Below are 72,089 nucleotides of genomic sequence, written 5' to 3' on the forward strand. Positions count from 1 at the left end.
TTTTATTGTTACAATAATTACCCAGTCTCAACTGGGTTAACGGGTTTACTTCTGTTCTCTTAGGTCAAGTAGACGGCAATTCTTCAGTACCGATGTAAGATCTATCTACACTTTTTGGTGGTGGTCTGAATTAGTGAAAAGTTAGTGAACACCCATATAGCACCCTAAAATGTGGTACCTGTAGGTCTACAACATTACCTGCAAAGAGAAAAGCTCATAAGGATTAATGTGTCATTATTCAACAGTCTACAATTCAACAATGATGGTGCAACACTGCAATTCAAAAGTGTGCAAAACGCATGCTACGCACTCAAGTGTCTGTAACCATACGCAGGGCGTTATAAAACTATAGCAACAGTTACAGTCAAGAACTCACCCATTTCGGGTCAACAATGTGTGCCAACGTGTACCGTCAGGAGCAGACACTGTAAAGTGCAGTGTCCTAATGGATGGGGAGATTAAAAAGGAATAAAACGTAAGTATACAGGCAAGGATGCCTGCAGGCAGTTACAATCAATGGTTGAAACAACAACATGGGACCTGGTAGGTGTGGGTCCCCTCACAACAACTCTCAACCTGGATTTGGAAACAGTGTTCCCCCTTGGTGTTGTCGATTAGGAAACCCAGGTATGAATCACTGTAGCACGCCCCGGGGACCCCCTGCATCCAAGCTAGGGTGTTAATTAGGTCAAAAGCACGTGCCACAGGTCCTCCCCTGGGATTCCCACCAGGCAACAGAAGTATAGTAATCACCTGTAATGCGAGCGTATTTTTAAGCGTACATACAAACCAAGAGGCGGGATCAAATCTTGTTCTCTCACTGCCCTGCAACTCTGGGCTTTTCGAAACGATTGTAAACCCATGGAAAGCCTTCTTTTTTGGCCCGGGCAGGGTTAGAGTGAAGAGACACCTGCCATGTCCTGTCGGTGCGGACTTCTATACGTAGGGATGACCACAAGACCAGTTAAAACCCGCATTACAGAACACAGGAGTAACTTCAGGTGTCACAAAACCAATACTAAAATGACTACACATTTCGAGCACCAGAAACATTCACTAGATTCCCTTGGTTGGGTCGTGCTTGAAGCGCACCCGGGTATGAACAAGAACACACTGTTCCATATCGGCCAAAGATGGGTGCTGAGATTAGCCGCAGACAAGGAGGGATTGAATGAGGACATCCCCTCATGGTGTCTTTTAGACAGAATGATAACAATACTAAACAAGAATGTAAAGAAAAACAAATCTGCTGGGAAAAGCCTGGAAGCACTATAGGTCAACCATGGAGCCCATCAGTCAGCAGAATATTTAAGGGTTGTTGGAGAAACCATTGACCATTACAATGAGCCACCCCCTCCAAAGTTCATAATATTTGCACTGAAAAATTGAAGAATAAAGTCAATGACCTCTCTCTGGTCATCGCAAGGTTGTATTAGCACAGTCCACTAAGAAAACCATGAGGGTGATGGGTGGAATGCTTGCAAAAAATCTCAGTCACTAGCAATTGATCGGGACCCCATTCCAGTCTACTATTTTTGTCCCACTATCCTCCCTCAGACAAAGACCATCTATATTCAAATAAACCTGGGTTCTGCTCCAAAAGGAAAAGACCAGTCTGAACTACCACACCAGGTTTCCTCTGAATGGAAACACAAGCAACCTTAGACCAGTTAAAGCCAACTTAGTCTTGGAGTACAGTTAGGAAGGAACATCAAAAAATAGAGTCCATGAAATCTTTCCTTCAGGTTTCAGTAACCTTTTATTTTTTTCTTATTTCAAATTTGCTGATTCTTCAACGAGTTGCTTCAATCGACAATACAAAATCGATTTGTAGATCACAGTTGCATTTTCTATAGATCAACAGCCGTTCTGCCTACGCGTTTCGTCCTTCCCTTAGGACTTCATCAGGGCTGTAATAATAAACAAATAAACAAACAATTTACACCCGATTTTCACAATATGCCAAAACCATGTGATGCAACAAACATTTAGTTTAAATGACCTGATTCTAATACAGACACTTCCTATACTAATGATATATAGCACCCCTCACCAAATGAAAAAGGCAACAGTGACTTCTATAAACTTAATAAATTAACAGTTTCCAATAAACTATAGTAATGATTGTTAAACTTCACACACCTTGTATTTTAGAGAGAAGAATTCTCTTCTTTTTCTAAACATCGAATACTTTGTGTCATAAATTTGCGGCGCGCAACCAGATATCTGTAGTCAATGGGAAATGAAACATGTATTGAAAATTCTCTTCTCCATTTAGTTTAAAAGAATTCATCCATCTCCCTTTCTTACATGTTAGAAAATCACATTCCCTATCATTACTCATTGAACCAGTGTAACCTGATATATGAACTTATGTCTACATAAATACATACATAATTATTATGTTCTTATAATAAAGATCCCTCTTCTTGTTCTGAAAATGAAATATTAGTGGTCCCTAATTAACAGCGTGCCCCCAAATCGCTGTGATGGATGAGGAATAATACCTGTCTTAAACATTAATATCATTGATAGTTTCCAATTAAGGCTACTCAAGAACTCCTTACTTTTATATTAACAAAGGTCGCACTAACCTAAATTGATCTTTGAAATGGAAACGTCTCACACCTAATTCCTTATTAAGTCTCTAAAAAATAATAAGAAAACAAAAGGTCCCCATTGAATTAGTACCTAGCAGTATTTACTAAAATCGGGAGGTGAAAAATGGGAAACCGCAAACCTACCTTGAATTCCATCAATTCTTATTTCTCATAATTTCTTCAATACTCCTCTTTTCACTATGTTCAAAAGATAATCACTGTGTAAAAAATCAAAATCCAAGAACCAGATAATTAATCACAATACTGCCACCCAAAAATATTATTCAACTAGACTATTTTTAGCTAAAGTCATCCAATACCTCAACTACTGTCATTCGAGATTTCAAAACATATCTTAAAAATAATCAATTATTATTTGATTCGCTTAAGAAGGAACTGCAGTCAGGAAAATGATTTTAGATCAGGTTTAGATGAATTGCAAAACCACTTATTAAATAGAGGCTACTCTAAACCAATTCTTTCTCAAGCAAGAAGTAAGATAGAGAAAATTACAAGAGAGAGCACTTTAACAACAATTAAGAAGTCTAAAGCTAAGAACAGGATTGCATTTATATCGACGTACAGTAGAGAGACTAATCAGATATTCAGAATTTTAAATAAAAACTGGAGTCTACTAAAAGGTGTGCCTGGATTAGTGGGCGTAATTCCGGGAAAAACGGTAATCACTTATAGAAACTGTCCAAATTTGGGGAGCATGATTTCGAAAAACTATGTAGAGAAGCTACAGGATGAGGGCACGAATTGGTTGCCATCTCCACCCAAAGGCTTTTATACATGTAATAATTGCAATATCTGTGCTCTTGGCCTTAATCGAACTAAATCATTCAAATATAATACAGATAAAACTTATATTATTAATGAATTTATGAATTGTAATAGCACAGGTGTTGTGTATGTGATCATTTGTAACTGCTCCAAGGTGTATTTTGGGAGTACTAAGAGGATGTTGAAACTACGAATACAAGAGCATAGACGGGCAATCATGAATGAGGATGTGAAGTCTCCCTTATACCAACATATTAAATCTGAGCACAGTGAAAATATGTCATTTAAATTTCATGGTGTGCAGAAAATTGTATTAGGACCAAGAGGAGGAGACTTAGTGTTACGTCTGAGACAGCAAGAATCCAGATGGATTAGTAGATGTAGAGCGGTGCGTTTTGGTTTGAACATTGACTCTGAGTTGCACTATTTCCTCACATAGTTTTCACCTTTTAGAGTGTGTACAGACAATGTGATGTTGTTGAACACTGGGACGAGTTTGGGCTTTATGTTACAGTGTCTTAGGCAACATTAATTAGACAAGATTTAAAGTCTGTATTCATATTGACTTGTATAATCTTGCCAGAGTAAAACATTGGGTCATCAAGGGTTTGTGTTTAACGTGAGATGCCAATAGTAATTATTTCCAGTGTGATATTTCAGTTGAAATATATATTTTATAAGTTATTCATGATAATAATGCAGTTAAGATAAGTGTTAGATTTTATTTTTGAGAATTAGAAGCCTATATGATATTAAAATCTGAATGGAATATTGTTGTCGGACATTTGTTATAATAGACTGTTTAGGAGCAGCCTTGGATTGTGTGGTGAGTGTTAGCTCCTTGAGATAATATGGTGTCAATACAAATTTGGAGGTTGAGAGTTCTAGACCGGCATAGTAATTGTGGCGCTACTGGGCAGTCGATATACAACGTAAGATGCTAATAGTAATTATTTCTAGTGTGCTATTTCAGTTGCTATATATATTTTTTATAAAGTAATTAATGATAAAAATGTAGTTAAAATATGTGTTTGATCTTATTCATGAGAATTAGAAGCCTATGTGATATCACAGTCTGAATGGAATATTGTTGTCGGGCATTTGTTATAATAGATTGTTTAAGAGCAGGCTTAGATCGTGTTGTGCGTGTTAGCTCCTTGAGATAATATGGTGTTAATATAAATTTGTAGGTCGTGAGTTCTAGACTGGTATAGTAATTAGGATGCTACTGGGCAGTCGATACACATGTTTTAAATATTTGAGTATATAAGTTGAGTTTAGCTAATAGATTTAGCATGTTTTTGAGAATCAGATAAGTCGGACTAGTGGCGCAAATGGTAGGTGTGGAATACTTTGTTTTACACATTGTAAAAATTTGGAAATTCGTGAGTTCGAGACCGAGTTGGGGATAATTCCATCTTTGTGATTTTTGTTCAAGTAATGGAGATTTAACATTTTAGGTGTTTTTCAGTTTATATCATCATATATTAAAGGTTTTTTAATGTTGTAGATTGATATTAATGATGTAGTTTGTAAAAGGTATCTATTAGGCTGGTTCATGATGGCTGACCAGAATGGAAGCAGTAGTATGGTAATCAGTGGGATAGTATTTCTAGAGTGTGATTGGCTCAAATTTCATTGCTTTAATGTGATTGGTCAGTAAACAGGTTTAAATAGGGAGTAGCATCCATAGACGATTACCGCTTGGGTTTATCGGGCCCGCGGCAGGACAGAGGATCGTTGCGAAATAAGATTGATAGGTGAGTAAGATTATGGGAAGGTCAACTGCTAGTAGTTTTTGTTAAGGGATATCGTGAACTCATAACAGTAAAATATAACATTATCTTTATTAAAAGTGGAGGGACTAATAGTCTTTCTTTGGTACTTTGTGCTTTTTTTGTCGCAGAGTGAAAGATTTTGAACTTAGTGAAAGGAGGAGGACTGAAGGATTTCAGAAAAATAATAATTGATTATTTTCAAGGTATGTTTCGAACTCTTGACTGTCAGTTAACAGATTCAGTATGTTTTTGAGAATAAAATGTTGATGGGATATTTCAACCGTGAACTGACTAGTGGATAAGTCTGATTATTGGCGTAATTGGTAGGTGTGGAAAAATGTTGTCTTACACCTTGTGAAAAATTTGGAAGTTTGGGTGTTCGAGACCGAGTTGGGGATAATTACATTCCAGAGAAATAATAATTGATTATTTTTAAGATATGTTTTGAAATCTCGAATGACAGTAGTTGAGGTAATGGATGACTTTAGCTAAAAACAGTCTAGTTGAATAATATTTTTGGGTGGCAGTATTGTGATTAATTATCTGGTTCTTGGATTTTGATTTTTTACACAGTGATTATCTTTTGAACATAGTGAAAAGAGGAGTATTGAAGAAATTATGAGAAATAAGAATTGATGGAATTGAAGGTAGGTTTGAGCTTTCCCATTGTTCACCTCCCGATTTTAGTAAATACTGCTAGGTACTAATTCAATGGGGACCTTTTGTTTTCTTATTATTTTTTAGAGACTTAATAAGGAATTAGGTGTGAGACGTTTCCATTTCAAAGATCAATTTAGGTTAGTGCGACCTTTGTTAATATAAAAGTAAGGAGTTCTTGAGTAGCCTTAATTGGAAACTATCAATGATATTAATGTTTAAAACAGGTATTATTCCTCATCCATCACAGAGATTTGGGGGCACGCTGTTAATTAGGGACCAGTAATATTTCATTTTCAGAACAAGAAGAGGGATCATTATTATAAGAACATAATAATTATGTATGTATTTATGTAGACATAAGTTCACATATCAGGTTACACTGGTTCAATGAGTAATGTTAGGGAATGTGATTTTCTAACATGTGAGAAAGGGAGATGGATGAATTCTTTTAAACTAAATGGAGTAGAGAATTTTCAATACATGTTTCATTTCCCATTGACTACAGATATCTGGTTGTGCGCTGCAAATTTATGACACAAAGTATTCGATGTTTAGAAAAAGAAGAGAATTCTTCTCTCTAAAATACAAGGTGTGTGAAGTTTAACAATCATTACTATAGTTTATTGGAAACTGTTAATTTATTAAGTTTATAGAAGTCACTGTTGCCTTTTTCATTTGGTGAGGGGTGCTATATATCATTAGTATAGGAAGTGTCTGTATTAGAATCAGGTCATTTAAACTAAATGTTTGTTGCATCACATGGTTTTGGTTTATTGTGAAAATCGGGTGTAAATTGTATGTTTATTTGTTGATTATTACAGCCCTGATGAAGTCCTAAGGGAAGGACGAAACGCGTAGGCAGAAAGGCTGTTGATCTATAGAAAATGCAACTGTGATCTACAAATCGATTTTGTATTGTCGATTGAAGCAACTCGTTGAAGAATCAGCAAATTTGAAATAAGAAAAAAGTAAAAGGTTACTGAAACCTGAAGGAAAGATTTCATGGACTCTATTTTTTAATGTTCCTTCCTAACTGTACTCTTTTATTGATTGTGGTTTTGATGACAGTGAACCACAGGAAGTTGAGCATCTAACATTATTCAATTGGGTGGTACTGTATGTGTTAGTTGCGCACATTGTGTTCCCTTACTGTCATTGTTCTCAGAGTCCCAACTTAGTCTTGTTCAGTGAGGTGTAGCAGGAGTCCTGTGGCATTGGGAATGCACTACCGACAACTGAGCGTACACATCACACTTAGGGCACTGACTAAGGAAAACACGAGGGGACCAGGCGCACAAGGCATGCAGCAATTTTCGGAGGATGCTCCACTTTAGTCTGACTCTAAATGACCACAAAAGTCTCCTGATAACTAATTAAGATATAAATATTTGGATAGAACTGTGTCACCTTCCTCACTTAAGGTACAGAAGACAAAATATCTTGGTTTCCATTGATATATGCCCTGGTAATCCTGTAGTTTAACGATATTCCAGTACCTCTAGTCATAATATGGTAAACAATCCTTTGAAGGGGTTGAGAAGAATTGATCCTTTTCTGATAAGAGTTGGTCTTTATTTAAATCTGATCAGCCTCTTATTGTGCTCTAAACAACATTGAAAGGCAATCTCAGACTCTGGATCATAATCAACCCTTCATTTGCAGTCAAGAAAACATTTAATACAATAGACATTAATACTTCATCAGAGAACCCAATTTCTTAATTCGCTTATCTGGTCAAATATGAAGATTTGTTTACGATTTAATTATTTTTATTATCAATCCAATTACATATAAGGTCAAAGCAGTTGTCTTGGTTTTCATGAGGGTCCATCTGAAAATTATGATCAGAGAGGGATTGATCCAGCTATCACTGTAGAGGAACTGGTTGGCTGACTTGCAATTCACTCCGATCTAGAGTAACAAATAGATCTATGATCTGTCGGAGTTATCCACCCAAGGGATGGAAATCAATCCGTATTTCGATGGCCAGCACACTAAATGAATAGCATGACCGGCAATATGAGTTACTCCAACTCTATTTGTTTTACGGTAAAGTGTTTCATAACTATTAAGGAATTGATGAAGAGGCAAAAGTGCAGGTACATCCAAATCATATATTAAGATAGCCTTAAATAGAGTGATTTTCATACTTTTAGATGATCTTTGCCATCAAACCTGATAGCGGGTTGTTGAAACATGAATGTAGATGGAGGACGTTACATCAGAAGACTTTTATTTTCTTAGTTCACTGAACAAAAGTCTAAGATACCCTCTCTTGCGTATAATATCAAAAAGCCATATCTGATATTAAATTCAGAATGTGACCTTCCCTGGCACAAGTCTTCCAATAACACTTAGTGCAACTGGCACATTCCAACTTTAAAATATAGGCTTTGGCGTTGTTTCAAAGCAAATGGGTGCCCATGCATAGATTAAACTACAATTTCTGAGATCTTATTAGTCCGGAAAGCCAGAAATATAGTGCCATCCTCTTGCTTCTGATAGGTCAAAGACTATTTGACAGGAAGATCCAAAGATGTAAGCCTCAAAATGAGGGCATGCTGTTCTAAAGCCCTGCTACGACTACGTTCTTAGATTTGTATACCATTTTAGGATAGCAATCCCTTTCAAAACAGTTTTCCAGGATTTTGGATAAATTAGTTTAAAAATACAAAAAAGAAGCGGGGTCACAAAACGTCATTTGGTTATTTACAGTAATACCAGGCTATTGCCACTTTTGCTGCCAACAATTTGTGAAAGATTCTTATGAGGTACCTTGCATTATGATTCTGGTGTGTGGGGGTAATGCCACATCGGCACTTCTTTGCAGTGTCTTCATAGTACTTACACATTGTGTAGAAATGTGAGGGCAATGACAGCTTGGAGTATGACATAAATTAAGTGCATTCATTTACATGCAATATTAAATGCAACAGGGCTGATGTATTTAGGTGAAGTGGGATGTGGGCGCTCAACAAAACTCACAGGAACCCATTTTAAGTCTGAACTGGAGACAGAAGGTTCAGAATCCTTGTATGTGAACGAACACCCCTCTGAATTATTTACATTTAGCCTGGTGAATGGCAGAACTTAAGTATCTTATCTGCCAGCTCTTTCTGAAGTATCCATGCATGCTTTGAGGTAATGATTTATGAACACTGCAAAACGTAAACAGTGCACGTTCCTTGGTTGGGTGTTGTTTCAAGGAATTCAACGCTGCAGTAACATGGCCAGTGCATTTCAGACCAAAGATGTACCAGCACATCTGGTGCGGGCCCTTCGAAGTTTGGTGTCTTTGAAGTGAGTCCAGGGCAGAAGCCATTGCATTAGCCGAGACAGAACTTTAAAGTGGCTAGGACCATCACAGCCTTGGGGGCTTGGTCAGGAGGTAGGACCACTTGTATTAAGCCTAAATGGTGTCAGGAACTTGCGAAGGGCAATTGTTGTCAAAAGTAACAACAAAGCTAACCATCTTCTGTACACTGAGATGTCCTAGATTCTATGGAGGTGAAGGAATTCTGAAGTAGGCAAACTGCACGAAAGGGCTGCGTGGTTCAGATGACTCTGTAGCAGAGCCTTGGTGAGCAAAGCTTTTCTGGATGGGAGGGAGGCAATTAGTGACCTGAAGTTAGTACCCAGCTCCCTCCTGAGGTTATGTCTACATTGACGATCGTCCTAATATACTGACAGTGTATATAAGCATTACTATTCTTCTTGAAATCCATTTCTGTGGAATTGTATAGAAATAGTTTTTTTTTAAAACAGTACATGGCCAACTTTTGAAAGTTTCATATTTTTAATATCTCTAAAGACTCGCCTAGATTCTTAAAATGTGTTTCTGACCTCTTATGGGTGCAGATTTCTGATAATTTTTCAAGGTTAAGTCTCAAAACCTGTGCTAGTTGCAGTATTCTGGATGTAATCCTGATTTTTTCGTGATTTAAATTTTCAGGGCAAAAGGGGGTGGTGGCCATGTCCTTTGCCCACTCTGAGGCTAAGTACTCTGTGTGCGGGCAAGTGGCTCACAGGGATTGAGCTCTTGCGACCGCAGTGAGTCGGAGGAGTCCTCCATTCACTAGAGCCGGATTGAGCTCAATCTGCGATTGCGGCAAGGCAGAATGACTAATGGGTTGCAGCCTGAAATACACCGTTTACACTCCCCCCGGCTCTAGTCAACGGAGGACTCTGCTGCACCAATCCAGAGGCATCACAGTGGTCGCAAGAGCTCACTCTCTGTGAGCCCTATGCATGCATGCAGAGTACTTAGCCTCCGAGCAGACAAAGGACTTTGCCACAACCCCCTTGTGATCAGTATTCACATACCCAGGTAGGTTGCCGCTCCCCAGTGCGACCAGATTACCCTACAGGTCATCCTATTGACAGCTGCTCAGCTTCCTCTCAAGCAGATGAACACATCCGCTGCTTATCCTATGCTCTTGTTCAAACAACCTTCACACCTGGATACCTCTACTTCCCAGTACCCCTACGCCACTGAAGATACTCCTCTCTTCCACTTTCCTGAGAAGGCCTACATTTAAAAGGGCTTAACGCATCAACATCATCTGTGGAGAAGCCATCAAACCTTAAAACTACCAAATAACAATCTGGACAGGATTGTTTTCAGTGTGATACCACTCTAAGTACTAGCACCTCTGTGGACTGCCTATTAAATAAGGAGTGCAGCAACACCACTGAAATGAACTGGAAGACCAAAATGTTTTTCTAGTTGTTACAATTCTGTTATAGCAAGAAAAAGTTTGAGATTATTCCCACTACTCTCTTCCTTTCTCTTTTGTGTTTATTTGTATTTTTAAATGTTTAAATGTTTATTTTAAAGATCCTCTCCAGGTACCCGTACCAAGAGTAAAGACTGTAACACAGCTAATGAGTGATATAAAAATGTATTTTGAAATCATATATATACACCAGTGACGAATTTAAGTATTCATTGTGTTAATAACAAATGTATGATCTGTTCCCAAAGTATACCATAAGTTTTCTTACTTGCAATGTTAAATGACAGCTGTATTTAATGCATTTATTTTCCATTCTTTGAAAATCCATAGCTCCGGTTATATGTATGTTGAAAAGTTAGTTTTGGTGTCTAAAAATTAAAATTGGTGTCAGATTTCTATTGAGTCGCCTCAATTACTTATGAACCATAAGGATACTGCAAAATGCTTAATATGTTTCCCTCCAGTAAAGTCTGACTGCTCTGTGCCACACTACCAGGACTGAGCTAAGGATTTATTGTTTTAAATCCAAGGATCATCTTTGAGGCATTGTGATAATATTGCAAAGTAAGGTTACCCAACCATACTATTCCACTTTCCTACAATATTTTTGCTATTAGGGTAAAATAATTGTTCATTTTTTTAAACTTGTATCTCAAAAGAGGCAATAGTGAGAAGTCAAAACATACTCCAGGCGGGACAAAGCATTTGGAAATCAAATACTATATGAATGGTAATGACACTCGATAAGCTCAATATCTGGCTAAGTTATGGATGGTCTGCCATGTAAATCATGGTCACCTGCTTTTGATGTCTCCAAACGTGTAAAGTGTCTCCAAGTATGCAAAGTGTCCTGCAAAGTGATAATGGAAAGCTACCCACCCGAAGTGCCATCCTGTCTGGGTGCCAGCGACTAAATAGAACACAGATACAGCACCAAACTACATTCTCGATGGCCTCCACTGCACATGGTATGCCCCACATTCTGTTCCTGGGTGCGGGCTCCCACAGGCCCGAAATGTAGTGACATTTATCTGGTAAGGGAAGTTCCACCATCCCTGTTATAGTTTATTGAGCTAGTTGGAACTTGTGGTACATGGCAACATGGTTTTAATCCTGGCCGCCCCATTTGCCCAAACTGCGTGCTCTTGAACAATCACTTTTCCCATGTATTACTCTGCTTTTTTTTCTCGGAAATTGGTAGCATTTAGAATTAATCTAAGAAGCTGCTGGTAAGTGTGTGTGTGTAGCTAAAAAATAAAACTGGAGTTAATTTTACCTGTGGAATGGATAGTGGTCAGTCTTGTGATCTATTTATGGGGTTAAAGTTATTGCCTTTGGAACAACTAGTACTGCATCTCCTACTTCATCAAACTGTTTGATCTAGAGCAAATCATTCTCTCCCTGTGCCTCTGTCCACTAATCTGACAATATGTGAGCTGTAGACAGATGTGACACTGAAGAGATTGATGGTGTGTAGACATATGGAACAGGGAAGAGATTCTAAGACTAAGATGGGACAATGAATAAATGCAGTGGCAGTGGAGAGAAGAGGCAGTAGAGAGTTGCAAGGGCTGTAGAGAGGTGTGATAGCAAAGAAATGTATGGGTTATGGAGTGATGCAACAGTGAAGAGATGAAGGGCCGATAGAGAAGTTTTGGGAACTCGGAGAGATCCTGGGGCAGAGAAGAGAAAGTGCAGTAAAGGGGTGCAGAGGAAGTAGCAGATGTGACAATTTATAGATGTAGGGGCTGTAAAGAGAGGGGCAGTAAAGAGTTGCTGAGATTAATGGGATATGTAACAGTGAACAGTACAGGGGGCATGGAGGGAGTACATAGAGAAGAGATGCTGGGTCTTTAGAGTGATGGTTAAGTGAAGCAAAGCAGGGATCGGGGAAGGGGCAGCAGCAGTATAACAAGTAATGAGAGCACTGCACCTCAGAGTTGCTTAGGTTTTTTTTAAAATGATGTTTTGAGACTTTGAGATGTTTTGATATTTTTCCTCGGCCATCCATCTAGTCTCTACACTGTCTCCATTTACAACCATAAACTGTATTGCCTCCGTTTGAAGATTAACAAAGACGCCCATGTAAAAAAGGCCCACAGGTCCAGTACTGGCCCTAAAGTTGCCTTGCAGTCATGTGCTAGAGTGCAATTGTGATCATTAATTTAACTCAAGACTAAAATCATGCATTATGTTATTAACTAAAAGCCCATGATGGGATAATTCTATCCTTGGTGGTATGGAGCCTTCTTGCCACATTAAAAGCAAGGACTGTGCCCTTGTTGCTTGGTTACTTAAAAATAATTTACATGTTCTGCTGGAACAAGCCTAATCTCTTGATTTAAGACACCATGGTGTTAGGCACGTTTTGTTCAGATCTAGAAAAAAAGAAACGCATGACTGCCAACAGCTTTCATGTCAGGTGGGGCAAAAAGCCAGGTCTGGTGTTTGCGTGCTCAGATGAGTGTGTTGCTTTAATGTAATTTAGACATTGAAACAATACGTATAGAGCAGCACTTTGCATTTCCCAGCATGCAAAGTATGGTAATAATATATTTGTGTGTATATATACATATATATGTATATTACCTACTGGCGGTCGCCAGTAGGTAGTCATAGTTAGGACTTAGTTTCCATAGGAAAAGCGTTTTTTGTTTTCCCAATAACTTTGGCGCCGATGAATAATCTTCGCGAAAGTTTCAAAACTAGTGGAGTGCTCCGGTGTGCTAGTGTCTTGAAAGTTTCGGGGTGATTCGTCAAGCGGGGGCCGAGAAAAAAGGGGTGTCCCAAAACGCGTTTTACCCATGTTATTTTCCATAGGAAACTTTAGACAAAGCTACAGCCCTAACTGCTGAATGGAATTACACCAAATTTGGCAAAAAGGGTGCCCTTGGTTCGGAAAGAGTCCTTTTTGTTAAATGGTGTAAATCCGGTCAGAAGTTCCTGAGAAATTTGAAAAAGAAAAAGTTTCGATATCTAGGGCTGCGGTGGGTTCGCAAACCCTCCCGAGCATCCGCTTCACTGTGATTGGCTGCCAACACTCCAAACCAGGAACTGTTGGCAGCCATCTTGTGACTCAGTAGAACCGAGTCACAAGACAACAGTAAAAAGAATGTTTCAAAACAAGAAAAGGGGGCAGGGAAAAAAACACCCTGACCCCCTAGGCCTGCTCAGGGGTCACACAAGGATCTCCAGGGCCCAAAAAAGCATTTTTTTTAAATTAAAGACAACGAAGCCCGGGCTCCCGCGCTTCATTATATTTAAGCCCCCAGGTGGGCCAGGTCCCGAGGGCACTGAAAAAAATGTGTGGGGGATCCCAATCCCCCCAAGCTGCCCTGGGGACCGCCACCTCCCCGGGGCTTCATTTATGAGTTGTGGGGGGGCGCACAGCCCCGGGGACCACCACCTCTCCGGGCTCTTTATTTAATTTAAAAAAATGTGTGGGGGGGTCGATCCCCCACACACACCCCGGGGACCACCACCTCCCCAGAGCTTTTCATATTTAACGTGGGGTGGCACGCAGCCCCCCTCACGACCCGGGGACCACCACCTCCCCTGGGACACTGTATATTTAAATGTGGGGGTCTGTTATGAAACCCCAAGCCCCGGGGACCACCACCTACCCAGGGCTTCAAATACATTGAAATGGGGGGGCGTGTGGCCCCCCTCCTGGAGCTCTCAATGGCCCTGGGGAATGCCACTCCCCAGGGCCGACTCCTGCAGTGTCCCAGGGTGCCAACCCCGTTACATTTCTGTTTGCTATGGCAGGGTGGGAGCCGCACGGTTTGCTATAACTTAAGGTGCCCCGTGGCGCATTTTATGTTGGGGGATTGAGTCCCCTTGAATCCTGAGGGTCCCTGGGGGCCAACTAGCCCACCAGGTACCTCCAGTAAGCGCCACAGAGTTGCGTTGCAGAGAGGTGTAAAAAGGGGTGTGGCCTCGGACCCCCTCTCTGCAATGCAGCTCTGTGGCACTTACTGGAGGTACCTGGTGGATTAGTTGGCCTCCAGGGACCCTCAGGATTCAAGGGGACTTAATCCCCTAACTTAAAACAAGCCACTGGGCACATTTGCACACTTGTCTCATCAGGCCCCGCCCCCTCCCTGCACCACTGTGCAAATGCGCCCACTGGCGCGTTTTAAGTTGGGGGATTAATTCCCCTTCAATACTGAGGGTCCCTGGGGGCCAACTAGCCCACCAGGTACCTCCAGTAAGCTACACTGCATAGAGGTGTTCTGAGGCTATGCCCCCTTTTACACCTGAGGACCTCAGGACACAAGTGGACTTCATCGTCCGAGCAGCAGTGCGCCAGAAGCCGCGTTTGCAGCATGCTGTAAAAAAGGGCATGGCCTAGGAACACCTCGCTGCAACACAGCTCTGTGGCACTTACTGGAGGTACCTGGTGGGCTACTTGGCCACCAGGGACCTTTACGATTCAAGGGGACTTAACAGGGATGTTATAGTTAGAAATTAGCATTTATAAAACCTTAGAAATTAACTAAAAAAAAACATAGGATTGAGGCACATTATAATTAGAAATTTTTGTTTAAAAGACCATTGAAATTCACAGAAAAAAACATAGGTTTCAGGGATGTTATAGTTAGAAATTAGCATTTAAAAAAACATTGAAATTCACTGAAAAAACCATAGGTTTCAGGCACTTTGTAGTGAGAAATTAGCATTTACAAAACCTTAGAAATTCACTGAAAAAAACCATAGGTTTCAGATACGTTATAGTTAGTTGGACATTTCACTCTTACAAAACCATAGAAATTGCTATAACTTAAGGTGCCCCGTGGCGCATTTTAAGTTGGGGGATTGAGTCCCCTTGAATCCTGAGGGTCCCTGGGGGCCAACTAGCCCACCAGGTACCTCCAGTAAGTGCCACAGAGTTGCGTTGCAGAGAGGTGTAAAAAGGGACGTGGCCTCAGACCCCCTCTCTGCAATGCAGCCCTATGGCACTTACTGGAGGTACCTGGTGGATTAGTTGGCCCCCAGGGACCCTCAGGATTCAAAGGGACTTAATCCCCTAACTTAAAACAAGCCACTGGGCGCATTTGCACACTTGTCTCATCAGGCCCCGCCCCCTCCCTGCACCACTTTGCAAATGCGCCCACTGGCACGTTTTAAGTTGGGGGATTAATTCCCCTTCAATACTGAAGGTCCCTGGGGGCCAACTAGCCCACCAGGAACCTCCAGTAAGCTACACTGCAGAGAGGTGTTCCGAGGCTACGCCCCCTTTTACACCTGAGGACCTCAGGACACAAGTGGACTTCATCATCCGAGCAGCAGTGCGCCAGAAGACGCGTTTGCAGCATGCTGTAAAAAGGGGCATGGCCTAGGAACACCTCGCTGCAACACAGCTCTGTGGCACTTACTGGAGGTACCTGGTGGGCTACTTGGCCACCAGGGACCTTTACGATTCAAGGGGACTTAATAGGGATGTTATAGTTAGAAATTAGCATTTATAAAACCTTACAAATTAACTAAAAAAAACATAGGATTGAGGCACATTATAATTAGAAATTTTTGTTTAAAGGACCATTGAAATTCATAGAAAAAAACATAGGTTTCAGGGATGTTATAGTTAGAAATTAGCATTTAAAAAAACATTGAAATTCACTGAAAAAACCATAGGTTTCAGGCACGTTGTAGTGAGAAATTAGCATTTAAAAAACCTTAGAAATTCACTGAAAAAAACCATAGGTTTCAGATACGTTATAGTTAGTTGGACATTTCAATCTTACAAAACCATAGAAATTCCGCCGTTATAGTTAGTTCAGCTAACTATAACTCCCGCCACTGCAATGCACTGCTGATGATGTCACATATTACATCATTCATGACATGGTCAGTGACATCACTGATGACATCACTGATGACATCTCAAATGACATCACTGATGACATCATGCATGTGAAAATCTGATGCACCTCCTCAAACTCTAATATAACCTTTGATACACCCACTGTAAAATACAGACTACCATTTTCAAAACCATCGACACACCAATACCAGGCACTACATACACACTCACTGATTCCTAGGTCTACACAAACATCCACTCATTCACCCATACAATCACTCATACATACAGTCACTCATCAATACAACACTATCATATGCACTCATACACCTATACAGACACTCACACACCGCCACTCATCCGTGGAGTTACTCGCACACCTAGTTAGTCATGCAAAAAATCAATCCCACTCCCATTTACTCACCTAAACAGTTATACACACACAAGCTCACTTATTCATACAGATACTAATGCATACTTACTCTCTTATACAATCACTGATACAAATACACACTCATCCATACAGCCACTCTCACAATCACTGACTCTCAAGTATAGTCATTTATATACTCCAACTCTCACATACACTGCCTTTTACATATTATTATTATTATTGCATTTTGTAAAGCGCAACAGCTACCTCCAACGGAGGTGTCCCGGCGCTGACAGCGAGTTATGTGTCAGGAAACAGGCAACACGCGCCTGCCTCAACTACAACTCCCAGAACAGCCGGCGCGAGAGTGGGAGGAGCCGAGTGTATAAACGACCAGGACGCACACCCGACTTTGTGCGTAATTAAAGATTGATGAGTCGGAGTTCCTGGAAACACGTTTCCCGAAGTTTTCGAGAGCCACGAGGCTAAGCGGTCTCGCCAGCCATGGAGACGGCACCATAGTTCCCGGGGAAAGAGGTCGTGAATCCCATTCTTGTATTCAGGTGGCATTTGTGGATGAAAGAGCGGCCCTGCCGGAAAGTGGTGAACGAAGATGCTAGGACTAGCGCGAAAACCGAAGGCAGAGTCAGTCTACACAAACCCGCAAGTATCTGCTGTAAAGCCCGCTTCTCCCTGGCGGGAGCGAGCAAGTAACAATTGATGCCGGATTATCTAGAGCATCAGAAGTGTTCACACGGGGGTTGGTTGAATGAGCTCGATTCCTTTAGACGCCTTACCTCAGTTCCATAAATCAGGGGGTTCTTGCTTGAATACCGATTGCTTTGTAAACATGGTCCATGAGCGGTAAGGCAACGGCGGCGGACATCATAGAGCATACGCAAGGTCAGGACTCATAAAAGACTTTGGTGGCAATTAGAACTAGTACGGGGATCATAGGTCCTCGCATGGTGATAAAACCGGGCAAACTCCCTTGCACTTGTATTCGGGACATATTGCATAGTTCACTTAATACGGTAGCTCCTGTCAGCCACACAGGAACTACCCCTTGGTGTTACGTATTCTCTGAAGGGGACTCGCTTCAGCGCCCTGCTTACCAGAACGATAGTTCACCTTTCTCAAAACAGAAAACATTAGAGTATGAGAAAGTAGTGTCCGCTCATGTTTCCTTTCAAACAAAAGTTTTCTCCCCGAAGTTAGGGGGTACATTATTGAAGGATCAGTATGCTTGTGAAGTGTATGCATACGGGCCAGAGTTTCTAGTGTGCTTGCTTATGGAGAAATAAGGGAGCTCACATTTTAGACCTGGTGGCAATTAGCGAGAATTACTGAGTGTAGCAATACTGTCATGCATTGTTTTATGTTGTTGGTTGTGTGTTAGCATTTCTTTACAGGTTCTACTCCCTGCTGTTCCCATCCTTCCCTTCCCTCGCTTGATTGCTCCAGCCTTCCGTGCCTTTAGTGCAGGAAGTTGGGGACGTCGAGAGGTGAACCCCCTACGGCATCGCCCGAATCCTGAGGAGTATCTGACCTGGGACAGCTTCGTAACAGAATTACGCACCCAAGTATTGAGACTCCTCCCGGTTCGGGGGGTTTTGTAGGGACACAGTATGGATGAGGTTTTAGTAGCACTTGCCGCAGTACAGCGGGAGTTATCGGCCTCTAGGGCCGAAACAGCGGAATTACGAGATTAAGTGGATAGGCTGGCAAGGAACCCCTTTGACGTGGGATCGAGTATGCATCCCATTCAGGTCACAGTACCTCCCCCCATTCCGTTAGCCAACCCCGAGAGGTATACCGGAGACCCCCAGAAAATACAGGTGTTTCTGACTCAGATATTAATGCACTTTTCCTGTATGCCTTCATCATTCCCAAGTAACCATTCTAGGGTGGCTTTTGCTATCTCCTACTTGGCGGGAGATGCAGCCAACTGGGCGGTACCTTTAGTACGCCATAACGATCCAGTCTTATCAGATTGGGATAACTTCAGGACAGCTCTAGAAGGGGTTTTCGACAGGAGAACAACCACTTTCAGTGCGGATAGGGAGCTTCTGGAGTTAAAACAGGGCAGAAACGAGTTAGTGACTTATTTAACCACGTTTAATCGTTTGGTCGCGGAAGCGGCATGGCCTGAAGAGAAGAGGATGTCTCTTTTCTATCAGGGATTATGCAATGACCTAAAGGATGTTATAGCTAGAATCGATCCTCAGCCCCGAACATGCGAGGCTCTAATTAGTCTAGCATTGCGACTGGACGGGCGTATTACAGACCGGGGAGCTGATCGGTTCCGGGGAGAGAGAGGTAGGAAGGAGGCCACGGGAAGTGAGGTGGCCCCTGAGCCGATGGAAGTGGGAGCGGTTCGTGCTCCGCTGTCACGGAACGAAAGAGACAGCAGAAGAACACAAGGATTGTGTATGTACTGCGGAAAGAAGGGGCACTATGTCCGTGAGTGTCCTGCTCGGCCCAAAAGACCGGGGGGCAATTACAGAAATTGAAAAGCCATTGTCACTGTGGCTGGCGTGGAAGGTCCCGTAAGGGGGGGTGACGCCTCGGGAGAGGTAGAGACTCCACGGTGGACGATCCTGTCGCTGGCCACTAATCAACAGAGAGATACTGAAAAACATATAGAGTTGAGTATGTGGTTAGAGACAAGTCGCCAAACTAATAAAATCAACGCGATGTTGGATTCGGGGGCCACGGGTAACTTTATCCATCGAGGATTGGTGGAACGGTTATCGATTGGGAAGATAGCGCGGGATATCCCCGAAGAGGTGTTAGCGGTGGATGGCAAACCACTAACCTCTGGACTCCTCCTAGAACAAACTGAGACGTTACGGTTAACGTGTAGAGCAGGGGAGATGCGCCACATTGATTCATTGGCGTTGAATATTATCGAAGCCCCGCAGTATGAGGTGATCTTGGGGATGCCGTGGTTCAGCCTTCACAATCCCACCATCGATTGGAGAGGACGAACCGTTCAGTTCCTAGCTGAGGAATGTCAGGAGCATCTGCTGCTCGGGGGGAGCTCGGGGGCCACAGTTTTGGCCAACACATTTTTAGCCGCCACGGCAGCGGAAAAGGACGAAAGTCTACCCAAGGAGTAAAGGCTTTTTGCGGACGTTTTTAGCAAATCTCAGGCCGAGTTGCTTCCTCCGCACCGGCCGTATGACTGCCAGATAGATCGGGTGGAAGGCGCTACGATTCCTACGTGTCGTGTATACGCCCTCTCCGAACCTGAAACTAAGCACCTCCGAAAGTATTTAGATCACTTCTTGGAGATTGGGTTTATTCGCCCGTCTCGTTCTCCGGCGGCATCTCCTTTGTTTTTTATTGCGAAGGCTAATGGGGACTTGAGAGCCTGCTGTGACTATCGCAAGCTAAACAAAAACACGGTTCGTAATAGGTATCCTTTGCCCCTTATCCCCGTCCTACTGGATCAAGTACGGGAGGCGAAGATTTACTCTAGGTTGGATCTTAGAGGGGCGTATCACCTGGTGCGCATATGTAAAGGGGATGAGTGGAAGACGGCATTTAAGACTTGTTATGGCCTCTTTGAGTATCTGGTAATGCCGTTCGGGTTGTGCAACGCCCCGGCGGCATTCCAGTATTTCTTGAATGACGTTCTAAAGGGCTTTGTGGACAGAACAGTAGTCGTATATAGACGACATTTTGATTTATTTAGAGTCAGAAAACAGTCACCACGAACACGTGTTACAGGTATTGGGGGAGTTGCGAAAGCATAGATTATTTTGCAAGCTAAGCAAGTGCGAGTTTGGGGTGACGGAAGTGGAATTCTTGGGAGTGATACTCCGTCTGGATGGAATGAGTATGTCAGAGCGAAAGGTACAGGCGGTGCAGGAGTGGCCGGTTCCCAGTAACGTGAGAGAAGTACCGTGTTTCCTGGGGTTTTCCAATTATTACCGTAGATTCATACAAGGTTTTTCGCAAAGGGCCATACCAATCACCCGTCTTCTCAGAAAAGGCGTGTCATCCGCTTGGACATCCGAAGCTAATCAGGCCTTTGAATATCTGAAGAAGGCTTTTACCTCTGCACCGGTGTTGCGACACCCCCAGCTGGACGCTCCATTCATAGTTGAAGCCGATGCATCTAATGAAGCTATAGGGGCCATCCTTTCACAAAGAGACAACCACACCGGGCAGCTTCACCCAGTGGCGTATCTCTCCCGGAAACTACTACCAGCAGAAAGGAATTATAATATCGCAGAAAAAGAGCTCCTCTCTATAAAAAAGGCTTTCCTGGAATGGCGTCCGTTTTCATGGAGAGCTAGATTTCCGGTCACAGTGTATTCCAATCATCGGAATCTGCAGTATCTAAGAACGGCCAGACGCCTGTCACCCAGACAAATGAGGTGGATGCTTTTCTTCGAAGAGTGTAATTTTATCATCACTTTCCGCCCCGGGGCCAAAACAGAAAGGCGGACTCTCTGTCTCGAGTGTTGACCGTAGAAGGAAGCGACGAAGAAAAACAAGAGGCCATCATATCTCCATCCAAGATGATCTGTGCCATACGCGCAGAAGAATATCTGGAAAGCATACGGAAAAACAAGAGTCCGGAGGCTTGGAGTTGTTGGGCGGCAAAAAGACCGGAATGCAAGATCCAAGGCGGACTGCCGTTCCAGAACCATAGGCTGTTTCTGCCAACTCCAGCCCTTAGAAAAAGGGCCTTTGAGTGGTGTCACAAATCTCCCTTAGCAGGACACCCGGGCATAAGAAAAACCACACTATTGGTGCAAAGATATTTTTGTTGGAAGTCTCTAGTTCCGGAAGTAAAGAATTTGGTTTCGAGGTGTGAGGACTGCGCACGTGGAAAGACCGACACGTCCGCCCGAAGGGGCAAACCGGTTCCGTTGCCAACCCCACAGGCACCGTGGCAAAACATCAGCCTGGATTTCATCACAGGTCTCCCGGTGGATCAAGGGTATTCGGCCATCCTGGTTGTCATAGACAGTCTCACCAAGATGGGCCACTTTATCCCTTGCACAACACTGCCTACCGCTGGTCAAACTGCCCACCTGTTATTACAACACGTGATGAAATTGCACGGAATTCCGCAATTTATTGTGTCAGATAGGGGCCCACAATTCATTGCACGCTTCTGGAAAGGGTGGTGTAAGTCCCTGCACATTGACTCAGCGTTGTCATCGAGTTTCCATCCACAGACCGATGGACAAACCAAACGGTTAAACCAAACCGTAAAGAAGTATCTAAGATGTTATGCAGAAAGCACGCAAGAGTCATGGGTATCCATGTTATGGATGGCTGAGTTGGCGTATAATAATGCTTCCCCCAGCTCTATAGGTGCCTTTCCCTTTGTCGCTAACTTTGGGTATGATGCTAGAATTTTGCCAATAGCCATGCCAGGACGAGTCATCAATCAGCCTTCGATACAAGCTCACATGAGAGAGCTGCGCCAAGGACACTCACGAGTGAGAAAACTCTTGGTAAAGGCCAAGATACAGTATAAAAACTGGGCCGATAAACATCGGGTTGAGGGCCCGCAGTCCAAAAAGGTGACAGGGTGTGGCTGTCCACTAAGAACTTTCGCTTTAAGCTACGTAGCGTGTTCCACCCACGATACATCGGCCCCTACAGAGTGATCAAACAGGTCAATCCAGTGGCGTATAAACTGCGACTTCCATGCTCGCTACGGATCCACCCGGTGTTCCACTGCAGCCTTTTAAAACCTGCGAAAGGGGGTTAAGAAAACCTCCGCCAGCAGTTTCCATGAGGACGGGCCGGAGTACGAGGTGCGAAGCGTGGTGGATTCAAAGTATAGGGGAAGTAACTTATGGTACTTGATCTCCTGGAAGGGGTACACCGCCGAGGAGGACTCGTGGGTACCCAGCGCCAACGTGCATGCGCCGGCCAGAATTAGGGCTTCCTATCGGAAATACCCTGACAAACCTGGTTCTAGGAGGCGCCTGGGGGGGGACCTACTGTCAGGAAACAGGCAACATGCGCCTGCCTCAACTACAACTCCCAGAACAGCCGGCGCGAGAGTGGGAGGAGCAGAGTGTATAAACGACCAGGACGCATACCCGACGTTGTGCGTAATTAAAAATTGACGAGTCGGAGTTCCTGAAAATACGTTTCCCGAAGTTTTCAAGAGCCGCGAGGCTAAGCGGTCTCGCCGGCCGTGGAGACGGCACCATAGTTCCTGGGGAAAGAGGTCGGGAATCCCATTCTTGTATTCAGGCGGCATTTGTGGACGACGGAGCGGCCCTGCCGGAAAGCGGTGAACGAAGACGCTAGGACTAGCATGAAAACCGAAGGCAGAGTCAGTCTACACAAACCCGCAAGTATCTGCTGTAAAGCCTGATTCTCCCTGGTGGGAGCGAGCAAGTAACAATTGATGCCGGATTATCTAGAGCATCAGAAGTGTTCACACGGGGGTCGGTTGAATGAGCTCGATTCCTTTAGACACCTTACCTCAGTTCCTTAAATCAGGGGGTTCTTGCTTGAATACCGATTGCTTTGTAAACATGGTCCAGGAGCGGTAAGGCAACCGCGGCGGACATCATAGAGCATACGCAAGGTCAGGACTCATAGAAGACTTTGGTGGCAATTAGAACTAGTACGGGGATCATAGGTCTGTGCATGGTGATAAAACCGGGAAAACTCCCTTGCACTTGTATTCGGGACATATTGCATAGTTCACTTAATACGGTAGCTCCTGTCAGCCACACAGGAACTACCCCTTGGTGTTACGTATTCTCTGAGGGGGCCTCGCTTCAGCGCCCTGCTTACCAGAACGATAGTTCACCTTTCTCAAAACAGAAAACATTAGAGTATGAGAAAGTAGTGTCCGCTCATGTTTCCTTTCAAACAAAAGTTTTCTCCCGGAAGTTAGGGGGTACATTATTGAAGGATCAGTATGCTTGTGAAGTGTATGCATACGGGCCAGAGTTTCTAGTGTGCTTGTTTATGGAGAAATAGGGGAGCTCACATTTTAGACCTGGTGGCATATTAGCGAGAATTACTGAGTGTAGCAATTCTGTCATGCATTGTTTTATGTTGTTGGTTGTGTGTTAACATTTCTTTACAGGTTCTACTCCCTGCTGCTCCCATCCTTCCCTTCCCTCGCTTGATTGCTCCAGCCTTCCGTGCCTTTAATGTAGGAAGTTGGGGACTTCGAGAGGTGGACCGCCTACGGCATCGCCCGAATCCTGAGGAGTATCTAACCTGGGACAGCTTCGTAACATTATGTGAGAAAGAGAACTGAAGGGTAAGTTGGGAGGGGAGGATCTAAGGTAGACTAAAAAGCCAGGTTTTAAGATTCTTCCTAAATATCAATTCAAAGTTGGCCTTTTGGAGATGCTCCGGCATGGAATTCCAGAGAGAGGTGGTTATAAAAGAGAAAGAAGGACCGCCTAGTCTAGTTTTTTTTAAACGTGGGATAGTAAGAAATCTCTGGAGATTCGATCTCAGAGTCCTGTTTTGGGTATATTTGGGAAGTCTTAGCTTAAGGTAATTAGGACCGATGTCATTAGTGGACGTGAAAGCCAAGGTCAGAGCCTTGAACTGGATCCGCTTTTGTACAGGCAACCAATGTAGGCTGCGTAGGTGTGGAGGGATGTGGTGACAAAAAGGTACATTTCTAATGAGCCTGGCTGCCGCATTTTGAATGACCTGTAGCTTTTTGAGGAGATAGTCTCGAAGACCCAAGTAAAGACTGTTCGTATAGTCCAGTTGAGAAGTAATTAGTGCGTGCACCACTGTTTTTCTGCAGTCCATTGGTAAGAGATATAAAAATCTCTTTAGGGTTTTCAGCTTCCAGAAGCATGAGGACGAGACTTGGCCTATCTGGGCCTTCCCTGAGAGGGCGGAGTCAAATTTGAATCCTAAGTTTCTTGCTGACGGGACTGGTGTAGGGGGAGGATTCAGTTCCGCAGGCCACCACAGTTCGGCTTTAGGGAGTGATGGCTGATTAAGAAACAAAACCTCAGTTTTATCCATATTTAACTTTAGACAGTTGTCTGTCATCCAGGATAATATGTTGATGAGACACTGTCTAAAGTTAATAAAAGCAGCCTCAGAGTGGTCCTTAAAAGAGAACACCAGCTGGGTGTCGTCAGCGTAGGAAACCACCTTGACACCATGGTGCTCGATGATTGAGGCAAGTGGGGCGAGGTAGACATTAAAAAGGGTTGGGCTAAGAGCCGAACCCTGTGGGACTCCACATATGTAGTTACTTGGACATGTACCACTGAGACATCCATTCACTCACCAACACACCCATACACACACTCACCCACCCATACAGCTGTTTCCACATGCACTCTTGAACCCATACACCCAGTGAATCAACCACTCACACATCTATGCACAGAGTCATACACCTCCCACCCACACACACACTCAGTCTCCCATACAAATACTCAGGCAAACAATCAATAACCCATATAGACACTCATGTAGCTACTGACCAACCCATGCAGCAGCTTACACAACAACAGACAGACTGATACAGACATTCACACAGTTTAGTCACTAACCCATGCATTCAGTAAGACACATTTAATCACTCACTTATACAGTCAGTCACACACCTACTAAATCCTCGATCCAGACACGTATACACCCACCCATTCTTCAATACACATTGGCATATATATAAAACATATTTAAACTTTACAGAAACACACAGTCACTGGATGATGCCATCAGCGATGTCATTTGAGATTTCATCAGTGATGTCACTGACCATGTCATGAATGATGTAATATGTGACGTCATCAGCAGTGCATTGCGGGGGCGCGAGTTATAGTTAGCTCAACTAACTATAACGGCCGAATTTCTCTGGTTTGGTACAAGTGAAATGTCCAACTAACTATAATGTCCCTGAAACCTATGGTTTTTTCAGTGAATATATATATACATATATATATCTACACTTAAAAAACCATAGGTTTCACACATGTTATAGTTAGGTGGACATTTCACTCGTGAAAAAACAACGGGGGAATTTCAGTGGTTTTTTACAAGTGAAATGTCCACCTAACTATAACATGTGTGAAACCTATGGTTTTTTAAGTGAATTTGCAAGGTTTTTTAAATGCTAATTCCTAACTATAACGTGTGTGAAATCTATGGTTTTTTAAGTGAATTTGTACGGTTTTTTAAATGCTAAGTTATGTATGTATTATTATATTTTTTTTGTGAAAGTTTTTCACCATACGCGCACCCCGCGATGTAAAAAAAAAATAAAAAAATCTTTTTTTTTACCCTTCGGGGTCCTTCAGGGACCCCCTAACAAAGGCTAGGGGGTCAGGAACTCTCTACCCTGCCCCCTTTCACGTTCACCACCTCTCTTTTTCACTGTCGCACCCAAAACAAACAAAATGGCGGCCGACACTTCCTGATTTCGACCAATTCGAACATTGACTGACATGTAACCACCAATCAGAATTACGATCGCGCACGGTAGGGTGCGCGCCTATAGATATTTATGTATTTTTAACTGCAATTTTCTCAGGAACTACTGAACAGATTGACTCCATATATGCAAAAGGCACATGCCTGACCTGAGGACTACCTCTCTGCCAAATTTCCAGTAATTCTGTTCAGCCGTTCAGGCTGTACCTTCGACTAAAGGTCCTATGGGAAAATGCATGGGGAAAATGCGTTTTGGGACCCTCCTTTTTTCTCGGCGCCTGCTTAACGAATCACCCCGAGACTTTCAGGGTAGGAGCTAAGCGGAGCGCCCCATTAGTTATGAAAATTTCGCGAGGATTCGTCAACCGGCGCCAAAGTTATTCAAAATAGAATTTTCAGATTTCCTATGGAAACACGGTCCTAACTATAACTATCTACTGGCGACCGCCAGTAGGTAATGTAAACACACACACACACACCAGCCAAGGCCTGTCCATAGGGGCTGATGGGCCACGTCCCCTCACCTTTTGCCCAACAATAAGAGTGTTGTCAGGCTGAGCAAAGGTCAGTCTGACAGACACACTTAATTTCAGGTCAGGCAGCCAGGAGCTAGACATGCGCTAAATGTGCAGGCTTCTTAACTGCCTGAGCTGAATGTTGCTGGGTTGAGGATGTCACAGCTCCTGTGGGTGAGACCTCTGCTGCTCAGCAAAGGTTCTCGAGGCACTCCCCCTCATGAGGAGGGGGAGCGTCACTGGACCTGAGCGCTTCAGTTTAAAGCCCTGAAGTGTTCGGGGCCGACCGTCAATCGGTGGCACCTTGTCACAGAGTGGGGTGAGGTCAGCAGTCTCAGTGACCCAATCCCACTATGTTACCAATTTGGGACTGCTGTCTTCCCTCCTTGGCTGACCTAAGGTCAACCAATGAGAGAGTGTAGCAGTTCCAACCATCCTGGGACCACCGAGGCAGAGCTGCAGGTAAGTGTGTTTTCCTTATTTATTAGTGTTAGGTGCATGCGAGGGTGCATGGTTCAATATTTGGTAATGTGTGTTGTGAATGTGTGTGAGTGTGTGTGTGTCTGCACGTGTGAATGCATGGGTGTGAGTAAGTGTGTATCCCGTCTGCACCCCTCCTTCCTACAATTAACAGCCGCCACTGAAATACACACACATATACACGACCGTGAGCATGCACAATTTTCCATCATAGGCCGCTCCATCAGTTTTTTGTCTGAGATCCCTTGTGCGCCCTCCTAAAATCCATATTTAGAGACGCACATTGCACGGGCCACTAAGGGCTATTATCTTAAACAACTTGTCCATGTCTCTTCTACTGCTCTGTTTTCTTGGTTTGTGTGAACTGGATGTAAACAGGTAATGAACCCCTTCAGAAACGACGTTCAGCCTTCCAACAATAAAACAAGTCTGAATGTTTTTATTTATAAAATGTAATGAAACAAAAGCAGTGAGCTCAAGGTAAGCAGAAAACACTGTACGAACAAAAAAAAAATGAGGTAATAAAATTGAAACGCTGTAGACATCTAGGGGCATATCAACAACAACCGGCGATAATTATCTCTAAGCGCACTTAGCGCTAGGATAATTATCGCCGGCTAGCGTGAATTTTTATCGCTGAGATAGCGTGCTATTAGCAACGCTTATCTCAATAGCGATAAAAATCCTCACGCTAACAGGCTAACGTGAGATTATCGCTGGAAACCCAGCGATAATCTCACGTTACCTTGTTGATAGGGACAGACAAACTTAGCCATGATATCCTCCTTCCATAGGATATCATGGCTAAGTCAGAAAAATACCAGACGTAAAAAAGCAGCGTTAACCGCGGTTAGCGCTGCTTTTTTTGTCTCTAACAGGGTTAGCGACATTCTTGATAATAGGAGAAATGTCGCTTAGCGACATTTCTCCTATTATTTTACTCTGGAACGCCCCCTTTGCATCTCATTAGAGATGCAAGGGGAAGCGTACAGTAAAAGGGTGCTAACATGCAAATTTGCATGTTAGCACCCTGTTGTTGATAGGGCGCTAGTTTTATCTCTCCTTTTTTGGCTTTTAAAGCCAAAAAAGCAGAGATAAAGCCCTTGTTGATATGCCCCCTAGTAGGAAATATTGACTGTGCATGCGTCGTCAGTTTATGGAATAGTTCTCACCATGTGGAAAACCCAGGCATCTGCTGCCTATATTACTCAATGTGACTTGATGAAATATTTATAAATAACTGCAAAGAATTATGCCGGACAGCCTCTCGTCACATGCTCCCTTCCCTGAGGAGAGAGAAGGTGGAACTGGTAGTGATCAGGGCGCCGTGGCTGAGAGGATGCTGGCATGCAGTTTTTTGTGTACGTGATTCAATGTACAAATGCACGCATTCTTAACTCCTGTGCGGAAATTAATTCTACCTAAAAGAACATTCACGTTTTCCCAGTAAAATTTCAAACACGTAGGGTCACCTTTCATTTCTAGTCTACTGACAAGATTTATGTAGAAGAAAGAGAATTTCCGAAAAAGTGAGTGAGGCATATGGGTTCTCGATGTATTCTAAGGGGAGTATGCATAGGCCACAATTTACATTAAATATATCTTTCACTAATGCATTATAAGCAAGATCAAACTACGGGGCAGGGACCTGTGGACAGGATCTCTGCTATATTGACATGTTTTTTACATGTCATTTAGATATTTTATCCCACTCGGAAAATCACTAACAATAGTTTTGCTTTTGTCGCCGTCAAGAATCTTGGGGGCATATCAACAAGCGCCAGCGATATTTATCGCTGACCGCTTTTAGCGTGACAAATCCTAACGTCGTCTATCGCCGGATTCTATCGCCCGGTCAGCACACAATTAACAAGGCGCATCGCAGAGGCGATAGAAATCCGGCCAATAGCGGCAAAAGCGACAATATTACTTGAATTCCAGCGATAGGGAACAGCGTTAGGGGAAAATATTGTAAATAGGGGGATGTGGACTCAGGATAATAATCCACCTCCCATGATAGATATGGCATAGTAGGGAAAAAAGCAGGTGTAAGAAACCGGCAAAAAACCTGGGGGCATATCAACAACAACCGGCGATAATTATCGATCAGCGCTCTTAGGGTGAGGATAATTATCGCCAGCTAGCGTGAATTTTTATCGCTGAGATAGCGTGCTATTAGCAACGCTTATCTCAATAGCGATAAAAATCTACACGCTAACAGGCTAACGTGAGATTATCGCTGGAAACCCAGCGATAATCACACGTTACCTTGTTGATAGGGACAGACAAACTCAGCCATGATATCCTCCTCCCATAGGATATCATGGCTAAGTCTGAAAATTAGCAGACGTAAAAAAGCAGCGTTAACCGCGGTTAGCGCTGCTTTTTTTGTCTCTAACAGGGTTAGCGACATTCTTGATAATAGGAGAAATGTCGCTTAGCGACATTTCTCCTATTATTTTACTCTGGAACGCCCCCTTTGCATCTCATTAGAGATGTAAGGGGAAGCGTAGAGTAAAAGGGTGCTAACATGCAAATTTGCGTGTTAGCACCCTGTTGTTGATAGGGTGCTAGTTTTATCTCTGCTTTTTTGGCTTTTAAAGCCAAAAAAGCAGAGATAAAGCCCTTGTTGATATGCCCCCTGGTTAGCGCTAATTTTTAAGTCGCTAGTCAGGTTAGCGATACCCTTGTAAATACGGAGAAGCTGTGTTAGCGATGATTTTCGCAGTATTTCAGACGGGCACGCCTACCTCGCATCTCATTAGCGATGCGAGGCGCAAAGGAAATGGGCGAAGAAGCATGGATTCACGCGTTAGCTTTTCCTTGCTAATAGGGCGTTAAAATTATCACCGCTTTTCATCCGAAAATGGACGCTAAAGCAGCGATAATTTTAACTCCGGGCCTTGTTGATATGCCCCTTGGAGTCTAGGGGGCATATCAGCAAGGGCCGGCTATAATTATCGCTAAGCGCACTTAGTGCTAGGATAACTATCGCCGGCTGTCGCTGCTTTCTATCGCAGAGATAGCGTGCTATCAGCAACGCTTCTCTCCAAAGCGATAGAAATGCAAGCATTAGCTGGAAAACAGTGTGATTATCGCTGGAAATCCAGCGATAATCGCACTGTGACCGGCGATACCTTGCTGATAGGGCAGGGTGGTCTTAGCCATGTAATCCACCTCCCATTGGATTACATAGCTAAATCAGAATTAAAGCAGGCGTAAAGAAAGTAGCGATAACCATGGTTAGCGCTACTTTTCTTATCGCTATGCTTCTTAGCGATTCCCTTGATAATTGGAGAAATGTCGGTTAGCGACATTTCTCCGGTTATTTTGGGAAGGAACGCCCACTTTGCATCTCATTAGAGATGCAAAGCTGGGCATTCAGTAAACAGGCGCTAAGGCATGGATTCACGCGTTAGCGTGTCCATGCTAATAGGGCGATAAAATTATCGCCGCTTTTCGTCCGAAAACGGACGCTAAAGCGGCGATCATTTTATTGCCTCACCTTGCTGATATGCCCCTTGGTGAGCTGTTATTCCAGATATAAAATAGTTGTCATACCAGCCCCTATACTGCATCGAGCCTGACATTCTCCTAGGAGGTTTGTGGCGGTCCTCCAACCAAAGAGATCTTCAGATAAAATGGTTCCAACTGGTGCATGTTAGGTTCCCAACATGCATTTGTAAATGGGAACCATTCGCATATTTCAACACTTCAGAATATGCCATAGTACACATGAGCAAATCATGTAAGCACTGATAAGAAACTTTTGCATCTGGTACAAGGTACTGGACGGCACAACAGAAGTGGTGTCTATCTTATCCATTGTGCCCATCTTTGAAGAAACTGTTGGTTGAAATTCGTGCCAGTTTTAAATACGTTTAGGACATTTATGTTTGTGCGCATTTGTATTTCTTTGTGGGTGACGCGTTTCTTCCAGAGAGGCTGCGTGTTAATTATCAGGGTGGTGCATTAGTACATTGGGACAGAATGTTTATATAAATTGATGCTGGAGAATGAATCAATGCATGATTTAGAATGTTTCAGAGGTTGGGTTAATGAGAAGACAGAGCTCTTCACCAGAGCGAGACAACTGTGCATTTCCTCAAGACTGGAGATGCAGATCTCAAGGATGACTTGAGTGTGTGGCGGAAGGAGTTCAAAGTCTCCCGAGGAGATATTCCAGTAGACAGGTGCTTGCATTTCAAATGGCCCTAAATTAGGACAGAAACTTGGTTAGTAAGAGAGAGTTGACTGGGGTTTGAGGAACGCAGCACTCCTGGAGAAATATAGGGGCAGATTTACAAGCCCCTTGCGCCTCCTTGCGCCGCCATTGTGTCACTTTTTTTTACGCAACGGCGGCGCAAACAATGCGGCCTATTTACAATGTGACGATCTAGGGAGATGCGTCACGTTGTAAAGCCCCGCGTCACATTATACCTGCATCAGGTATAGTGTATGCAGGGTGGGCATTCCCACGCAGGAAGACCTCATAAAAGTGACTCAGTGAAATCTACAAGATTTCACTGCGTCATTTCTAGGATGCCATTGCGTCAAAACCTTACGCCTGTTTGAACCAGGCATAAGGAGTGGTGCAGTGTAGTGGGAATAGCCCTCCCCATGCATTGCTGGAGTTGCGTCGAGCCTGCGACACCCCTCCAGCAATGCGTGACTTATGCACCAACAGATGCGTCAGAATGTCTGACGCATCTGTCAATCATTGCGCTATGGTGCGCCATATTGTAAATACGACGCATCCATGGTGGCGCAAGGGTTTCTCAGGGTGGCACAGGGAAAGTGACGCATCTCTACAGATGAGTCACTTTCTTGTAAATCTGCCCCAGACTTTTTAGGAGTGCTTTAGGCTTAGATGATGACCGGCTGACACAGTAGAAGCAGAGAGTTCTCCTCTGCTACAGTTTATGAGTCGTGATGTGAAGATGTCTGTCTTCCCCACACATTACTCAATAGCCTTTCTGTGTCCTGGTACTAAAGTTTTTCCACCCTCACGCATAGTGCTGGAAATGGAAAATCATTACTCCGGGACGGATCAATTTTCGTGTACGGGTGGTGGCAGAAAGGGAAGTTGGTAGCTATGAGGGGCAAACTCATAAGAAGCTGTTTAATGACAGAAAACAAATGAATAATATTTTCAAGCTCTACTCCCAAAGAAATTGAAAATTGAAAAAAGTGACAGCAAAGTAATTCTCTCTTAATTGGTCTCAGATAAACTGCATTTTTTTAAAGATTGATTTGGTGGTTAAGATACTTCCTGCAGTGATGCATGTACAGGGGATTTAATACAGGGAAGATAGCTCAGGCGCTTTATGCATTTGCTGAACAGATCTGTTTGCAATCTCTGGTTTTGCTTTAAATTACAGAATAGCTGAGAGACTTGATGTATCTGTTGAAGAGAGAAATAAACAATGTGTTATCCGATTTTTTTTTATTCAACATTCCTCCAACTGGTGTAAAAGTACTACTAAGTCAAACGATGTCTTTGTTGCAAGATTTCCCAAAACTGTGGGCCGGCATTCCAAAGAAAATGGATAAAATATTTTCAAGGGGTCTGGGTCTGAAGGTGGGGAAGGTCTGACCACCTTTCAGCTGGAAGTTAAATGCAACAGTGAATCATGGCAGAACCCACTAAGCTTACGGGAAGTAGGTGTGCTGCAACCTAACTTCACGAGGTGCTGAGTTTTTCAGTCACACATAGCCCAGTTTGTCTAACATTTGTGTGCCCATTTCTAATTTTTTGGTTTCACTGCTTGGAGGCGCCCTTTGGCTTCTGCCTTACCTTTCCACATCGAAGACCATCTCCAGTAGTTCAATTCTGGGGTTTCCGCAATCCCTCCATTAGGTAGAGAAGGTTGAATAATTTGTAAACGACTTTGGTTCTCACGTGAAGGCAAATTACATTGGGAAGTGTGAATTTCATGCCTTTCCAGAAGTTGTAACAAACAATACAGCTTTATAAACATGTTTAACATTAGTGATGCTAATCAGTGGGAATGCGAACATTTACTGTAACACGCCCAAAGCAACAGGTGGCTTTTGGAAAACAAACACACAAGATGACTGCCAACGAAACACAATTAATTCCACATATATTATTTACAGAGAATAAATATTCATGCTTATCTTGTACACAGAAAGTCCAAATCTGAACCATGTAGTGTCCTGAGGAGTGGACACTAGGACCAGGGAGAGGGCAAGGCCCAGGGCAGGTCACCGGACACCAGTTCCGGTCAGGGGGAGGCCAGGGGCAGTCTACAGGAAGTGAGGACGGGGAGCGGACTCGCAGCATGCTAGCTGCCTAACTATATAAGAAGAAAAAATATTCACACTTACTGCGTGGTGGTGATCATTGCAGGGCAAGCGACGCGACAACTGGTGACGAAGGTGGGATCCAAATCCACGCGTCGCGGCGACTGTCGGAGCCCACCCGGTCGCGGAAATCAACTCGGAGCCAGGAGCCCACCCTAGTCCGAAGTGCCCAGCAGAGGTAAAATATCGGTGCGGGAGCCCACCCCGGCGCTGCTGACACAAGTAAGCACAGCGCGAAACTGACGAAGCAGCAGAGAAAAGGAAATAAAGGCTCTCCCGCAAGTGAGTTTCAACAAACTCTCGCGAGAGGAGGCGGCCATTTTGGGGTCAGGCAAAAAGACCCAATCAGAATCCAAGATAGACAGCGGCCATTTTAGAGAGTCAGGCAAAGTCCCAGATATCGCGAAATCACGTGAGAGTGCGGCTGCCATCTTGGAGTCAGGCAAATTGGGCCAATCACAGCACAGGAAGGCCGGGAGGCCATTTTTAAGTCAGGCAAAAAAGAAAATAAAGCCTAAAACGACAAAAAAAGGAGAAAAAAAGCAGAAAACGTGCTAAAGAAAGCAAATAGCAAGAGGAAGAACAAATAAGGCAACAAATAAAGGCACCAAGAACAAAGGAAATGAGTGACGAAGACACAAGGAGCACACAAGCTGTGTTCCGCAGGCCACTGCCATTTAACATATCGGAACCACAAGCAGGCATCAGATGGGAGAGATTGATGCGACAACTGGAACGCTACATGTGCGCAACGGATGTCGCAGAGACCAAACAGCTGGATCTGCTGGTTAACCTTGCGGGGGACGAGATAGAAGACTCAATAATGACATTCCCGAGTGAAAAGACGACAGACTACAAAGGCGCGAAAGCGTGCCTCACGGAGTAGTTCGACCCCCAACGCAACATCGATTTTGAAAGGTACACGTTCAATACGGCATGCCAACAATTAGACAAGAGTATGGATGATTTTGCGACAAGATTGCGGAAGTTGGTGACATTTTGCGAGTTCGAAAAGTTCAACAATGAAGAAGCAATACGAACGCATCTCATTGAAGTGTGTCTGTCAGTAGAGTTCAGGGCACGCATTCTAAAAGAACCAACAACACTTGAGAAAATACTGACGATGGCCCGCACAGAAGCACGGGCCACTGAACATGCCAAGCAGATACAAATAGGCAAAGAAAAAGGAATGGCGATGGCGCATCGGAATGGAGAAAAGTGCGAGCTAGGGAGAACAGAACTGATATTCTTCGGGCACATATTCTCAAAAAAGGGGATGAGGCCTGATCCCAGCAAAGTGGAGACGTTGAAGAACACCAAGCCACCGTCAGATGTGGCAGAAATAAGATCATTTCTAGGCCTGGCAAGCTACTCTGCCAGATGCATACAAGACTTTGCTACGGTGAACACGCCGTTGAGAGAACTGACAAAACAAGGCCAGAAGTTTGTCTGGTTTCAATAATGCAATGAAGCGTTCGAAGAAATACGGAAGGCAGTGATGACTGTGGAGCACCTCGCATACTTAGACCCTCTGCTCTGCACCGAGCTGACGGTCGATGCCAGCCCAGTGGGGCTAGGAGCGATACTAGCACAACACTTGTCAGGAAAGGAGTCACCAAGGAAGATTGTTTCATACGCCAGCAAAAGCCTGACAGACATTGAGAAGGCATACTCACAGCCGGAGAAAGAAAGCTTATCGGTGGTATGGGCATGCGAGCATTACCACATGTTTGTGTACGGGAAGCCGTTCACCATCATCACAGACCACCAAGCACTAGTATCAATCTACGGCAACCCAGCGGCAAAGATGCCGCCCCTCATTGAGCGCTGGGGCATCAGATTAATGGACTACGATTTCAAAATTGTCCACAAACCAGGGAAAGAACACAATCCAGCAGACTACATGTCACAACATCCACTACCGCATGCAGAGAAAAAGGCCTCAATGGCAGAAGAATACTTAAACTTTGTGCTAAAGCAAACTTTGTGCTAAAGCAAAGCACGCCTGCACCAGTATCTCTAGCAGAAATAGAGAGAGAAACTGAAGAATATGACACTCTACGAGCGGCCAGAGAAACGATGAGGCAACAAAGGGGGAGACATGTCAACAACAACTGCACATGGAAGGGAGGAGTAAACAAGGAGGAGATGCTGGCTTTACAGAAAATAAGCGGGGAGCTATCAGAGACAAATAGTGGAATAGTAATGCGGGGCACCAGGATAGTCATTCCAAGCTCACTACGGCGCCAAGTGGTTAGCATTGCACACGAGTCACACAGGGGCATTTTGGCGACAAAGACGTTGCTGAGAGAAAAAGTGTGGTTCCCCGGTTTAGATCGTCTAGTCGAAGATACAATCGCGGCCTGTCACCTTTGTCAAACAACAGGTCCGCCAGCAAGACAGGAACCGCTGCACATGTCGGAACTGCCAAGGGCTGTATGGACAACAATGGCTGCAGATTTCTTTGGACCTCTAGACACGGGAACTTACCTACTGGTCATAATAGATGAATACTCCAGATTCCCGATTGTGAGGCAAGTCTCCTCGACGTCAGCAGCAGCAACCCTACCTGTTCTGGACGACATATTTGCAGCATGGGCCTCGCCAGAAACACTGAAAACTGATAATGGTAATCCGTTCTCAGGAGAGGAATTCCGAAGGTTCATGGCCTACCTTGGAATACAGCACAGAAAGATAACACCATACCATTATGGCCGCAAGCAAATGGCATGGTCGAAAGATTCATGGGAAACATCAAGAAGGCAGTCCAGAGGGCGAAGCTGTCACAGATTTCCCTGGGTCAAGCACTATGCCAAATACTGAGAGACTACAGAAACACACCCCATGGGTCTACAGGGAAATGCCCGGCGGAGCTGGTACTAGGGAGGACAAGCTGAACGAGGCTGCCGCAGGTAGAAGGACCGACAGTGTCAGGGTACGAGAGCGTGGAAGCTAAAGATGAGCCGCAAAGAGAAAAAAGAAAGAATATGCTGATAGCAGACGACACGCCACCAGATCACGTCTCCATGAAGGAGACACTGTAGTAGTACGACAGAGACAACAACGCAAATCGGACAGTCTATTCGCCCAAGACCCGCTGACGATAACAAAAGCAAAAAGGAACAATGATCACAGCAGAATCAGACCGCCAACGAATACCAATAAACAGCTCACATTTCAAAGGTCTAAAAGAAGAAAAGGACGAAGAGCAAGTGACAGGCATCGAAGAGACCACAAACCGGGAGTGCCAAGGAACAGGTGCTGCAGAAGGAACTAGGCCAAAGGAAGGCCAAGGACCTGTGACGAGGCCGAGAAGAGACATCATGAGACCAAAGAGACTAATAGAAGAAATGTGAGATGCCGCTCTGGGTAGCATCTCATTTGTCACATCCATCCATACCACCATATCTTGCGACGGACTATACCTCACCAACTGTCCTATTTCTGATTACTAACTAGTGCTACTGTCGTCACGTCTTTGTGACAAAGGGGGGAGATGTAGTGTCCTGAGAAGTGGACACTAGGACCTGGGAGAGGGCAAGGCCCAGGGCAGGTCACCGGACACCAGTTCCGGTCAGGGGGAGGCCAGGGGCAGTCTACAGGAAGTGAGGACGGGGAGCGGACACGCAGCATGCTAGCTGCCTAACTATATAAGAATAAAGAATATTCACACTTACTGCGTGGTGGTGATCATTGCAGGGCAAGCGGCGCGACAAACCAGATCTGCATTATGTTGCAAGAAATCGGAATTTCATCTTAAAGTTTGCACCCAATTACATTTCGTCAAGTCAAACCTGCAGGAATTTAGAGAAGGAAAAAAGCCCAGTAAATGCCAGGAATGTGGATTTGGTTGTACAAAGCGTGTCACGCCCCCTTTCTTATAAACATGTAATCGACGTTACAGGAATCGGGTGTTGGCCATTGTAGTCTCAACTAGTTTTTTGTAAGCAGTAGATAAAAGTAACGCCCAACAGGAACCAAAATGTTCAAAACTATACCTCCAAGTTGGCAATGATTTGGGTAACAACCACGGAGGGGTTCATTTTAATTTCACCCAGCTTGGCATTTGTGTAGCTGCTTCTGTCACGTGTGCAACCACATAGTGCTCCACGTTTTGCCATTTTGGAGAAAGCCAGAGCGTGAATGCATAGTTGTCTGTGGGCATGTAATGTGGTCTACATGGGATTAGTTGGTGCCATGCATGAGGGTCTTGAGAAGTGTTCTGAAGTATGTACATTGGCCCCGTGCTTAGGTCTGTACGCGCTACGAAGGGCGATAGAGAAGTAGCACATTCATATATACCTTGAGCCATGTGGTCCTACAGAACAGGTTTCAGACTTAAAAAGGGTTTTTGTGCACAGACTACACCAAAATAGTAGTTGACTACTCACGCCTCAGGTGGTGGATTAGTTTTGTTTGTACTCAAGCAGGAACCACAGTCCTAGTCGGGGTGAAGCAACAAGCAAACTTCAAATTAACCTGAGCTCAACCCCTGGCACAGAGCAGTCAGGACTTAACTTAGAGGCAATTTGTGCAACACTTAAAACAGTGTCACTGGGACAACATACAACAAACGGATCCCACACCAGATTGTCAGGACTGTCAGACCAAAAGTAAGATTGAAGCCTTGTGTAAGGTCTAGGGTGCTGAAAATGAACATTCATAAGAAGAGGAGCGGCTCCTTAAGCCTATTAAAGGATCGATCTAAATCCAACATGGCCACCAACACTGGACCGAAGTAGCTGCAGGTTAGCACTCTAGCGTTTCACAAAGATAATGAAGGTACAGGTGTCGAGCGGTTGCCACTTCGCACTTCACCAAGAATCTGAGGAGGGAAGGTCATTTGCCAAGCGTTGTGAAGTCAGTCAGGAAAAGGCACTTTGTCGTGCAGCACAGTTTTTTGGGCTTAGTTTGTTTGTAGCGGAGAGAAGCAAAGTAAGACTGTTCAGTTATTAAATATTAAGATATTTTCAGGAGAGTCGAAGTAGCGTGTCTAGTCTTCAAGTTTATAGTAGCAGTTACCCACTGCAGTATTTGGCAGCTTTTGAGGAGAATAAACCGAGCAGTGTCTATCGTATAAGCATATTCATGAGAACGCTTCATACAGTGTAAAAAGACATTTTCAGTCAGACGTATTTTCAGGAACTCTTAGTGTGGAGAGTAGTGTACAGAATACAAGGAAATTAGAGAGCAGAAAAGATTATAAGGAGGAAGGAGTTCCAGACACCCACACGCTGAAGACAGAAATAAACTTGTATAAAAATATTACTCACCAGAACAGAATCCAGTTGAGGCGCTTGTCTCGAGGCAGTGGGTAAGGGCCCCTAAGAGGATATAAGATAAAGAGAAAATTAACAGAGAAAGGCAGAAGGAAAAGAAAACTAATATCGTTTCATTTAGTTACAGCGCCACAGCAGAACAGAAAATAAAGAACCAAGATAAATAGAAGAGAAGCATTGGTCACTATAGACAGGGTAGGTGTTAGAGGAGGACTTCACAATACACCAACACATGGATAGATAGGAAAGATATTTATTGAATAAATGTCATTTTCTCTTTTAGTAAAGATTCATCTGTCCAGTCCAAGAAGATAGAAGGGTCTGAAGAGTGAAGAACCAGAAGGACAATAGTGGCTGTCTCTTCTCTGTCCCATCCCCTTTCCCCCTCTGAAATTCCTTGGTGTGTTCGCTTAGGTTAACTACGCGGAACACTGGGAAGGCTAGGGGAGGTACCGGGAACTCGCGACATTCTGCTCCCCTGCTGAGAGGAAGGGGTACAAGTAGTCCTTGACACAGATTCAGGAAAATAGATTATTCTTAAATAAATAAAACAATCCCAAAAACAACAAAAATCCAATCAGTAGAACCGGAGATATGCAGAGTTAAATATTTCAGGAAATATGGGCAAAAGCACACAGCGTCAACTGTGGAAATCTGGTTACGCCAAACTGGGAACAAGTCAAAAGTTCAGGCTGACCGTGATTTAGCAAGGGCCAGTCACAGGTACCAGTTCGACCGCTGAGCAGAGTACCTTAGGTCCTGGCTGTGGAGTGTTGCAAGGTCCCGCGTGAGGATGCGTTGCACAGCCGAGGAGATATGTTGATCCCGAGCAGCTGCGGAGCTGCGATGCGAAGCCCTGCATCATCGTTGAGGATCCCATGAATGAGGGATTGTGATGCAAAGTCTGGTGTCCCCACTCACGTTTTAAAACTCTGCTCTTGGACTGTTAATGGCCTTAAAAACATGGTGTGGGTGTCAGGATTCAACTCTTTCTCCAACATTTTGACATCCTTCACCTTCAAGAAACCTTGGTCGAGAACCCTAGACCAATCACAGGCATCAAGGAGTACCAACAGGAAGCAATAGCATAAATTAAAAGAAGGCAGAGCAGCAGGACTCTCAACTTATTTAGCAACCCATCTTCAGTGGCAACAAGAGCAAGTAGACCTCGGCATGGCATGGGCACAATGCATTAAACAGTCATTACATTCGTTTTTAGGATCACCATTCAATACTTGCAATGGTAACCTAATAATCTGCAACATTTACGTCCATACCAGCCAGAATAGTAAACTTGATCACATCTTCTCATTAGTAACAATTCTAAATTCACTCCAAATAACATTTCCTCAAAACAAAATTATTTTGTTGGGAGATTTCAATATGTATCTTCTACAAATAAACTCCCATCAACCCAACCAACAATACTCTGTACAGCCACAAAGTCACTAACTTCAGTAATAGCAAATTATCAAAAAATATATCGCTATGGGAAATCATGTACAACCGCCCTAGAGGAAATCGGCCTGTGCTCCCTTAATGGTTGCTTTCCACATGATCAACCAGCCGCTTTCACAAGGATTTCAAACATAACCAACTCCATCTTGGACTACACATTTGTTGACTCAGTGATTTTTTATGAGATCTCAAGTTTTTGCATAAAACCCAGAGTTGAGAGTGACCATTTCCCCCAGCAGGATAAGTTTATAATACACCCCCAAGAGCTCCCCAAATCAATGATCTAATGGTCCAATCCTGTGCTTACAGTCTAAAACGTCTAGTTTGGAATGGAAGGATGGCAGCTGTAGTAATGAACTACATAATCACATTCACTTCTCAAATAACTGCCACCCAACAGGTGAAGTGGATTAACCGCCCACAACCCCCAACACATCCACTAAAGGGGCACCTTGGTTCTCCGTAGCCCTTCGGAGAAAAAAAAGAGAACTTCACAAGGAAATTAGGCAGTTGCAAAAAAAGGATCCAATGCTGAGCCATTCCACTGTAGACCAAATAGTGAAACTGAGGCGCACTTACAAAAACGCAATTTGGTCAGCCAACAAAACAGATCAAGAAAACATATGGTTAAAACTGCTGCATACAACTAAAACAAAAAATAGTTAACAGTTCTGGTCAGAAATTAATTCACTCGCAAATGGCAGTTTTTGCCATCACAATGCCGTAATCTCAGAATCAGACTGGGTTATTTACATCGAAGCTGCCAGGACAGGTCACAAATAGAGCAACAGGGAAAAGCATAATCATGGAGGGTCCCAGGCCCATAGAAACCTGGCAGAGCGAAAATGGCCAAAAGAATCTTAAGCTGGGCAATGCTTGAAGAAACTGAGATTGGATGGGGCACCGGGACCAGACAGTCTCCGTAATGCCCTATTCAAGTATGATCAGGCCTTCTGGGATTCATATATCACTCCTCTATTCAATTTGGCATTTACCACCAATGTGATTCCAGCATTATGGAGACAAAGTATTCTCCACCCTATCTTCAAGTCAGGCTCATGGACAAACCTGACAAACGATAGACTAATCACCCTGATTGATGTAGAACCTAAACTCTACGTCAGAAACCTTCTAACAGACCTGGTAGCATGGGCATCAGCTGAAAACATCATCTTGGTTACTCCAACGGGATTTAAGTCCAGTATGAGCACAACCAGCAATCTCCTGGCCCTTAGTCTTCTGATTGAAAAGGCAAATCACAAGGCCATACACCTGCTTTGTTGATTTAAAGGCAGCATTCCACACGTTCCCAAGGGACCTCCTTTGGGCAAAGTTGGCTAAATGGTGCGCTCAACCAAATCTCCTCAAGGTCATTCTAAATCTATACTCAGATACTTGGACAAAATTCAAAATAGGTAAGGGTGATAGAACGACCAGAAAGATCCTCACACTTATGGGCCTAAAACAAGGATCTGTCCTTGCCCCCTGTCTCTTTAACATTTATACAGCAGATATGGATCCTCTGCTTTCGGAAGTTTCGAGTGATGTACCAAAACTCGGAAAAAGACCAGTGTGCAGTCTACAATATGCAGACAATGTTGTCTTATGCAGCCAGACTCCTGTCGGCCTTCAGCGCCAAATCACTGCCTTCCTCAGTTTGCCTGAATTATCAGGCTTGAAGTTAAATTACAGCTAAACAAAAGTGATCTGATTTTCGTTGAAAAACGGCCAGCAAAACACAAAGTTCAAATGGAAAGCAGCATAGAACAGAATCAACAAGGTCAGCACCTACAAACACTTAGGGGTGGAAATTAACTCCAGATTCAATTTTAAAAAGCCCCTTGCACAACAAAAGATTCTACCCAACAAGCTATATTTCGCCTTCAACCTAATAAGAAAAAATGGGGAGCTCGTCTCAGACATACTTGTTGCAAATCATTGGGGCAAAATTTCTACCCTCACTGACCTATGGTTCGGAACTCGTCACGGGTAAAGATATCTTTCACCTACCACAACACATACCTCAAGCACAAGTGTGCCTGGAATTTGGGCATTTTCACCAACTCCCAGTAAGGCTGGCCACAACAATCACATTGTGCTGGAAGATGAGAGCTGCACCACTGAGTCATTGGCTGCATTGTGCTGGTCTGAAATGGAGAGCCAGCATACTTATAATAAAGACTGGCCAACTGTGCTCCACCAAGCTTTAACAACCCTTAACCTCTCTAATGCCTGGGAGTTAAATATCAGCTTCACAGCTTTTAAAATAATTGCCAACAAAGCAGTCAAGCTACAATCTTTGACACTTAATGAAGCAGAAATGGCCGGGAAAAAGCATGGCTGAACAGTTTAACAATCCTACAGTAACTGGGGTCCCCAACCATACCTTACGTGCCATATTTCCAAACCATCCAGCAATTTTTTCTATTAATTTGCAAGAGAACTTTTCTCTCAAGAGATCGGCTCCACCCTGGGACCAAAACTGGCTGAAATCCCTTTGCCGTTTATGTGCCAATTTGATGAAAGCCTATTACATCTTCTGTGCATCTGCCCTGCAATTAATCAACTTAGACAGAAATTACTCTGCCCTGCCTTTCGGGCCTTCAAAATAGGATCCTGCCGTGGTGCAGTGATGACATTATTTAATAGTAAATCAATCCAGTTTTCCTGCAGGGCCACCAAGTTCCTATTACAAGATAAGGAATTGCTGCCTCCAGGCATGGATACAATTGACAAAGTAACTCAAACTTGTCAGCCAATCTAGACTGCTATACCATATTAAAAGCTAATAAACAGCCCTCGTCCATCAAGGGGCCCCTTGTCCTTAAACTTTCACCCAGACAAACCTATCCCCAACTGGATCGCACATTTCTGAGGTCTTCCAACCAGTGGTTGACATAAATACATCTGTATACACCAGGTACACTTGGCAATTGAGCACTTTAATGGACTATCGGTCTTAATGTATGAGGACATTTCTTTTGCACAGCATGATGTTTTAACAATGAGATTTTTTCACAATGTTCTTAGCAACTATTTTATACTTCTTGTGCGATTTGACTTTGCAACGATTTTAATTAATCTGCAAAAAAATGTACTTATTTACTCTGGTGTCAGGGATGCATTTTGCAGTCAAAGTGATGCTTCAGTTATGAGGAGCTGTCAGGCTGATATGTGAGAACATGCATCATCATTTAGGCTACCGTTGATAGGAGATTTGAAATGCAAGGGTTTGCATCAGGATAGCGTTGCACAGGCGGCGGTTCTGATGCGGGCTGAGAGGTTGATGCAGAGTCCTTTGCCTCAGGAGAAATCTCACAGCAGAGGCAATGCAATGGTTCTGCCCGGGTTTGCGCTGCTCAGCAGAGGAGATGCGTCAATTCTGCTAGTTACACAGATGCTCTGGCAGAGCGCATTCAGACCCACCTCCAAGGGTCTAGGACTGGGGTGGCACCACTTGGCAGGGTAGGATTCATAGAAGGCACAGTCCAGGTAGTGCGTTCAAGGTTGTTGGAGCCTTCTGTCCCTGAGGCTCAAGTCAGGATGCCAGCCATCTATCCCTTAGAGTCACTTTGGGTTCCTGGGTTCAGCAGATGCAGTTCCAATGCTTTTTACCCAGGCAAGAAGTCAGCAGGCCAGCACAGCAGGCAGTTCCTTCAGAGCGGCAGTCCTTTCGGCAGTACACCAATCCTACTTTCCGGCAGAGTATCTACTGGGGTCCAAAAGTTTTGTGAAGAGGTGGTGTCTGAGGTCCAATATTTATGCCTGAGCCCTTCCTCTGGAAGGTTGGGGCCGCTTCTAGAAATTCTATTTGAAGTGCACAGGCTTCCTGCCTTCCCTGCTCTGGTTTCAAACTAAATACAGGTGTATACAGCCCTTTGTGTGGAGGCAGGACAGCCTATTCAAGTGCAAGTAGGGCTGTGCCCAGCTCTGAACTCCCATACCATGCCAGTGATGGCCAATCCAGGCACACCTAAGCTCTCTATTGTGTGTGGCTTTCCATGAGGAATTCCCAATGCGCAACTGTCAGCTACACTCAGTTATGTGAACCAGAGAAAGTCTACAGGCACTATATGGTTAAGGCAAGAAAATGCTACCCTTCTAAAATTGGCATTTTCAAAATTGTACTTTAATATCCTACTATACCATGAGGAATTTTCACTTGAATTCCAAAGACACCAAACATGAACTGGTTACCTACTCCTATTTGTAAATTATCATTTATTAAATCTAATAAGGTAACTCAAATGTAAGCCTATGGGAGAGGTAGGCCTTCCAGTATTGAAAAACAAATGTAAGAGTTTTTCATTACCAGGATATAGAAAACTTAAAAGCACATGTCCAACCTTTTAAATTCACTGCACCCTGCCCTCTGGGCTGTCCAGGTCTAACAATGTTGCCTTCTCAGGTAGCACAAATCAAAGTTGACTACACTGCCAATCTATGGGGGCATGTTGAAGATGAGCAGTCCAGTGGCGTTAGGCCAATAAAGTTTATAACCTGAGATGCTGTAGTCCTGAACCACCAGTGTAGTGGCTTTAAAGGCTCTAAACAGAAATGGGGCAACATACACACAATGAAGAGCTTGCTGCTGGTTTTTAATGTTGTGTGGTCATAAGATCTAAAGATCAAATCGACTCTATTAAACATGCTGAGTTTCTTTGTTTAAACAAGCTTTCTATTGGTATTCGATGAAAAGCAGAGGATGGTTGAAGGATTCAGCAACCAGAGTAGCCTGTGACATGGGAAAGATGTCTATTGCCATAGGTGCAATAGCATCAGATGAAATAATTTAAAGATTTGCCAGACATTAAGCATGCATTTTATATTTTCAGTTGTACAGTGGTAGGTGATGGATTGTTCTGCAAATGCAGATGTGGTTTGGTGGATTTCAACTTAGTGTGAAAACACAGATGAACACTGAATCCTAGATCAGGATACCGACCATAATTTATTGGTTGGTAAGGACATGGCCCTTGCTATGCTGAGGCTTTTGTTGTAGCTATAGATGATCATTCAGTCTCAAAATTGATGCTAGCTGTCAGATCAGGAATGATGAGCTTTGAGTCTCTGGACTAATTTGGGATGTGAGGATCCAGGTAAAGCTCTTCTATACTCCTTCTGGGTATCAATTATTCTATTTCTTTATTTATCTTCTTCTATGCAAAACACCTTGGCCCTTGTCATAAAGTTAAATGACAGCATAAGCATACATGTCAATTGCCTGTGCAATCAATTAGACCAATCTTGCCAAAAGTTACCAATTCTATCAGCTATGCTGTTATACACCTCTCCTCAGAGGTTGTGACAGGACACCAGAGTTAAAAAATACCTCCTCTTGAGTACAACCCGTTTATAGCATGCACCCCCTCAGTTCTAATCGAATTCTGCAATATATATTAAATGCAACATGAAGTCAATTATTGAACTTTTGTGGCAACTTTCAAGTTCCTGAGGAAAACACTATTTTTCACACCTTGCTGGTGTTTGAGATAATACATGTAAATAGTGTTGACACCGTCTTATCAGATCATCTAAGATAAACTTCTGAGGGGGGGCAATTATTTTGTTTTACACAGGGGGTGCAGCATTAAAAAGCTTGAAGCATGTTGCTTTAAACTCAGTTTAAAAGGGCTGACCTAGGCTCTACACACAGCAGACATGGGGGTATATTCACAAGAACGTGTGCTAAACATCACCAAAAAATGTTAACGCAACTTTCCACATTGCAGCCTATCGCGGGAAAATAACCCCGTGTCAACGTGGAATTCACAACAAGGCTGTACCATGCGATAGTCTGCCGAAACCGCAGTATCCAAACACAAACTGACCAAACTGACCAACACCCAAACACCATGGAGGCAGCCGGAGCAGGCGCAGAGGATGAGCGCAACTCCACAAGCACCCCGGACGATCAGCCCGGGACCACAGAGACAGGGAAGGGCAAGGATAAGAAGAAGAGGAAGACAAAGTTCAGTCCGCAGGCGAACAGTATCATAGTCATGGAGGTGATGGAACACCATCAACAACTGTTCGTCACCTCCAACGTGTCATTGGGCACCAAAACTGGAATATGGCGGGACATCGTGGACAAGGTGAATGCTGTTGGAGAGCACAAGAGGACAATGAACGAGGTCAAGAGGCGATGGAATGACATCAAGCAAAAGACCAAGGAGAAACTCGCAGCCAACCAGAAAGCAGCAATGCAGACTGAAGGTGGGGGCCCAGCGCCACAGCTCGTGCTGGATGACATGGAGGAGCTGGTGTCGACAGTCATCAGTGTGGATACTGTGGCCGGAGTTGGGGGACAGGACACTGCTCGACAGGAGACAACACAACCGCAACAGGTTGAGTGACCACCAGGTACTTGGGGGACGGTTGGAGATGGCCACCATGGCACACATGCACAATCAAGCAGAGCACAGTGCACACCCTCAATGACTGTGGGTCATTGCCCAGATCTATAGACTGTCACAATGTACAATGCCATGTTGTCTGAGTGTCAAAATGTATAATGCGGCTACATACATGTGGGCACATTGCAATACACCATCTACCCTTCACATTGCAGGGCCACCGTCAACACCCCCTGCAGAGCAGTCCCAGCCACTCTTCACTGATGACAAGGAGGACAACCAAAGCATCGACGCACAAGCCCTCCTAGACATCATTGACATCATCCGTGACTCACCTCCAGGATCAGTGCTGACCAGCTGCATCGAGAAGATCCCACCCACCACCCAAACCAGCCAGCAGGAGGCACCCACGACCCCAGCAGTCTCCCAAGACCCCCAGGAACACCACACGGCCTTCCAACGCTGTGTGCTGGAGGCCCAGTGGGAGACAGCTGAGCAGGTGCAGGTGGGGTTAGACCTCATGGCTACCAAACTGGACGCCATCCATGGGTGTCTAGGCCCGCTCCATGGTCTCCAATGAGCCCTGACTGACATCGCTGGAGTCCTGACGCGGAGAGAAGATCACCTGTCTGCCCAGAGGGGCTCCAGCGATACCAGCCGTGAGCTGGCACACATGCAGAGGCTCATGGAGGACATGGTGCAGATGGAGGCGGAAAGGATGGCAGCCACCGCGGCACACCAGTGAAATGTAGCTGGGATCTGCCATGCCCTGCAGATCATCATCATGGCTTTGCTGCCACAAGGCGTGGCGCAGATGAATGTTGCTGCCCCCACACCATCCACATCTCTGCCCCCTGGTGTGCCATTGCCTCACAGTGCGGTAGATGTATCCCCTCCAGCCCCTGATGTGTCCGTGGCACACAGTGCCTCAGCCGGTACTGCAACACCCACAGGTGGGGCAGAGCACACATCAAGGGACAAGGACGTGGATGGGTTTGTGATCAGGAGGCACTAGCATTCATTTCCACCACCTGACCTGTTACTGCTTGGTGCCGCACATGGCCCCATGACCTCCCACTGACCCCATATACACTCCAATGCACTCACGTTGGACAGCGACATGGACTGCCATATCCTGTTTGATGACCAATGACACGGTGACCAGATTGCGGACTGCACCCTTCCTCTTCCACAGTACTTGTCATCCCGGATGGACTCTGGCTGGCCCTCCACGGGCCCATATTGTGTAGTGTGGTCGGCATTGCCCTGTACCACTCCAGCTGAAGAACTGCACTGGATGTGCAATAAACATCCAGTGACGTACTGCTGTGTTATGTCTTACATCATTCATGTATGAATGTGTGGATGAATGTAGGGACAGTGATTTCCCTTGCGTTAATGATGCTCATCCTGTGGGATACCAGTCAGGGGGTGCTACAGTGCATATTGTGTACCGTGTGCTGTGGACACTACAACAGGGACACACACATCAGTCACTTCCATGTCCGGACAAGAACTGAACCACACTCAGAGCCCACGAGCCATTTTTGCAAGCCCTGCGCTGGTCCGGCATACGCCAGGCCAGACCACTCTGCTTACGCTGCGAGGGGGGCCCACATAGCAACCTGTCGTAGGCGTACTCACTGGTGGTGTGCAGGTCACTGGTCTAGTTGTCAGCATGTCACAGCCACTCCCTGAGGGCAGGTTTGCACGCACACCACACCCATCCGGCACAGGCGTCACAGGCCATGTGACTCCCGCCAACATAAGGGGCCGAGGACGTCACATTTCCCTCTGCTGGTGGTGACTGGATGACAGACGCTCCACAGTTCTCAATCATAAAGGGCCCATGATTTTATGCGCACAGGGTTAGTGGTACCCGAGGCCTTGCGGCCGTCACAGGCCTACCACCACGTGGCGCTGACTGGGGTTGCACAGGGTTAGTGGCACCCGGAGCATTGCAGCCAGCACAGGCACCCTGCCACGGGATGGTGACTTTGGGTGCACTGAGTTAGTGGCACCTTAAGCTGCTGAGCGGGTGTGCAGCCTGCGATGATGCCCTGTCCCGGCGGTCCGGTCAGCTCAGGTTTTGTGTTTCCTGCTGGACCGCAGTGTAGGCCAGATCCAGCGGGCAGCACAGGCCTACCGCCACATGGTGTCGCTTCCAGGATCCCAGAGTTAGTGGCACCCATTGGGCTGAGCTGGTGTGCAGCCTTGATGATGCTGGGTGCACTGGTATGTCCTATGTCATTGAGTAATCAAGAATTAGCACCAAATGTGAGACCTGGTGGCCTGCAGAGCAGGGCTGCATGGTGTGAAGGGTGCCATGTCCGCAGGCCCCTGGCTTGTGGCTTGCAGCGGCATGTGGTGGGACCTCCTGTCTGCACATCGGTGGCGGAAGGTGAGCAGTGATGCCTGGGTGTGCATGGGCAGGCATGCTCCGATGGGCGGCGGGAAGGGCTGGGGTGCCTCTGCCTGGGTGTGCATGGGCAGGCAGGTGATGTTGTCTTGAGCAATTGTGTGTACTGTGCCGATCATGTATCTAGACTCTGTTTCAGATGACGGGTCTGTCTCAGATGTGTTACCTGGTGTACTGCAATACATACCGGCAAGTGGTTGGAGACACACTAGTGGCAGCAGGTGAGCAGTGTGGCCTGGGTGCGCAGGGGTGGCACTCTCTCTCTCTCTTCTTCTCTCTCCCCCTCTCTTCTTCTCTCTCTCTCTCCCCCCTTCTTCTTCTCTCTCTCTCTCTCTCTTCTTATCTCTCTCTCCCCCTCTCTTCTTCTTCTCTCTCTCTCTCCCCCTCTCTTCTTCTCTCTCTCTCTCTCTTCTTCTCTCTCTCTCCCCCTCCCTTCTTATCTCTCTCTCTCCCCCCTCTCTTTTTCTCTCTCGCTCTCTTCTCTCTCTTTCTCTCCCCCTCTCTTCTTCTCTCTCTCTTTCTTCTTCTCTCTCTCCCCCTCTCTTCTCTCTCTCTCTCTCTCCCCCTCTTCTCTCTCTCTCTTCTTCTCTCTCTCTCCCCCTCTCTTCTTATCTCTCTCTCTCTCCCGCCATGTGTCTTCATTTCATTTCAGTGTTCATTTTAATAAAGTTGCATTTGTTGCTTCGAAAGTGAATGTGTGATGCTCATTTTTGTGACAACACATGTATGTCAAAAATATCATGTGGAGAGTGGATCACTAAACCTGAAAAAACCAGGGTATACAATATCAGTACAAAGTACCATTAAGAAACCCTCATTCACGTATAACAGGTGGATTTAAGCGGTATATTTCGATTCTCCGCTCTGTTGTTAACAACGTGACAGCATCATCATTGGGTTAATAATATGCTTCCTCCACCCGGAGGTTGTCCCACTGCTAATTTCAGTAGTGATCTTAAAAAGTAGGTGTTAGTGTATGGTGAAGTGACGTGAAGTGAGATATACTAAAAAACTCGTAAAACCAGTATGTACCTTTAATTAAACTGGGTTCGAGAAAGTTAAAAATGCTTCGTGTGCGCAAGATAGACTAGTTACGGTCTAGTGCACTTGTAAGATGTCCATAAAAAGGTTGACATGTTTCAGCCCTCCATAATGCCCCAAAGGGTCAAGTGGGCTTTCTTCAGGACCTAGCAAAGTGAAGGGGACCCTTTATCTTGGCGGGTCTCCAGTGAAAGAAATGGAAAGATTATTCCACCTGTTCGTTCAATTTGAACCTACAATGAAAAAAGAAAAAAGGGGGGGGGAGGAGGGAAATGGAAAAAGAGAGAACAAACTGATTTGAGTTTGTACGTTGGCTGTATCAATGCTAAAAAACTCAAAGCATCAAACGGTGCAACAACTAGAAAATGGCAATTCTTATAAGGCAAATCAAAAATGGCAATTATTTAACACCACTCATTTTCAGTTCAATATGGCAAACTCAACCCTCTTTTAAGTAAGTACGAAAGTGGCACTGCATCCATTTTGTCATGTTAAAACCACTATGCACAAGTAATCATGAATGAGAGAAACTCAGTGACACCCAGAATGTACTTGTGTCTGAACTCCCCCTCATCAAGGTCCCAGCCAGGTTGATTTCGCTAAAGAATTGGAATACCATTAAACAGAGAAATAAAATACTAATAGTATGGATGTCAAAAGACACATCTAGTATGCCTCATTCTATAGTAATTTCAGAAAGTGACTCGACATTTGCTATCAACGATATAGCTTTTCTATCAGCTTCAAACTGTAAAAAATCAGTGTATTGCGGGACGGATACGTTTTCAAACTGGTGAAATGTTTGTAAGATGGCCCATATTTTTCTCATTTGTGTATCCCGACTAAAAACCTTGTGACACTATCTTGTATCAGTCATAGAAATGTCGTTATATGTTACCTAATAGTAAGGACAGCAATAATTATGAAACATTTTGGCTCAGTGAATTAAGAGAACGCGCAATTTTATACAAGCCAGTATATTCTATCCACAAGCTACGGTACACCTCACTTGAGCATCATTATTACGAAATTCCATTAAATGCATGTGGAAACCGTGAAAGGACTGAGACGCATTACACAAAGACTCAAAACAACGAGTAAATTAACTACGTGAGCACAAAATATAAGTTACAATTGTACCTTGTATCCCGGGTTGTGGGCTACATCGGGTATTAGGGAGGCCGTTCCTGCTCTTAAAGTGATAGAAAGAAGAAGAAAGTACATGAGGGGCACTCTTAGTTAATACATTACGATTTCGTGGCGACGTCCTCGTGTGCTTCTTTCTTTACCTTTGCGGCAGGGGTGTGCGACCAGTGCTGGCTCTACCTCTTGTGACCCGGTACTGATACGGGTACTGCTTGATGAGGTTTAAAAGGGAAAAATCATGAAGAGAAAAAGAGGACTGGAAGTTCGTTTCAAGCCACCATATATCTATTATAATCGACCCCATTTTTTTCTGAAATTAATAAAATTCACCAATTAATGCAAATAGCAAAACCTAGATAACTATAAAAATGTTGGTATCAGAGAAAAATATTTTTAGTTGGTATCAGAAAAAGGTTGGTATCAGAAAAAAGAGAATTCTACATTGGGAAGATGAAATCCTATGTCCACGACGTAATCATGTCTTTAAATAAAGTTGTATTGACAAAATTATTTTTTAATGCTGAGCCACGGGATATTATCATTCAGCCCATGTGTATGTGTCTGTAGACGGTAAACCCATCTTTGCTCCTTTTCGTAAAGTACATTTTCTGCGTTATAATTTTTGGCAGTCAAGGTCTCCAGGATTATCCATTGCAGGTCATTGACTGTATGTCCTTTTTAGGTCTCGCCTGAGCCAGCGCTTTAGCGCTGCTCTCGCGAGAGCTTTTGGAAAAGGGGGATCTGGAAGTGCAAACTAGTGCTTCTCAGGCCTCCAAATACAGTGCATGTGCGCCGGGCGCGCGCACCATTTGGCAGCCTGAAAAGCACTGCATGATCACTTTCGCGGACACAGCCACCATCTGTCTCCTCCGTCACAGGTCATTAAGTTGCATTCTCCTCTGCCTCCGCCCGATCACTTTAACTTTCACTTTCGTGGCTTGTTTTACATGGCGCGTGATTTTCTCCCTGCCACGTACATACCGGACGCTGCGCTTTTACTCCGGTGCTTCAGACAGAATGGCTTTAAACAATTTGCACTTGAAAACGTTTCATATCGCACTGCACAGGATCATTATCATTCTCGGGTTTTATTGTTTAATCAGTAATCCTGCTCCATATGCGTGTGTCTACAAGTGGACACCTTGTGACTAACAGAGGTAATAATAAATAATTGTTAAACACTGTATAATTGCGCGTGAAATAGCGATCTCATACGGGACGGAACCGTTGCGCGCAGATTTATTAGTTTGGAGGGTTCCTGGACTGACTTTTTTTTATTATTATTTCTGCCTCTTGCTAGACATTCTTCTTTCAGTTATAAAACGTGCATATCTGCTTTGCTGTTTTTTTAATACAGACCCTGGGAAAGCCAACACCGAGATTCAAACCTGGTTCCTCCGTCCCAAAGTCGGCAGCTTTGTTCTTTTGTTCTTTATTTGTTGTGGCATTAGGTGCCTAGACCTACATGCGTAGTTTCATCTGTCCTTCATTACTGCCTTTACACTTTCACGCAGATGATAAATCTTCGCTCATTGCATTTTTAACTCTATGCCTTTTGTGTGTTTGTTTGGTTTTGTTTACCACTTCCATTACACCTCCTGCGTTCGAGCACGTGAATGTTCTACTTGAAAACCAAATGTGGTTTTGGCGTTCAGGCACCTACACTCTTTTGGCGGTGAGTGAAGGCGTCGTATTTACTGCCAAGGTAATTACTTTCACTCATACGGTGAATGCAAATCTTTAGTTTCCGAAATATATTGCACCACAAGAGTGCCCCTCACTGGAGTGTTTTACAGTCACAGCTCCTACCTCCTTCGGGCACAGCTATTTATTTCATGCGGTGCCACTGCCAGCGGATAGTTGTGTTATGGTGAAATCTTCGCATTGACATCCAAAGAAAGTAATCTGCTATATGAGAGCGTGCCCCTTTCAAATTTAGAGTGTCAAGTTTAACTCGGCGTCTTTGTTTATTCCACAGCTTCCGCTTTAATTAGGCACAGTCTTTTTGAACACTAGAGGTGCCGTGGCTTGTGCTAAGTTTATTAAGTTCAAAAACAGGAGGGGAGTTACCCCAATGCGCACCACACAAAGGGACGGGGTATATGTAATAGAAAAATACAGAAAGTGTCCCTATTTAAAAACGTATCGAAAATAGCTCAAGAGTATATACAGAGGACTGTTGTTCTCCACACTGTCAAGATCTACTAAGAACACTGTGTAATATCTGCACTTAGAAAGGCTCTTTGTGAAACATATTACTTAAAACATAATCATTTATTGCAAATCATAAAAAATCATAGCAAAACACATTAAAACCATATATCTATATACCTCCCCTAATGGGTTACACTCTATAACCGTTATATAAGGGAATGATCCAGTTCATTAAAAACACAAAGGTTAAAAGTCGACGCAGCGTTTCGGTGTTATTAGTAATATTTCCACCTTCTTCAGGACTAAAAATCTTTTTTTTCAAATCTACAATAAAAAAGATTTTTTTTTTGACCATATAAACAATGATAAACAAAAAAAGTGCAAATAAACAGTGTTCTCCTATGCATTGACAGTATTCTCTGTATTGTTCTACATGGGTGCTGAAAATCAACACCACAATTGTATTTGATTACACATTTTATTATTCTAACTTACACAGTATATACAACCCTGTTTCCTAATCCACAAGAATAATCACTACAGTTCAATAGAACAAGAAAACTGCATACCTCATCTTTTTCAATTGAGAAAGTTTTGATAGGAGGATGACCTTCCCAAGTAAAAAAAAAATTCTGCCCAAAGGTTATATTGCCTATGATGTAAGCAGATATCGTTTTTAAGTCAAGCATTTAGTTGCCTAAATATTAAAGTATAGGGCTTATGTTGAATAAATGAACAGACAAGGGCTGCCTTAGCCTACCTTAATGATAATCAGGTTTTTGTCTTTCTTCCGCAAAAGCCACCGTATTTATGCCATTTGTACACCTGTAGATAAATTCAATCTAGAAAGAGATCTACAAAGTTTCTTCAGGAAGATTAGACTAAATGATTTTTTTAAAAACAAAGAAGATAATCGAACTATAGTTGAAAATAAATCTGGTCCTAAACCAAAATCACATTGGACTCCTTCCTTAAATCAGGTCAATAAAAAAGTTGAATTATTTGAGAAAGTTGTAGAGAGTACTATCGATGATCTACTTACAAAAAACCTACGGTGGCAAAATAATTTGAATAAAGCCGAACGTACTGCCTTAGCCGATTTGGAACGTCGCCATGATTTAACTATTAAACCTGGTGATAAAGGCGGCAGTATTGTAGTGATGGACACTACAGACTACAATAATAGGATGCTTAACCTTCTGAACAACCCTTTACATTATGTTAAATCAAATAAATCAGAATGGAATGCACTAATAGACAAAGTTAGTAGACTGTTAGATTTCGCTAAAGAAGATGATATTATATGCCCAGAGGAATATAATTTCCTCAGAAATCTCGATCCCAAACTCCCAGCCCTTTATGGGTTACCCAAAGTACACAAAAATCTGAATAATCCTCCTATGAGACCAATAGTATCCAGTACTGATTCTTTAACAAAACCCCTCAGCAAATATGTTGATAAGTTTTTACACCTTTGTGTTTTTAATGAACTGGATCATTCCCTTATAGAGTGTAACCCATTAGGGGAGGTATATAGATATATGGTTTTAATGTGTTTTGCTATGATTTTTTATGATTTGCAATAAATTATTATGTTTTAAGTAATATGTTTCACAAAGAGCCTTTCTAAGTGCAGATATTACACAGTGTTCTTAGTAGATCTTGACAGTGTGGAGAACAACAGTCCTCTGTGTATACTCTTGAGCTATTTTCTATAAGTTTTTAAATAGGCACACTTTGTGTATTTTGCTAAGTTTATTAATACAGGGGTCGTTTTGGTTTAGATTGCAAGGTTGCCAACTTTGTTTCAATCAGCAATCTTGATTCGGAGGTATTGCATAATTAAGGCTCACACATACATCATGTCACAAAAGGGTGGTTGCTCGGTCTAACTTCAGATTAAATGTTTCCATTAGGTCATGTCCCTTAATGTCAGTAATGCACAAAAATATAACAGAGGTGGTTCCTAGCACCATTAATAATGTTGGAACCATTGATTGGCGATACAAGCATAAGTGCTCCATTCTTGCAATCACCATAACTAGTGCATGATGGAAAGCGTAGTTTCTTTATGTCTCAATGTCTACGCCTGAGCAAGTGATAGTGTTAAACACATGTACATGAAATACACATACAAAATGGCACCACATACAAGACATTCAGATGCCATCAATACACCACGTTCAAAGCACGGGTGTTGCAACACAATTCATTACATGCAATTGCTCTATGCATTTGAAAGGGGCACTTTCCACAGCACGTGGCGGAACACTCCATGATCACACCTCTGTTAACTGTCCACAATACAGCACACAGACTCCTCTCTCTTGTGGCACTCACCAGTAACCTCACTTCACTAATATATCTCTAATTTGCAGCACTACAAAGCCAAGCATATGTGCTATATAAAGACAAGTTTCTTTAAAAAGAAAAGGTAGTAGTTGCCAGTACATAGAAAGGACAACCAACTCTGCCCATTATTCAAATTAAGTCCTCCCACGACTCGGGGCTGCAAAAGACATGGAATGTGCTTGCTCATGTACGCTGCAAAGGGCTGCACAGTCTGCTTCTGAGTGCTATAGATGTTCTTCCAATGCTTGGAAGTCCAACAGATGAGTAATTAGTGACAAATGGATATGCCTGTGCCTTCCATGCAGCGTGGGGTTGCATAACACTGAAGCAAATCAGCGCGTACCCAACACCTGGCCCAATGCTTTCTGGCAGAAAATCAAAATTTCAATCACTTTCTGAGAAAACAATAATTATAAATAATGTGCTTACATACTTATTTAATGTTTTTTATTTTTTTTAAGTGGCACTGACACAGTCCCAGCCCTTCTGGTCTTTCTATGCATTAACGTGGCATTATGCCTAGAGGTGATAGAATTTGTGCTGGGCAACCGGGTTTAAGTTTTGGCAGGAGATTCCACATCTTCTGCTTTTGGGCAAATCAAATACTATCCCCATGCCCAAGAATGAATGTGTCCGTTTGTAATGCAACTGGTGCTTATGTGAAGTGTGTTGATTACTTTGATTTGAGTTCACATTATATAAAAGTTCCAGAAACAGCCACGACTAAAGGCCTATTGTTTTAGAGAGCATTTTTTAATTACAGGTGTGTGATTTAATCTGGTTATATCTATACATTTTTTTTGACTACATACATCATGTGTGTGCTTTTCCTTAATGGCCAGAGCAAGCTTATGCAAACTAATTTCTATTCGTGCACATCCGCTAAGCTCCTATATTCACCTCACTTCACTTTCACTCTTTCTTAACTACCATCTTTCTTCTCTTGTAATTCAGCTTTTTATTTCTGAGATTACCTACACTTTTAGTTCTCAAATATTCTCTTTATTTCTTTCAAAACAATACGTTCACAATTTGTTTCACAAATTTTCACATTCTCCCCTACACTTCTTCTCTTTTCACCCTAATTTTCATATATTTTCCTACAATTCACAATATCCTTAATATTCATTTCTATCACTTTCGCACTTTCTCTATCGCCCTTTCTCTTCCTCCACTTTCTCTCCTCTGTTTGTCTCTTTCCAATAATCCTCTCAACATTCCCATGTACACTTTTGCTTTTCGGTATACTACTCTTTTTTCTGTTTCTACTCTTCTACCTTCTCTCTTTCCATCTCTCACATTTACCCACACACTATCTATTACCCCTCTTCCATTTTGACTAATGTCCGCTGTTCCTTACTTCAGTGACCTAAACTTCCTTCTTGATATCAACACACACAATTTCTTACTCTTTCTCCCTCATTTCAAAACAAGTTGACAACATTGCCAGCAGCCACACTGCTCTACAACATAGTGTAAGCATGTTGGCTAAGCCAATAACTCTAGCTAAACACTTATAAGGACGCAAAGGCGAGACCTATTGGCTATGCCAATGCTTGTTCCATGTAGTGACTGCTCATTTTGGTAGTACTCTTTTTACACTTAACATTACTCCTGTGTTCACAAAGTCTTTGCTTGACTTTGCGGCAAGTCATTCCTATGTAGCATAAATCACAGGGACAGGTAATCATGTAAATGACGTGAGTAGTGTTACAATTAGTGTGAGCTCTGATTGTCCATTTCAAGTTTGGCAATAGTTGTAAAGTTTTTGTTGCTGTTGTGAGGTGACAAGGCTGTAGAGGATGTCACGCTCCCGTAGGTGTTTCTTGGTTGGCATGAAGTCTCTGCAGAGGTTCTGCACCCTCTGGGTGTAGTCTGGAAAGAGCCTACCCTCGCATCCCTGTCTCTCAAGTTAAACAGAAGGGCACTAATAGCGTGAGGCTGCGCCCCTGGCTTAGGGACCAGCAACAATGCATGGTGAGCCATCTAAATGAGAGATGTCTAGTCTTCAGGGCTGTCATCAGCCAGTTATTTTTGGAGCACCATGATGTACGCCTCTGCCTCGGTGACCCTTTCCGAGAATTTGCAGAAGTCAGCATGGAGAAGCCCCACCTCAAGACTAACTGTGTAAATCTCCACCAGCATGACCTCTTTGAATCCCTTTATTTCTGCCATGATATTCACCATCGTGGGGGACCCCAGGTCCACCAGGGGAGCTTGTTTTGCCTGCTTTCCTACAGCGCCTTCAAGGGGCAGTATGTGGTGTAATTATTGATTTTGTTGGTCTGTACAGTCTTTACAGGCTTATCCTTCACCATTTTGCGTCTCCCAAAAGAACAGGTCTCCGTCTGATACTCAATGTTTGTGGTCTGGTCCTGTTGTCTGATAGGGTCCCACCCCAGATTTACAGGGGCTTCTGGTCTCAGACAACAGATATCCTTATGTGAGGCAGTTCAGGGACTACTGCCCCATCTGGGCACAGTGTAGGACATGAGTGCCTCAATCCTTCTTATTATAATTCTACATTTGGCTGATATCTCATTTCATAGATCACAACCTTATCTCTTTAAAACCCAATCCCTGTAATCTAATGTTTACCTAATCTCTGCCAGTTTATTAAGCTCACCAACCATTTACCTGAAACCAAATAGCCCCCACCAATGATCACACCTAGCTGATATTAATATATAACAATTGCATTCATTTTTTCTTGAGTGCACAAGATTAATCAAAATAACCAACAATAAACACTAGAGTAACCACTAACTTTGTGTTCCAAAGTAGTTTGCTACTTGCCATAAAGCACTTCGACGTCTCATCAGGAGTAATAAGCGCTATATAACTCCAAGTACGGTTACAAATACAATACAAAAGGCAAAAATGTGAGTTAGTCTGAATACATGGCATATCAATTTAGGGAATTAGGATAAGGGTCAATCACATGCAGCAAAGAAAATTACAAGTTAAGTGTCAAAGTAAAATATATATATATATTTTTTATAACTCTTTTTATTAACAAACATCAGCAAATTGTACAGTACAGAGGATCGGGCAAATTATACATCACAATACATATGGGTGGAAGGATATACATACATTACAATGGAAAGGAACATTACGGGGAGATAGGGTCTTCTTGTTCAATGCTACGAGGTGGTGTACAAATCTCTCCTCTATAGCTATTCCACGGGCCCCAGACGTGAGACCACTTCTTGGGGCACCCCCTTGCCAGATATACTGTTTTTTCTCTGAACATACACCAATCGAGGTTCCTTTCCCAGGCCTCCAGGGTGGGCGGATGTGCCGCCCCCCATAGTTGAGCAATATTTCTTTTGGCTAAAATGAACCCCAAAGTGGCCCACTGTGTCTGTGTGGTGTTCAAATCCGTGGGCTCCCATATATTTGGAAGGCATCTCCTTGCCTCCGGACGGAGAGTGATGCATAACACCTTGCTGATTATATCATGTATTTGAAGCCAATAAGAGCTGATATGTGTACATTCCCAGATAATGTGCATGTATGTGCCGGTAGGCCACATTGCCTTTTACATTCTCCCATGTCAGCCCACCCCATGCTCACTAATCGGGCCCCGTTATGTAAATTCTGTGAAGGAGTTTTAGTTGAACTAGCCTTAAGCGTGCTGGAATAGTCACCACTCTGGGAGAAGATACCGCCAATTGCCAGTCTTCATCATCCAATTCTATCCCATCCTGCACCCACTTGTCTCTCAGTGTTTGAAGATGGTCTGCCATGTGGTTAATTAACTTTTTATATATAAGTGAGATCTTTTTCTTGGGAAGATGACCATCCAAAACTCTGTCCTCCAGCGGGGAAGCCTCCGGAGGATCGGTCCCTTTGGCAACGAGGACTGGAGTGAGTGTCGAACCTGCATATAATGGAAGTACTCCGAGTCTGCCAGTTCGTATTCAATTTGAAGCTCCTTGAATGTCTTGACCCCTCCCTTCCCCCACATATCCTTGATAACTGAAATTCCAATAGGAATCCACCTGTCGAAGCCCTTCGTTTTACTGAGATCGCCCAGCTTCTCTGAGTCCCAAAGAGGTGTGGCTATTGTTAACTTGTGTCTCCATCCCAGAGAGCCAGTGGTGTTATGCCAAATTTGAACTGAGTGTTTAGTGGGGCCCGATAATAAAAATCGCTTGGGTCGGGAGTGAAGAGCTCTATTATAGTTCCAACCCGGAAGGATCCACTTATCCATGGCGTATCCCGGGTCGTCTGCACGACCGAACATGCACTGGTTAATAGCCACAAGTTGGTAGGCCCAGTAGTATTTCCTGATATCTGGGAGACTAATGCCTCCATCGTACCAGTTTAGCGTTAGTTTGTTTAATGCAATTTGAGGTCTGCCGTCCCATAATAGGTCTCTTTGCAGCCCCTCAATTTCCCTGAAGTAAGACACTGGAACTACATCTAAAGTGTTTTGCAGGACATAGAGGAATCTTGGCAGGGCCATCATTTTGAAGAAGGCGGCTCTGCCCAGGAGTGAGATGGGGAGCTTCCTCCAGTTGGCAATGTCACTTTTGAGTTTCTGAAGAGGGGGTAGAAGGTTCTGTGTATACCTAACTGAAGGGTTGAGGGAAATAAAGATCCCCAAATACTTAAATCCAACGGTGTTAACTTGTATTTGTATTTGTGTTTCGGGGAGGAATAGGAGGGTTCCCCCTCCGGACAAACAGCAGGGATTTCCCCCATTAATGGAGAGTCCCGAAAACCTCCCAAAGACTGTTAGAATATCTAGAACGATCACAATGGATTTTTGGGGGAAGCCATATAAAGCAAAAAATCATTGCGTACAAAGATATGCGGTCCTCCCATCCGGGGGACCACCTCAGTCCTCTTATCATTGGATCCCAACGAATCCAAGCAGCAAGGGGTTCCAAGGCCAGGGAAAAAAGGAGGGGGGATAGCGGGCAGCCTTGACGCGTTCCGCGACTAAGCGGGAATGAAGCAGACACTTTATTGTTTACCACCACTTGTGCCAGAGGTGCCGAGTACAGCAGGCGTACCCACTGGATGAACTCTGGACCAAACCCAAACTTAGCCAGGACTGCCCACAACTAGGGCCACTCAATAGTGTCAAAGGCCATAGTCACGTCCAATGACACAATCACGGCTGGTTCTCGAAGGGTGTGGGCTCTAGCTATCACCCCGTGTACTCTACGTAGATTGAGGGCTGTGTTTCTATGGGGCATAAAGCCAGATTGAGCGGGATGTATCAGGTCGGTGATCACTTTTACCAATCGGTTAGCCAGGAGCTTGGCCAAAATTTTGGGCTCTGCGTTCAAAAGAGAGATGGGCCTGTATGAGGCACAATCCGTTTTGACCTTTCCCTCGTTGTGGATGGTGACAATGGTAGCTACCCTCTGCTCCAGGGGCAACACTCCTGCTTCTCTAGACTACTCAAACATTGTTTTCAAGTAGGGGGCAAGTTTATCTGGCCTAAGTTTGTAGAGCTCGATGGGGAGTCCGTTTGGGCCCAGTGCTTTCCCTGAGTTTAGCGAGCGAATTGCTTGGGCAATCTCTTCCGTTGTAAGGGGACTATCCACATATTTTCAGTCATCAGGGGAGAGACAAGGGAGTTTGATATCATGAAGCAGTTCCTGCGAATCTGCCTCCGAGTGAGGGGATATTGTCGTATAGACTGCTTGAAAGTGCTCAGCAAACCTGTCTACTATCTCCTGTGGCTCAGTGATTTGGACGTCTCCCTCTGTTCTGAGCTCCGGAACAAGGCAGGTTGCCCATTCCCTTCTGTCCAGCCATGCGATGAGTTTCCCGGCTTTATCTCCCAGATCATAAAGCCTGCCCTGTTGCTCCCTACTAAGAGCCTTAGCCCTATCCGTGACCAGTGTTTTATAGTCGTGCTGCTTTAGGCTTAAAAGATGAAGCTTATCCGGCGTTACCCCCGACTCCAGGTCACCCTCCAGTCTATAAATTTCTGTCTCAAGCTCAAGAACTTATTTTTGCTTATCTTTCTTAGAGCCAGATATTAACGATAAAGCCTGTCCCTGGATTACAGTCTTAAACGGCTCCCACAGAGACTGGGAGGAGGTCACTGATCCCACATTATTGGTGAAATATTTGTCTACAGTCTTAAGAAGGTCTTTACGGATCTTAGGGTTACGCAGGTACCAGGGGTTGATTGGGGCCAGTCTCCCTGCCGATCCCCGGTCCAGAAGTAGGTGGATCCAAAGTGGTTAGTGATCAGAAATACCTCTGGCTAAATATTTAATGTCACTTATGTAGGTGGCTTGTGCGGCTGGTACACGGCAATAGTCTAGCCTGGAGAGACTATGGTGAGCCCCAGAGTGAAAAGTGTGTTGTATCTGATCTGGATGATAGAGCCTCCAGCTATCGACCAGGCCCATAGCATCTAATAAATCAGGTAACCAGCGGGCAGCTTGCCCCACCTCCCGGGGAGGGAACCTATCTAATGTACCGGAGACGACTGTGTTAAAGTCGCCCCCTAGTATCAGAACCCCCTCTGGAACCGTGAGTAGGACCGCACCCAAGTCAGCAAACGTGGTACCCTGTAAGCCTGGGGGAGCATGGATGGACACAAAAGTGATTAACCCCTTCAGCGCGGCGCGGATTACCGCGCTGTGCTGAAGGGTTCGTGCGCGGGCGGGGCCGTGACAGACCAGTTCCGTCATCAGCACAGCGCGACCGACGCGCATGACGGAACCGCTCCGTCACACGCATCGAAGGGGTTAAACGGCCCTCCCACATACCAGTGACACCAACATATCTGCCTCGATCATCCATCCATATGGAACTCACTGCCAGCGGGAATGTGTTTTTCGTCATGATGCCCACACCCCTGGACCCCAATGTGAATCCAGCGTGTGCAATCATTTTATATCCCCCCTGTGCATTACCTTGCACAGGTTTCCAACTAAATGTGTCTCCTGTAATAGGACCACATCCGGAGCGTGTCTCTAAATATATTGGAGGACTACACTTCATTTAATTTTGTCCCCTAACCCGTTAACATTCCAGCTCAGAACTTTGACATCCTTATCCCCCATCATTCTTGGCATGAAAATAGACATGCCAACAACCCTCTGCATTCACTTTTCCAATAGTTCTATTGCAGATGTACTTATATACTGTGCCGATTAAACACAAAAATATAAAACAAACAAACAATACACCCTACCCCAACAAACCCCCCACCCTGCTGCCCTGCACTCTGGGTTTGAAACTACCCATCAAGAAACTTGCAGAGTGCCTGTCGCCCTAAAGAAACTCAAAGGAAGAAAAAAAAAGACAGGGGGGGAAGTAGTGTGCTCCGTGCCCCTGCCCCAGACAATATATACGTTGCACCCCAATTGAACTAATGACTTATAGCCATATGAAAATTACCAGTCCCTTTGAATAAAACACAGATATCTCTCCCTCCCCCGCCCAACCCGCATTAATGTTTCCCTTTACTCTCTGGAAGGCCGCTATCGTCCAGGTCTCCATTTCAGAGCTGCTCTAGAGCCAGCGAACCAGGTCAGCAGACCTGCTGTAGAGCCAGTGAAACCAGGTCAGGAGAGCTGCTTTAGAGGGAGAGAACCAGGCCAGCAGAGCTGCTTTAGAGCCAGAGAACCAGGTCAGCAGAGCTGCTCTAGCTGACACTGACTGACTGACACTGACTGACTGACACTGACTGATTGACACTGACTGACACTGATTGACTGACACTGACACTGACACTGACTGACACTGACTGACACCGACACTGACTGACTGAAACTGACTGACTGACAATGACTGACACTGATTGACTGACACTGACTGACTGACACTGACTGACTGACTGACACTGACTGACACTGATTGACTGACACTGACTGACTGACGCACACTGATTGACTGACACTGACTGACACTGATTGACTGACACTGACTGACTGACACTGACACTGACTGACTGACACTGACTGACTACTCCCTACTACTTTACTACTCACTCTCTACTACTCTCTACTACTCACTCTCTACTACTCACTCTCTACTACTCACTCTCTACTACTCTCTACTACTCACTCTCTACTATTCTCTCTCTACTACTCACTCTCTACTACTTTCTACTATTCACTCTCTAATATTCACTCTCTACTACTCTCTACTACTCACTCTACTACTCTCTACTACTCTCTACCACTCACTCTCTACTACTCTACTACTCACTCTCTACTACTCTCTACTACTCCCTCTCTACTGCTCACTCTCTTCTACTCTACTACTCTCTACTACTCACTCTCTACTACTCACTTTCTACTACTCTCTACTACTCACTCGCTACTACTCTCTAGTACTCACTCTCTACTGCTCTCTCTCTACTACTCTCTACTATTCACTCTCTACTACTCACTCTCTACTACTCTCTACTACTCACTCTACTACTCTCTACTACTCTCTACCACTCACTCTCTACTACTCTACTACTCACTCTCTACTACTCTCTACTACTCTCTCTCTACTACTCACTCTCTACTACTCACTCTACAACTCTCTACTACTCACTCTCTACTACTCTCTCTCTACTACTCACTCTCTACTATTTACTCTACTACTCACTCTCTACTACTCGCTCTCTACTACTCACTCTCCACTACTCACTCTCTACTACTCGCTCTCTACTACTCTCTACTACTCACTCTCTACAACTTACTTTCTACTATTCTACTACTCTCTGCTACTCTCTCTACTACACACTCTCTACTACTCACTCTCTTCTTCTCTACTGCTCTATACTACTCACTCTACTACTCACTCTCTACTATTCTCTACTACTCACTCCACTACTCTCTACTACTCTCTACCACTCACTCAATACTACTCTACTACTCACTCTCTACTACACTCTCTCTACTACTCGCTCTCTACTACTCACTCTCTACTACTCTCTACTACTCACTCTCTACTATTCTCTCTTTACTACTCTCTCTCTATTACTCACTCTCTACTGTTCTCTACTACTCACTCCCTAATACTCACTCTCTACTACTCACTCTCTACTACTCTCTACTGCTTACTCTCCACTACTCACTCTCTACTACTTTCTACTATTCTACTACTCTCTGCTACTCTCTCTACTACACACTCTCTACTACTCACTCTCTTCTTCTCTACTGCTCTATACTACTCACTCTACTACTCACTCTCTACTATTCTCTACTACTCACTCCACTACTCTCTACTACTCTCTACCACTCACTCAATACTACTCTACTACTCACTCTCTACTACACTCTCTCTACTACTCACTCTCTACTACTCACTCTCTACTACTCTCTACTACTCACTCTCTACTATTCTCTCTCTACTACTCACTCTCTACTACTTTCTACTATTCACTCTCTAATATTCACTCTCTACTACTCTCTACTACTCACTCTACTACTCTCTACTACTCTCTACCACTCACTCTCTACTACTCTACTACTCACTCTCTACTACTCTCTACTACTCCCTCTCTACTGCTCACTCTCTTCTACTCTACTACTCTCTACTACTCACTCTCTACTACTCACTTTCTACTACTCTCTACTACTCACTCGCTACTACTCTCTAGTACTCACTCTCTACTGCTCTCTCTCTACTACTCTCTACTATTCACTCTCTACTACTCACTCTCTACTACTCTCTACTACTCACTCTACTACTCTCTACTACTCTCTACCACTCACTCTCTACTACTCTACTACTCACTCTCTACTACTCTCTACTACTCTCTCTCTACTACTCACTCTCTACTACTCACTCTACAACTCTCTACTACTCACTCTCTACTACTCTCTCTCTACTACTCACTCTCTACTATTTACTCTACTACTCACTCTCTACTACTCGCTCTCTACTACTCACTCTCCACTACTCACTCTCTACTACTCGCTCTCTACTACTCTCTACTACTCACTCTCTACAACTTACTTTCTACTATTCTACTACTCTCTGCTACTCTCTCTACTACACACTCTCTACTACTCACTCTCTTCTTCTCTACTGCTCTATACTACTCACTCTACTACTCACTCTCTACTATTCTCTACTACTCACTCCACTACTCTCTACTACTCTCTACCACTCACTCAATACTACTCTACTACTCACTCTCTACTACACTCTCTCTACTACTCGCTCTCTACTACTCACTCTACTACTCTGTACTACTCACTCTCTACTACTCTCTCTTTACTACTCTCTCTCTATTACTCACTCTCTACTGTTCTCTACTACTCACTCCCTAATACTCACTCTCTACTACTCACTCTCTACTACTCTCTACTGCTTACTCTCCACTACTCACTCTCTACTACTCGCTCTCAACTACTCTCTACTACTCACTCTACTACTCACTCACTACTACTCTACTACTACTCACTCTCTAATACACACTCTCTACTACTTGCTCTCTACTACTCGTTCTCTACTACTCTCTAGTACTCACTCTACTACTCACTCTCTAATACTCTCTACTACTCACTCTACTACTCACTCTCTACTACTCTCTTATACTCACTCTCTACTACTCCAGTACTCTCTAATACTCACTCTCTACTACTCTACTACTCTCTACTACTCTCTCTCTACTCTCTCTCTACTACTCACTCTCTACTACACTCTACTACTCACTCTCTACTACTCTCTCTCTACTACTCTCTACTACTCACTCTCTACTACTCTCTACTCCTCTCTCTCTACTACTCTCTCTCTATTACTGTCTACTACTCACTCTACTACTCACTCTCTACTACTTTCTACTACTCACTCTCTACTACTCTCTCTCTCTCTACTACTCTCTACTACTCACTCTATTGCTCACTCTCTACTACTCTCTAATTCTCTCTGCTACTCACTCTCTACTACTCTCTACTACTCACTCTCTCCTACTCACTCTATACTACTCTCTACTACTCACTCTCTACTACTCTCTACTACTCACTCTACTACTCACTCTCTGCTACTCTTTACTACTCTCTACTACTCACTCTTTGCTACTCACTCTCTACTACTCACTCTCTACTACTCACTCTACTACTCTCTACTACTCACTCTCTGCTACTCTCTCTACTACTCTCTACTACTCACTCTCTACTCTCTATTACTCACTCTCTAATCTCTACCTCTCTCTACCTCTCTGCCTCTACCTCTCTACCTCTACACCTCTACCTCTACACCTCTACCTCTACACCTCTACCTTTCTACCTCTCTCTACCTCTCTCTACATGCACACATATGCACATATATATGCATATATATGCATATGCCTTTATATATATGTATGTGTATATTACCTACTGGCAGTCACCAGTAGGTAGTTATAGTTAGGACCTATTTTCCATAGGAAATCCGCAACATTCTATTTGGAATAACGTTGATGCCGATTGACGAATCTTCGCAAACTTTTCGAAACTTTTGGCCAGCTCCGGTCCGCTCCTATCCTGAAAATTTCACGGTGATTCGTAAAGCAGGGGCCGAGAAAAAAGGGGGGTCCCAAAACGCGTTTTCCCCATGCATTTTCCCATAGGACCTGTTGACGCAGCTACAGCCCGAACTGCTGAACGTAATTACACCAAATTTGGCAAAGAGGTAGTCCTCAGTTCAGACTCGTGCCTTTTGCTTAAATGGTGTAAATCCGTTCAGCAGTTCCTGAGAAAAATAGAGTTAAAAAGATAGATATATATGAGCGGAGCCTAACCACACATCTCATCGTGAGATCTGATTGGCTGTCAGTACTTCATCCAAGATGTGTTGGCAGCCATCTTGGGACCAATATACATGATAGCACCTCAATAAAAAGCATTGCCGGTAATAGAAGGTTTTAAGGCTTTAGTTACATTATAAATCATTTGTTGCTTGTACCCTACTCATTTTAGGAATTGTCGTGTGTTCTAAGGTGATTTTACCATGTGAAAAAGCCTTCTGCTGTGATATCATGAATCATGTTTGAATCATGTTTGAGAGAAAACTATTTTCTCATGCTTTTCCCACAGAGGTTTGGAAGGTGATCTATAAGCTAAACTGAGAGCATATTTTCTGTAAATTTACATTATCATTATCTTTCTCAGTCATGTGAATGAAGTCTGACATTCTCAGTAAAACATGTACATCCAACAAGGGCAGAGACTGTCAGTTGATTCCTTTGTTTTCTACTGCAGCTTCCCAGAGTGTTCTAAAGAACAACTAGAGTGCTAACAGTCCTACTTATGACAAACGTATTGCACACCTGAAGCCATCTTGATTGGAATAAAGTGGTAACACTTAAAACATTTAATTTACAAAGGAATGTGTGACACATCTGAATGCCTTCTTGTTGGAACCAAAGTAAAAAACTGAAAGTATTTCCTACTGAGGAGACTGCAGTAAATGAGGAAATTAGGAAACTTCATAACAAATAAATGTCCCAAGATGGCCACCAGAGACAAAAGAGCCCAAATGTAGCCCAAATATCACCCAGATGTAGCCCAAGTATAGCCCAATGACAGAATGTTCCAGAGTGTTCTAACGAACAACTAGAGCGCTAACAGTCTTACTTGTGACAAAAGTATGGCACACCTGAAGCCATCTTGATTGGAATAAAGTGGTAACACTTAAAACATTTAATTTACAAAGGAACATAATGAGGGGGTTCATTTTGCCATAGAAATTATGATTAGTGCTGCAGAAAGAAAAATTAGGGCACATTTTGACTTCTGAAATCCTCTTCTATTTCATTAAAAAATTCTGATATGCAGACTGAAACATGCACTTTTAATACCAGCAGCAGACTTCCGTGGTGAGCAGTAGCTTTACTACAGTGATCTAATGAGCAACTAGAGTGCTAACATTCAGAATTTATGGCAAATGTGTGACATATCTGAATACCTTCTTGATGGAATCAAAGTAAAAAACTGAAAGCATTTCCTACTGAGGAGACTGCAGTAAATGAGGAAATTAGGAAACTTCATAACAAATAAATCTCCCAAGATGGCCACTAGAGACTAAAGAGCAAATGCAGCACAAATATCACCCAGATGTAGCCCACATGTAGCCCAATGACAGAAGTGTGCAAAAGACGTTTTTCTTGTGTATTTGCAGTTTCATATAGTGCAGACTTGTCAGGTATTGGAGTGCTTTACATGAGCATTGGTTACATCACACAAGATCAAATTCATTTTGGTTGTAGACATCGGGAGATTAAGTGATTTGACCAGAATCACAGAATGTTGAGCTGAAGCAGAAACTCCAACCTGGTTCCCCAGTTGCAAAGTCTGCAGCTCTGGAAGTAACAACACATCCTCTCCCCTAAGTGCAACATTTAATCAAGTGGTCAACTGGATAAAAAAACAGAAAGGTAACAAATAATTTAAAAGTGCTTTCTCGCTATTTGAAAACTCAGAAAATATGTCCTTATTTTAGTCTTTTAGAGCACTAACCATAATTTTGATGCCAATAAGACCCTCTCATATATGTAATGTCTAAAGGAAATGCTCTAGGTATTACAGTTTTGATTACATCAAGATGACGTCAGGCGTTCCACACTTTTGTAATAAATATAGAAAGTTAGCAATCTAGTTGTTCATTGGTATACTGTTGAGAGGCTGAGGCCAGGGGCACGGACTATGAAAATTGAAGGCAGGTAGGAGAGTGCAGAGGCAACAATTTGACCACACTGGGCAGGCAGGAAGGGCAGTGGCAGCACAAGAGACTATGGATGGCAGTGGAAAGAGGGGCAGGGGTAACAAACCAACAATACAGGACTGGCAAGAGAGGCTGTGGCAATATAATAGACCATTGTGGGCAGAAGGAAGAGGCTGTGGTAGTACGACCATACATGCCAACTGACCCGTTTCAGCCAGGAAACGTCCAATGTTTTTAAGCTCAAATGGGCTTTATTTGATCTGTCTCCTGTCTACAATCTCCTCTTTTTCAATGTAACTCAAAGGGGAAAATCAATACCCCAGTTTTTTTTCAAAATCTCCCTCTTACCAAGTTCAAAATGTTCGCAAGTATGGTGCATTGGATCATGGTAGGCAGGAGGAATTGGGGTAGGGACATGGACTCGGATAACAGAGGACAGGAGGGACATGGAGAGGCGCACCAAACTGAACCTACAGGGCAGGCATCAGGGTTTGCAGCAGCCCACTACACCACACAGGGCATGCGGGACGGAAGTGCAGCACAACAATCCATAGAAAGCAATAGGGAGGGGAAAGGACCATGCACATGGAAAACAGAGAACAGAGGGGAAATAGGCAATGGTAGCTGGCTGACCATAATGGACAGACAGGAGAGAAAGCTGCAGCATAACGGACCATATAGGGCAGGAGGGACGGATCAGGGGCATTACAATGGAACAGACAAGCCAGGAGGGAGGGAATAGGGGTCTGCACATGGAAACAGAGGGCTGGGGGTAAGGGGGCAGGGCAGGAGCAGCAAGATGACATGGAGGTCAGGCAGGATGGGCACTAGAAACAAGACACACCTTGGAGAGCAACAGTAAGACTATGATGGCATACACACAGACCATGGAGGGAAGGTGGGAGGGGGTCAGGGGGTCAGGGGCAGCTATCTGACCACACAGGGAAGGTGGAAGGGGCCATGGCAGCACAGAAGACCATGCATGGCAAGCGGGAGGGTTAGTGGCAGCACAATGGCTATGATGGGCAAGAAGGAGGGTGCAGGAGCATGCACAAAGGACCATGGAGGATAGAAGGGAGGGTCAGGAACTGGGCAAAGACAAGAGAGTTCAGGGGAAGGGGTCTCACAACAGACCGCGCGGGGCAGGCAGGAGGAGCAGTTGCAGCACAGCAGACCATGGAGGGCAGAAGGGTGTGGCAGTAAAATGAACCATGGAGGACAGGAGGAAGTGGATAGGGGCATGGCATGTGGACAGGCAGGGTGGAGGTGGCAGGGACAGGTTACAGTCATCTGACAATGCTAGGCAGGTGGGAGGGGAGTGGCAGCTAAACAGAACACTCAGAGTAGATAGGAGTGGCAGGTCCATGGAACATGGTGGGCAAAAAGGATGGAGCAGGAGCATGCACAAAGACATCGGAGGGCAGGCGGAAGGAGAATAGGGGCAGCAAGCTAAGCACAGAGGCTAAGCAGGAGGTCAATGATGGGTCATAGAATTGGGCAATTGAGGGCAGGAGGAGTGGACTGGTACATCATGCTAAATGGAGGGCAGTGGCAGTACATCAGACCATGCATGGCAGGAGGGAGGAGTCTAGTCCATGGATTCAGACAACAGAGGATAGGGAGGAGGTTAATGGGGCAGCAAGCTAACTGTTCAGAGAAGGTGGGTATTAGGAACTTTATTGTGGGAGGGGGGACATTGCGTGAGGCGCAGGTAGCGCTCTAGTTATCCGAGTTGCCCGCGCTCGGCGAGCATAAAGCCAGGCAAACCACAGGTGAGCATTCTTAAACATCTGACCACTTGTGTGGGGATTGCCTCGCACTTTTCGCTACTCCGCTGTTGGCTGTTGTGTATTCTATTTTTAAAATCGTCCCGTTTTGTCATGTATTTTTAGTTTAGTTTTTGGCTTTTCCCCTGTTTTTAATTGTCAGCCACCCGCATACCTGCATCGCTGCCACCTCACTCGCATCCTAACTTGGATAATCACCGCGTTTTGGCGGGTCCCTGCCCACTGTCTCGTTCGGTGGCCATCTTGGGAGGGGGGACATTGCGTGAGGCGCAGGTAGCGCTCTAGTTATCCGAGTTGCCCGCGCTCGGCGAGCATAAAGCCAGCTATGCTGACGCGCAGCGTCATCACGCAGCGTCATCGCCGGAATATCGCCGGAGTTTCGCCAGAGTCAAGCCCGTCTGTGCCCGTCCGGGCCCAGACGGGCCTAGGGCCTGTCATCATGCCCGACTCTGTGGCGCTATCTGTGACTAGGCTGCGTTACGGGAGGGAAGCACTATTGTCGCTGCGTCTACCACACCCCATTAGGTGTGGCTTTGCACAGATGGGGATTATTCCGTTCTTACCTTGCAGAGCCTGCCCCTCCGGCCATAATTCAGTGGCTGTTAAATCCATCCTTTCTTTGGCTTTGCTAAATTGCCGGTCCCTGCCGAGTCACGCCATTGAAATTAATTCACTGATCTTAGACCACGAGCTGGACGTGTTGTTTCTTACAGAGACCTGGCTTTCCCCCAGCTCAGGTCCAGACATGGTCAGAGCACTCCCCCCGGGCTTTCATATCGTGCATCTTGATAGACCTAAGGGGAGGGGAGGAGGAATTGCAGTTCTCTATAGAGACACTCTTGCCTGTAAGATTCAGAATGGAGGGGTGACTGACTGTGAGAGCTTACAGTTCTCCCTTCGGTTGTCACCGACAGTGTCCCTGGTAGGTTTGCTGATTTACCGTCCTCCTGGACCCCTGGGTAGCTTCTCCAATTCTCTCCTCGAAACGAC

The 72,089-nt window shown here is 44.2% G+C and overlaps 1 long non-coding RNA gene across 2 annotated transcripts; it reads right to left on the reverse strand.

The window, feature by feature from the left end:
- Nucleotides 1-1,772: 1,772 nt before the first annotated feature.
- Nucleotides 1,773-51,360, reverse strand: LOC146832684 (uncharacterized). Of its 2 annotated transcripts, XR_014961320.1 has the most exons (7): nucleotides 51,318-51,360; nucleotides 51,169-51,220; nucleotides 38,749-38,799; nucleotides 37,153-37,269; nucleotides 2,745-2,818; nucleotides 2,143-2,226; nucleotides 1,773-1,910 (listed from the first exon to the last, which is right to left on the reverse strand). It is a non-coding gene; the product is annotated as an uncharacterized LOC146832684 (long non-coding RNA). The 2 variants fall into 2 exon arrangements; XR_014961319.1 differs by lacking the exon at nucleotides 2,143-2,226.
- Nucleotides 51,361-72,089: the final 20,729 nt, after the last annotated feature.

Source organism: Triturus cristatus, chromosome 5_1 (genome assembly GCF_964204655.1).
Source record: "Triturus cristatus chromosome 5_1, aTriCri1.1, whole genome shotgun sequence".
NCBI classification, from domain to species: Eukaryota; Metazoa; Chordata; class Amphibia; order Caudata; family Salamandridae; genus Triturus; species Triturus cristatus.